This window comes from Nicotiana tabacum, chromosome 7 (genome assembly GCF_000715075.1).
Source record: "Nicotiana tabacum cultivar K326 chromosome 7, ASM71507v2, whole genome shotgun sequence".
NCBI classification, from domain to species: Eukaryota; Viridiplantae; Streptophyta; class Magnoliopsida; order Solanales; family Solanaceae; genus Nicotiana; species Nicotiana tabacum.
The window spans coordinates 55,035,766-55,107,854 of record NC_134086.1 but is presented as its reverse complement, the minus strand read 5'-3'; the positions used below and the strand labels follow the sequence as shown (position 1 = coordinate 55,107,854).

Below are 72,089 nucleotides of genomic sequence, written 5' to 3'. Positions count from 1 at the left end.
AGTGCTCACACCCAAATTTCAAAGCCAAGACAGGGTAAGTGCAGTATGAAAAGGCCAGCTTTCATGTGTTCAAGTTCAGAGGGAGCTCAAGGGTCCCAAGGAAAGGCTCACACAAAAGCGGCAGAACCTAGTATTCTAAGAGTATAGAGAAAGTGCAAAACACATATTTGAAAGGAGTTTGTTTAAAAACTGAACGGACAAGTCCATTTTGAAAGCAATCAGTAACAGAGATGATGGAAAGCGGTTGTAGTAGTAAATAAAACTCAAACACCTTAAGATGGGATCACACACAAAATCAGTAGTCACATAAGGGGTCAAGGGATTTGGGGATACACAGACATTTGATTGCAAACACATGACCCCAACAAGGGTCTTAGTACTGAATTGGACATGCTCAGCAACAGTTGATACTGGCATAATCACAAACCAGTCAGAAAGAACATAAACATATGGAAGGGATAGGGATTTGGGATTCATAAGATGGTAAGTACACAGTAGGTGATTGACACGGCATGCTTTGAAACACACATAAGGGAATGCATTAATCTAAAGGGAAGGGAAGACATAATAGCATGCTAGTAATGTAACTCAACTACAGGTCTCACAATAGAACCACAAGTAGAAGTAGACTAGAAATGAGAGAAATTGAAACAATAAGAGAAGCATATTGTTGTTGAGGCTTTAAAATTAAACTAGGACATACCAGTTAAGGATGCAAAGTGCAGAAAAGTAAAGCAAGTAGGATTCCACAGTCTAGCCTTGGCTTTCAGCCGGCTAGACAAGCAGTAGCACAAGTAGTAGGGAAAGAAGAGAGAGGTTGGGTGTGTATGTGTGTGTTCTAAACTAATTGTTTGTGTCTTTAAAGAAGAGAGGGTAGAGTATTTATAGTTTTTGAGAACAGGTAGGAAAATAAGGTAATAAGTACTGACTTAGCATAATTATAGAAATAATATAAATCGAAATCAATTAAAGACCCGGACTCCCTTCAATTATGGAGTCATAGTTCAAACGGGTACAAGTTGTATCAAATAAGGAAAGGAATTGCTTGTGAGACTGATTTTACCATAATAGGAATAGTAAAACCATATAGCATGTAATAAGGTCTAAGTACAGAATAGTTTCAACATAAGGAAAGTGCCCGTCAATTAACTGCGTATTTGTGCACAAAATCAAGGCAGAGTACAATTTGATTCTGAAATATTATTTCAAGGAATCACGGATGAGATTGAAAATCATAGGGAATCAGTACTAACCAAGGAAAGTATCACAAAAGTAATGAAGCAATTTCGAAAAATCAGTACAGAATTGCAAAGAAAATACACAAAATCAAAGGCGTAGGTTTAAGGAGATTACACAGAATCAACATAAATTATGTGAACGATCAATAAAACAAATAGTCGAACCCATTAAACGATAAACAACACGGGTTTGGACAGAATCAAAGAAACCTTAAGAACAAATTAGAACAGGAAGCACAAGAGCATATAGAACACACAAAAAGCCTAGAATGTTCATGATAGCCAAGCAAACACACCAAAACAAATTCAAACTTCGAATCGAACCCAGAAGTATTAGGGTTTCTTGATAAAAAATGAATCGAGCAAAAAGGAAAGACTCAGGTAATGTTAGAACATGCTAAAAATCAAAGTAATTGCTAAAATCAGAAAGAACCCGTTTTTGCAAAAAGAGTTTTGAAACCCTAGTCTAGAAAATGAAGAAACCGTTTGAAATAGGAGAAACATTTTGAGGAAAGTGAGTGAAAACCTTCAGAAACCCATAGATCCATCACAGATCTAAAAGATCAGAAGATTTATAGCTAGATTTTTTCATAAAATAGCAGAGACAAAGAAGAATCGGTTGAAAATTCATGGATACACTTAGATCTAATATAGATCTAAAGAAAAAGTGAAAAATCTCAAGAGTTAGGGTTTCAATAAACCCAAAGAAGGTAAGAAAACATTAGATCGTTACCGGTTTCAGCTAGAAAAGCCATGGATCTTACTCGAACAGCCATGGATGGCCGGAAAGTAGCAAGAAGACCATGGATAGTAGTTGAACAAGATCTGGACTAGACCACTTCGAGATCTTTTCACGAAATCACAAAAACGGGCAACCAGGAGAAGTAGGAGACAAGTATACGTCTCAAACAGCCTTGGGAGTCCATGGACTGAGTGAGGATCGAAGTGATTAGGGTTAGTTTGGGTGGAGGCGACTAGGGTTAGCTTTAGGTTTCAGAGAGAGTTGGAGAGGAGAGGGGATTCTAGGGCGGCGATTTGGTAAGAATGAGAGGGTTTGGGGGTTGTTTGGGATTAATTATGGTAAGGCTGAACAGTGGTCGTTTGATCTCTGTGATCAACGGCCAGGATTGAAAGGTTTGGGGTCGGGTTATAAAATTGGGTTTGGGCTTGGGTCTGGTAGGTTTTAATTGGGCTAGGAATTGGGATCTTGATTTGGCTATAATTAAAAGCCAAATTTGGCTATAAGTTAAATAGCCATTTTCTCCCTATTTAAATTATAAAAAATAGTAAATAGTTTTTTGAAAACTAATTTAAAGGGAAAAAATGATTTATAATAGATAATTAATAATTTAAAAATATAGAATCCAATTTTATGCGTATAAAACATAATTAAATCTAAAAAGGGCAAGTATTGCAATTATGTGCAAGTTAGCTTTAAAAATACTTAATGAAATTGTAAAATATATGTAAAAATTACTTTAGCCATATTTTGGCATAAGTATAGAAATACAATAGATGAATTATCAAAACAATAATTTTAAAAATAATTATTAGGGATTTTATGGATAAAAAGGGAGGAAATAAATCAATTTAAAACCTTAAAATTATGAAAAAAATAATAAAACCTTGGACATGCTTATATATGCATATATATGCTATTTTGAAGGTATTTTGAATATTAAAAATATATAGGAAAAAATTGGGTATCAACATTTGCCAGTTTTAGTCGATGGAAACTAACTTTCTTTTCTTCTTAGGGGTAATAAAGTGAAAGAAAAATAAAAAGAAAGAAATAAAGAAGAGTAAGAGTCAGTTTCATCATTTATACGAGCGAAAAATCACATAAAGCATATAATTCATGAATTACACCTAGCATGTTCCTAGAATTTGCCGGGACCTCTCATTGCTGGAGGTATGCCTAATTCGCGGATGTTTGACAGACATTTATGACTTGAAACATTCATATTCGAAGCAATTTTGTTTTTATTGATAATTTGGATTGATACAAATGGGAACAAGGATTACATCATAGTTGCATGGGCGCAGACAGTTGCCCTTTTGGAAAGTAAAAGATAGAAATAGGGATAAAGGTACAAAGTAGGGTGAGGAGGGGAAATCGACCAAGTATAATAACCATCCCCTGATTCTGGTTCTGTGCTTGACTCTATCTAGATGCATATCGTCCTCTTCTACTGGTGGCAACATATATTCAATGGATCCTGGGACCACCTGACGATCCATTGATGTGGTCACAAGATAGTTGTTTACCTTTAAAATGGTAACTATAATTAAATTTGATTTTGTGGTTCTAAAAATACATGATTTATTTTAATGCTAGTTGCTAAGCGATTAGATGCTAAATGTGAGTCAGAAAAAAGAGATAAGAGCTTGAGGACAATATCTTATGCAAACCAAATGGTCGTGAATCGGGGCCTCGAGCTGGCCTACACTGGGCTCGAGGTCGAGCTAAAGCGTGAGACTAGGGATGGTCGATGAAGAACTAACAGTTCTAAGGACCATAATGATGGCTCTTTATAATCAATAATGGATAATAAATAAAGAACAATTAATAAGACACAATAAATGTAAGCAATAAAATCAAGGGAGAGACAGTAGAATATGTTTAAGTTGAAGGGCATAGAATGTTCTTGTTCTTGTATTGAATATCATGTGTCTTTACAAAATGACAAGGGTCCCCTTAATCCCAACATAGTACATATGCATTAATTACAAATATATGCAGCCGGTACAACTATTTAATGTCACGGTACGGACTTGTACTACTCTTGTAGACCTGGTCAGATTTAGCCACGTGACTTTTGGGAAATTCCTGCTTGTCTAAGATAGCCACTGATTTGCACTACCCTGAGGTCAATCATTGGTAACCCTCGGGGTCAAACCTCGAGTTGTGCTTCGAGGCTTATGAAGATGGGATGTGAAATGCCATAACGATCACAAAATCGAACCCTCTAATTTTAGCCGTATATAATAGTGTGGCAGGATCTCATAATAAATCTGTAAAGCATGGACCAATTCTTCTTCTTCGTTAATCCAAATGTAGTACTCAGGGGTGCACCATGAATTTTGACCCATAGGCATTGTTACGAGGTCATTCCACTCTTCTTCCAGTTTCTTTATCTGGGATTGGGATCTGGCCATTGTAGTCATCCTCGTACAACGCCGTCCTTGTCCATAGCGGCACATCTTGGATCATCCCAAATTATCTGAGGACCCGCAGAGGTGAGTACATCTCAATGTCTTCTAATCTGATCAACTTAATGAAGTACCTTTGGGGAGTCCTCTAGAGGTGAGTCTAGTTAATCTACTATCCTATCAGATTGGTCAGCATTTCCCTCCATTCTTCTTGCCCATGTGCGGAAATGTAGTGCCTCATTCTTTCATTGTGGATGCAGATCATATTACTGTCACGACCCAAATCGATGGGCCATGACGAGTGCCCGAGTTCTACCTGTCGAACACCCCTAAGCATACGTCTAAGATATAAACATGAAATAAGTGTAGGTCATGCATAACATCTGGCAATAAACTACTGAATCATATATATATATATATATATATATATATATATATATATATATATATATATATATATATATATATATATATATATATATATATATATATATATATATATATATATATATATATATATATATATATATATATATATATATATAGGGATATGGTTGGGCGAGATGACAAGGCCACATACTATCCAACTATACATGACTGTCTATCGACCTCTAACAGAGTGTACAATTATATAAAGGATGTGACTAGGCCCCGTCATATCCATATATGTATACAAAAATATCGTACCAAAACTCAATAGCAGCTCTAGGTGAAATGGAGCATACTAACTCTCGCTGAGCAAGGATCATAAGATGGGGGACCGTCAGCCTGTCTACCTGCACCTGCAGGCATGAAACGAAGGCCCCCAAGGAATAGGGGCATCAGTACGAATAACGTACCGAGTATGTAAGGCATAAAAATTAGTATAAGACAAACATGAATGAAACATGGGGTAAAGTACTCAACTTGTAAGTCTGAACAACTTTGTGAATCATGAAACAATTATAATGTCATGCATATGCATGTAAATGTCATATCATGCATAGACATATGCGTACATAACATCATCAAGCCTCTGAGGGCATCCAATCATATCATCTCAACCTCTGTGGGAGAAATCATAAATGTATACCAGCTAATCAGGTAGTGGTGCGTATAAAATGCCATAACCTTTTCCCATACCCCATAAATATATACTACACGCGTATATAACGCCATTTGGTCATGGGTCAATATACATGTATAAATGGGTACAATACATAATAAAGTAAGTCAATAAAATCTCTTGAAATGTCTTGAGACCCATGAACAGAAAATATGATAGTAGGATATATGAGGAATCTAGAACATAGGCAACTCTAGTATTTCTAAGAATGGGATCATATATGAAAATCGCGTGCTTGCTCGTTTTGTTGTATCATATGGATCATGCCAAAAGGAAAGAAGGGATAGCCTTAACATACCTTAATTCGTCAATGCAACTCAACAACAACCTTATGATAACTAGCGTGCCAACCCTATAACAAATAAATACATGCACAACTTAGATGACGTTAGTATATTACGTATCTCAAACAATAACTCGATTCTAAAATAAAACAGGCAACATTTCCCCTGATTTTACTACTCCCTCAAGCCTACTATAGGCGATATAGAAACACAATACAATCAGCAACTCAAAACCAACCTAATTACAATTTGGGACCTTCAATACAACAAAAACCTCAAATATGCCATAACAAACCCAATAAAGAAGTTATTAATTAGCCTAAAACTGCAATGATGAGTGACCAACCTATTACCCTACCACATGTGGCATTTCTCCATGCCATTTTATCCTTCCACTCTCTATAAATCATTAGCACAATAGGCCAACATGAGTGGACTATAAAATAGTGCACTAAAAGTGGAAACAAATCAAACTCACGTCTTCCGATCACCGTCCCGTGAGTTCTAACTATTGGGAAATCAATTTATCAACCTTCGTTGATATTTAAACACTTAAAAATAAGTTAGACATTTTTTAACTATGAATTACCTTGCAAAATATCACCATCCGGATTTTCCCACTTTCGGGAATTGTGATGGCGCCTACTCATGAAAGCTACACAAGCCGACAGTTACAGTTTTACCACCATTATTATTAATTTAAATAGGAACAGATAATAACTAAAACAAAATAATTATGAAATGCGGAAGTGATATAGCAATCCAACAATTCTAATACATAGCTACCCCGAAGATCTGGTGTCACAATCCACGAACGACTAAGATTTACTACAAATATAAGTCTGAAAGAATTACAACTATTCTCGAAATAGAAGAGATAGAAGAAACTAAAATGGGGAAAGAGGACTTCAAGCTCTACAAACGCCAGCAGATCTACATTTGTCTCCCTAGACTGAAGGCAGTAACCTCGAATCTACTCACAAGGTTTGGCACCGAAATCTGCACAAAAAGTACAGAGTGCAGTATCAGTACAACCGACCCCATGTACTGGTAAGTGTCGAGCCTAACCCTCACGAAGTAGTGACGAGGCTAGGACACGACAACCATATAAACCTGTGCAGTTAAATCATATACGAGAAGCAATAATAACAAGAATTTTACTGATAAAGACGGAAAAAGGAAACATGCTGAGTGGAATATCAAGCTCTAACAGTAATAAAGTAAAGAAGCAAGGTAAATATCAAACTTGAACCAACATAAATGATAACATAGTAACAAGTGCACGGCATCACCCTTCGTGCTTTTACTCTCATCCTTACCATAGAAATCAACAGAAACGGCACGACATTACCCTTCGTGCTTTTACTCTCTCATAATCATGGCACAACATCACCCTTCGTTCATTAACACTCAGAGAAATATGGCACGGCATTACCCTTCATGTATTAACACTCATAGAAATATGGAATGACATCACCCTCCGTGTATTAACACTTATTGAATATGGCACACCATCACCATTTGTGCATTAACACTCTCTCACAATATCGTGCACGGTATCACCCTTCGTGCTTTACACTCCTCCTCACCCAAACAATAGAAACAATAACATCCCGGCAAGGGAATCAATAATAGAAACAATAACATCCCGGCAAGGGAATCAACAATAGAAACAATAACATCCCGGCAAGGGAATTAGCTAAAACCAATCTCGTTTAAATAGTTAACTTCACAAAATAAGTCTCAGCTTGAGTCAATACTCAACAATGGTCAATTACCAAGAAAATACATAAGTCTTGTTCAACAGGGATAATCATCAATTTAAAAATGAATAGTACATAATAAGAATCACAACGATCACAGTTTAAGACTAGCATGCTCGACACCAACATATAGATATTCGTCACCACACCTATACATCGTACTCTACACTAACACGTAGCAATTAAAACACAACACCTATTCCCTCAAGCTAAGGTTAGACCAAACACTTACCTCGATTCCACGACCAAACTCAAGCCTCAAATATTGCTTTCCCCTTAGATTTCACCTCCAATTCACTTGTATCTAGTCATAATTAACTGATTAACATTAATTGGAGCAAAAAAACCAATTCAAATGAAAAATCATAGATTTCCCAACATTCTTCCCAAAAAGTTAAAATCTGACCTCGGGCCCGCTCGGTCAAAGCTCAAGGTTCGGACCAAAACCCGACTACCCATTCACCCCTGAGCCCTGCAATTAGTTTTAGAATCCAACCCCAAATCGAGGTCTAAATTCCCAAATTTGTAAAATTCCTTCTACCCTTAAAAAACAAGATTTTTGGTTGAAAGTTGATGAAATACAATTGGTAATTGATAGAAAATGGTTTAGAATAACTTACCAACACTTTGGGGAAGAAATTGTCTTTTGAAAATCGCCCCTAGGCCATTTAGCTTTTCAAAATTTGAAACAATGACCTAAGTCCCGATTTGGGACTATTTATGAATTGGGCAACAATGTTCATCGCGTTTGCGTGGACACTGTCACGTTCGAGAAGAGTTGCCTTGCTAGGCTTACGCGATCACGAAAATCTCGTTGCGTTTGTGAAGGATTTTCCCCCTGGCCTTTGCGTTCGCGAGACCATACACACGTTTGCGTAGAAGGAAGTCTGACCCCTCCCCTAGGTTCCCAATGCTTCGCATTCGTGATGAGTCGGTCGCGTTCGCGAAGGGTAAAGCCCCCATTACTCCGCGTTTGCGACCAAGCCTTCGCATTCGCGAAGAAGAAAAACTCACCCGACCAGCCCTCCCTTCGCGTTCGTGAGAGTAGCTTCGCGAATGCAAAGAAGGACACACCAGAACAGCTGCTGCAGCAAAAATACCAGAATTTCTAAGTCTAAAACATCTCGTTGCCTATCCAAAACTCACCCGAGCCCTCGGGGCTCCAAACAAAACATGCTCACCAGTATAAAAACATCATACAGGCGAGGGTCTGAGGCTCCTTAAACAACGAATTTAGCATCAAAATCAATGAAAATCTCAAGAACTCTTAAACTTTCTATTTTTACGACCGGGGGTCCGAATCACATCATATAAACTCCGTTTCTTACCAAATTTCACAGACACCACATAAATACCATATTAAACATGTACCGGGCTCCGGAACCAAAAAAGGGATCGATACCATCGAAATCAAGCATCATTAAATTTCCAAAAACCATTATATTTTCAGCTAAAAAAATTTCTTGAAAAATGCTATGGACCTCGAAATTCAATTCAGAGCATACGCCCAAGTCCCATATTTTTCTACGGACCCTCTGGGACCGTCAAATCACGGGTCCGGATCCGTTTACCCAAAATTTTGACCGAAGTCAACTTAATTCAATTTTAAAGGCAAAACTTAGAATTTTTCTCAATGTTTTCACATAAAGTCTTTCCGAATATATGCTCAGACTGTGCATGCAAATAGAGGTGAGATAAATGGAGGTTTTTAAGGCCTATGGAACACAGATTTGACTTTTAAAAGAAGAGATAACCTTTTGGGTCATCACACAAAACTCAAACTACAAAGAAAAAAGAGATGTGGTATAATGATACTTACGTCGTAGGGATCGTTATGATGTTATCGCTTCTTGATTTCGTACCCGGGATGTTAGTATTCTTTAAAACCCATTGAGAGCTCAAGGATAGTTTTATGGTGTTCTATGGTCGGGCTCTAGGTAAAAGTGAAGAGAGAGACGAGCTAAGACCTATATATATTTTGAAAAGTCAAAGAGGTGCTAACTTGGCACCCTCGCATTGGCCCATCTTCCGACACTTATGTATTTTTATCCGGATATTGTTTGAATGAACGGTTAAGTGCTTTGAAAACTAAATTCTAAGACCTTCAATTTAGTATATAATATGTCCCAAAAAGACCTCATAGCACACGAAATTTATTTCTCAAAAAGCTTTGTTACTAGGCTAATCCTAAGTCGGTTTTTTCGCAACTTAAATCTGATTTTTCCCAAACTTTATATTTTCTATCCAAACATAATATATTGTCATATTATGACTTTAAACGCATTTAAATTATGATTAACAAGTCTCATATTCATTATACTTCACCTTGGGATGCACAGGGTGTAACAATTACTAACACCTACGAAGTAGTCGATAGTAGCCTCCCATTGAAAACAATGTTCAATAGCCCAAATTTGCAGTAGCAAGTTGCATCCTTTGAAAAATTTGTATCCTCGTGCACATGCTGATATGGCTCTCAACATTTTCGCTAACACCATAGGCACTAAAGCAGCTTGAAGATTGCCGCGGAAGGTTGCCAGGACCACTGGTAACAGGTTGATGTTGATATGGCTCCTTCGTTGTGGGAAGACCAATGGTCCTAACAGTGAAATTACAAAAGTGATAGGCTGGAGGCTCTCCCATGTCGTTTGGTCCCATTGGAATTCCCCTAAATACAACTTGTAGCTTTTTCGGTGCCCAAACCTGTCGAACATCTGGTCGAGGCTTACCCATCCATCCTCGATACTTCTAAGACTTCTGATGTTTGTAAGACCTAGAGCAGCCAAGACCCGATACCGGGCATAGTAACGAGCGGCACTGGCTTTATTTTGTTGAATGGAAGCTCCGTAAAACTTGTGACTTCCTCTAATGTTGGTTCCATCTCACAGTTGGAAAATTTTGAAGACCACTTTAGATGGATCCCAAAATTCTATCAACAGGCGAGTGATCACTTTGTCTGCTTGGATGTTTATCAATACAATTAATTCCCCAAGGTGCGTCCGAACTTCGTCTTCGTGTTCCTGACGAATATTCTTCCATCAGTATTTCAGCATATGTGGTGCTCCCATTACCATTCCAATTTCAGGGATGTTTTGGTTGATTCCATTTTTCTGAGATGGGAAGAAGAAAATATGTTTGGGTAAGTGTTTGCTTTGGATCCGTAAGTGTCTTGTCATGTTTGTTCGTCTTTCCATAGAAATTATGTCGTTAGGTGCATGACCCGTTAATATTAGGGTGGTCGTCCTAATTGTGTGTTGGTGAATGGGACCAACTCACATAGAGTTTATGCAGTATGACCTATTTACTAGAAAAGAGTGTTTCCTACTTTGAATTGGACTGAGAACTGCGAGAAGTTATGTCAGTTGACCTGACAAAGCCTTTCTCTAAAACTTTAGAGCCTTGAAAAGAAGGCTTGGATAAATGTAAAAGACAACCCTCGCGTTCCATTGTAGGTGATAGTGTACGGCCAAGACTCGATTGGAAGAGATGTGATGACAGTATATGTAAAGCAGGAACAAGCAAGGGTGTAGCAACAATATAGCAGAGTGAGCATAGAGAGCAAATAATTGTTAAGAGCAAATAAAACATGTACACATGGAATTTCAATGTTGATCATAATCAAGGCAAAGTACAAATAAATTTAGAAGCCAAATTAGTCTAAATCTTCTAAGGTTTGAACCTAAGTTTGATAATCTCCAGTAGAGTCGCCATGTTGTTGCACCCTATTTTGCACTAGTCAAGACATAATTCAACTTGTGGTTATTTTGTTGTTGATGAAAGAGAGTTGCCACCTAATATTTGAAGGTATACTAGGGTAACTATTTAATTACTAAGTCATGTTGTTTGTTAGTCTTCTAAACGGTGAGTTTATGGGTAAGGGTTCTCGTTCTTCTAAAGGAAAAGTGCTAGGCACCCCTAAAAATCTACATGAGGTAGCTCAATAGGATTTAGACTATGTTTGGGATCAATTGTTGGTAAAATGCTTTGATTAATAATAAGGAAGGTTGCTTACTGTACGCCTAACATTAATAAAGAATGCAACGTCTTAAGGGGATATAATTTTATGAAAAGGGTTCATAAGAGATGTTAAAAGAGTTTTGAAATTGATACATAAATGTTCTAGATTTTATAAGATTTACAAAAATATATTGATCCATAAAAATACTTTGATTTAGGGGGTGGTTACTTACATAATGCTAAAGGAAGTTTGTGAGAAAGCGTATCTAGAATTTACCTTAGATTAGAAGGATTTTAAAAGGAAGGGTCATTTGTTGGAAATTCCTTAAAGCGAAGATCTCCTGAAGTCCCGATTTCTTTAAAGAAAATGAAAGTTGAAATCTATTTTTTTTATTTTAGAAATAGAGCTTCTTTTCACTAAGTTCCATATTTTAAAATCTTTCAAAGAAGAGAAGAGTGAGAAAAACACAGCAATTATCGAGCAGATTACAACTTGCGAACTAAAGACCTGTTATTAACTGATTTTACCCTTTTAAAATCTTGTATTGTTTAAGGCTTGCCTAAGTTCATATAATATTAAAGCATAAAGAGAAAAGAAAGCATGTGTTTAATATACAAGTGTTATATACATGAGAGGTAAACAATAATAAAGACATAACCATTACAGCTAACATTAAACTAATAAAAGCAATAATAATGGTAAAGGAGTTAAAGGAAATAGGACTGGACTCTGGGAAAGGTCTCAAGAAGATATGCCCAGCAGTAAAGAAGAGCGAACACAACTAACTTTGGACCCCTAGATGTAGTGCAATAGAGCTGGAATTGGGCCCTAGTTTATCAAGAACTCAGCGGCCCAAACAGATATACATGTAAAAATATAAGAAATTCATTAGATATTATCCAATACATTTATCATATTCTAGCTATAGAACATTTCAAAGTACATGATAAATACATAAATAATTAATTAAGACAAGAACATTGTACAGGAAATTATATATTACTGTGGTGGCTTTACATAGCAAATAATTCATATTGTAAACCTTTCGTTGCCATTAAACACTAAACCCTTAAATAACTGAATGTGTCAATGAATTAAGGGCTAAGGAGGGAACCCCACTAAAGGTCGAAACTCCCTTTGGATCCCCCGACCCATCAAAGTTCCCAAGGGACTCAAGGCCTGTGCCGGGGAGGGTAACCCAACCTAAAGTCGAACTACACTCCAAATACCCTTAATCACTAATGACATGTTTTCCTTATGGGTTTAAGCCCCAATGAGGCCCTTCCAGTGCGAACTAAATACAAAAGTATTGCCTACCACAGCTTATATACTTTTCTCTTAGTAAAAAGTAATATCATAGATTACATACTACTATGATACTAAATAGGGAAATTTATCAAGGAAAACTAAAGGGAGAGGGGCTAAGTTTAGACTACACATAGTTTCATAATCACACCATTACAGGAATAAATTACTAAGGTATAACATGATCAAACAGGCGTTGATAGTATCACTTGGAAACATAAAGACATCAAGACAAATTCAAACTAACAGTCATGGTTAGTGTATACGGCGAATCTGGGGGCCTGATTTCCCCGTCATAGGTCGCCTCGCGGTCATTCTCCTCAAAGCTCGAAGCCAAGGTCGAGCCTCACCCTCAGGGTTCGTCAGATACCAGTCCGTATGGCATTGCGTTCCAATGGCTATAGCAGGCTACAGCAAGTGAGAGGGGAGTTCCCAAGGCACACGGCTTAATCTGACAAGGTTGACCTATCTGGGCCTATTTCAAGATGTCACGTCTAGCCATCCTATCTCCACGCCTTTACAGTTAACATGTTTTACACTATAACGGATTTCCCTCGTATATAAAGGGGATCCCCATCACTTTGTAGAGCTCTCGACTGATGTTGCTCCAACTATTCTCCACAAGATTAATAATATCTCTCTCTCTCTCTCTCTCTTTTCTCTCTAACTTGTTCGCTCGAGGCCACTTTAGCATTTATCACTTTTATACTTATTCTTAATTTATTGCTTGGTATTGGCCATAAAGAGCCTTGTTTGATCATATCTTAACCGTTGCCCCATTCTCGACTACCTCCGATAGCTCGAGATCAAACCAGATATCGACCTTGAGGTCCTTCATCGACCAATACAAGGCTCGGGCTGCAAGACCCTCGGTTTGATTACTGCCCTGCTTTAGCTCGTATTTCTTTGTTAAACTTCATATTCTTAGCATTAACTGCTCTAACAACTAGCATAAAAATTGATCACGTATTTTTAGAATCCCATTTAAAAATTTAATTGTTGTTACCATTTTCATGGTAAACAGTTTGGCGCCCACCGTGGGGCTAAAAATAATAGTGATTATTTTCTTGCTGGTTTCATTATGAAAACGCAAGTTATCTTTCACACTTTTTCTGGCCCAAGATCTTCGATTTCAGGATAGAGCTCCTAGCTCGATGAGTAAAATGGGAAACTGGAACCTCATAAACAACAGAAAGAAGGACACGACTGCCCTAGAGGCCGGTACACCACCGGATTCAACCTGGACGGAAGGGAAGGTTCTCCAACATAACGTCCACTTGATTATTGGGGGAACCAACGTTTCCAAAGGACCCATGTTAAAATGAACAAGAATGTCTGCTACGGAAGAAGGACCAACCCGAAACACCGTACCCGAAGATACCCTCGTATTCAACGAGGAAGACCTCGAGGCTAGGATGGAACCGCACAACGACGCGCTAGTGATCTCGTTTCTCTTAAACAACACCAGGATAAAGCGCGTGCTCGTGGATCTAGGCATCTCGGCCAACATAATCAGATCAGAAGTAGTAAAACAACTGGGGCTGCTTAATCAAGTCGTTCTTGTCCCTCGAATCCTCCACAGCTTCAACATGATTGACAAAGTAATGAAAGGAGAGATCACCCTCCCGATCAACACGTCTAGCGCAATCCAAAATACCAAGTTCTAGGTCATCGACGACAACATGAGATACAACACCTTACTCGGCAGGCCTTGGATACACAACATGAGGGCAGTTCCCTCAACCTTGCACCAGGTGATAAGGTTTCCCACGAGGGATGGCATCACGACCATACATGGAGAATAGCGGGAAGCGAAAGAAATGTTCGCGGTCCACCATGAGATGTCAACCCCCACATGTCCGGTCTCAGACAAGGAGGGAAGTGTACAGACCCTCAAAGACGACGAGGAAGACTTCTTTGCTCCCGAGGAATCGGATGCGACCAAATCAATAGTCAAAGAGCTGGAGCAGACCATTTTGATCGAGCACCTCCCAGATCGCAAGGTATACCTAGGAACGGGGTTGACCCCCGAACTCAGGATAGGGTTTATTCAATTTCTTAGTGACAATATCGACTGTTTTGCCTGGTCCCACCTAGATATGATAGGAATCCCGCCGGAAATAACCTCTTATAGGCTAAGCGTTGATCATAAATTCAAACCCGTAAAGCAAAAGAAAAGACCACAGTCCGAGGTAAAACATGCCTTCATCAAAGAGAAGGTAGAGAAACCTCTTAAAATCGGATCCATTAGGGAGGTAAAGTACCCCGAATGGCTGGCTAACATAGTAGTAGTGCCAAAAAGGGGAACAAGCTGAGAATGTGAGTAGATTATAAAGATTTGAATAAAGCGTGTCACAAAGATTCCTTCCCGTTGCCTAATATCGATCGTCTGATCGATGCTACGACCGGCCACGAGACCCTCACATCTTTCGATGCCTACTTGGGGTATAATCAAATCTAGATGAACCCCAAGGACAAGGAAAAGACCTTGTTCATCACGAAGTATGGTACATATTGCTATAATGTAATGCCCTTTGGGCTAAAAAATGTGGTAGCACATACCAGCGCCTAGTTAATAAAATATTTGAGCATCAAGTAGGCAAATTAATAGAAGTATATATTGATGATGGGAAGCCTTCCATAGATGGGAAGCCTCGAGCTGCTCGACAATAGATGGGAAGCCTCGCTGATTCGGATGGCTGCCCAGAAGTAGAAAATCGAAAGATACTACAACAGAAGGACAAATCTCCAATATTTCGGGATCGGGGACTTGGTCCTAAGGAAGGTTACACTTGACACCCGAAACCCTAATAAAGGGAAGTTGGGCCAGAATTGGGAAGGGCCATACTGTGTCCTTGGGATAGTTGGCAAAGGATCCTATAAGCTTGGCACCATAGAGGGTGAACAACTTTTGAGCAACTGGAATGTATCGATGCTTAAGCGGTAATACTTCAAGGGCGTCCGATCGCAAAATCCCACAAATATCCTCGAGCAAACATCGCACTCTTTTCCTTCAACCAAGTTTTTATCCCGAAATGGGTTTTTACTGGCAAGTTTTTTAATGAGGCAATGTCCATGCATTTCCCGAGAAATGACAAACGAGGTTCCAATAGGAAATGATGTACTGGGCAAAACGGTCGAGTGAACCGTGTCCGCCTGAGCCGGGCTTATGGCAACCCAGCAACATGTATTTATGCCAAGCAATTAAAGAATATCTTTTCAACATCTTGTACTCCAAAAAAGAAGAACTCAGCATGCTCACGGTAGGGGTCCCTCCACCAAATACGTCCTGAAATACTCGGAGACTTAGCGTCAATAATTTGGCACCCGCACGACCCCAGGGTCGGAACTCCGGGCTCATACGACCCCAACAAGGAAATTTCAAGCTCACAGATAACGGCCTTCGAGCCTAAGCAAACTCGATGACTCGGAGACTATCGTCAATCGCCATACACTAGAAAGCCCAAGGCCGTAAGACCCCGAGCAGGCAGACTTAGTCTAACCAGATCCATTTTACATAACAACAAAAAATAGTAAGACCTCAACAGGCATGACAAACTATATGACCTCAGCAGGCATGACATACTGTAAGACCTCAACAGGCATGACAAACTGTAAGACCTCAACAGGCATGAAAAACTGTAAGACCTCAACAGGGATGAAAATTTTGTAAGACCTAACTATAGGCATAAAACTCAATCCCGAAGTTTAGGCTATACGTCGCATTTGTAAGAATTCCGAAAGGGCATACCCTCGGTGTAGATGCCTAAATTACCACTCGGGATCAAAAATGGCTCCGTCCAAACACATATGACTACGGCCAAAATGGCTGCTCCAGCCAAATTAACGCGACTCAGGGACGCCCGACTGTCGCTAACAAAATTGCAGGCCATTACTTCGAATCTACTTCGAAAAGAACCGGTTAAAACAGGCTTCCATCAACAGGCAAACAAGCTTCAACCATGTTAGCTCCAAATCACAAGGCTTTGAGCTACTCAGCCTACGAGCTAAACCTTACGAGGTGCTCGAACATCGCCGCTAACGACTTGAAATCGAGGTTCTTCCCGAACCGACGACGGGTTAGGCAAAATTATTTCAAAAAGACCTTAACGAGAGAAAAACAAAGCCTACACTATGCCCACGAGCAAAAGCGTAAGAGTCATTGTCACCAGCCAAACGAGCCTCCAGGCCGCACACTAAAAGGTCGAAATGACCAAATAGCGTAAGAGCCACCGTCGCCAGCTTGAAAATTGAAAACTTGAAAATTAAAATGAGCTTGAGTCATAACCTGAGTCGGAGACCGGATCCAAAATATTTCACTACATATGCCCATGGGCAAAAGTGTAAGAGCCATTGTCGCCAGCCAAACGAGCCTCAGGGCCAGACACTTAAAAGGTCGCTCCGACCCAAGGCACATTAAAGCCATTTTTTATCTGCTCATACAGGCACAAAAGATTAAAGATCGAGTAGGCTCGAGTCAAAACCTGACCTGGAGGCTCAACACAAAACAGTTGGACAAAAGTGTAAGAGCTCTCACGACAGTTCACACTAAAGGCCGCATCAACCAGCCACGTGACAACTCCCAAGCCAGCCTAAACAAGCCACAGTGCTATATTGTGGGTCTAAGGTTCTTTCGCCAATTCTTGTTGAATTCAAGGCAGAAAAGGGAATAAGGGAAACAAAGCCGTAGGATTCTTTTTGCACACATGTCAAAATGAAAGTACTATATACAAACAGGGAGATCGGCAGGAAAAAAAATAAAGATCCTAATCTATTGCCGAACTGGCAGCCTCAACGACTCCCCAAGGGTTGCACGCAGGAGATTATAAGCCCCCCGACGGCCCCTTCTCAATGGCGTCCTCTCTCTACGGGGATCCATCCCCATTTTTAACACCACTCGAGCTGCCTTCCAATGCTTCCCCAACAGTCTGCTTTTGGGAATCCGGCCAGGCAGGATCCGCAGCTCGAGGTAAAATTGGTCCAGCTCCCACAAACGTCCTCTCAACGCAAGAATATATGATGACTACTCCTCCCCCATGCAAAGATATAAGCACCTCGGCCTCAACTTTGATCTGAACCAATGCAGCCACCAGTTCAGAATAGAGGCTCTTGTACTTATCACTATCCTCCTTCGCATCCTGGAGCTGACGCTCGATCAAGGTAACTTTCCCCTGAAGGTTGTCCTTCTCGGAAGCCATCTCACTCACGTGCCGACTAAGCTCAGAGATTTCAGCATATCTGGCTTGAAGCTCCCGTCTCAGTAGGGCGTTCTCCTTCTCAAACTGCACAAATTAAGGCCCGAGAAGTTAAAAGTAATGGAATCTCACAAGGTCTCAAATGATAGTAAAAATAGGGGATTAATAACCTGCTCGGTAAAATAGGCTTTCTCGCGTTCAGGGCGGCTTACCTCATCCTAATACTGGGCGAGAGCCTAGTTATAAAGCACTTTGGCCTGAAATCATAGAAAGAGATAAGTTAGGAGAAAGAAGGCCGAAACGGCCCAGAGTGGCAGACAAGGTTAGCAGAAGTTACCCGCACACAAAGTCTTCCCATCTTGCCAAAAATGAATTAAGCATCGACCTCGGAACTACACTCGAGAATGGTCGATGACCTCTCGAATGCATCTCCGCCTTTGATCAGTGCTCCTGCCTCAAAAGGCTCCTCGTGAGGGACGTCTTGCACTTCGTAAGATGGAAGGGTCTCCCCCTGAGGAGAATCGACAACGATTAATGGGTTAATAGGATCAGCCAAAATCTCCGTCCCTTATTCACCTTGGGTCCCAGATCGAGGCCACTCTAAACTGCCTGCCAAGGGCGTCCTAGCTTGAGAAGAACTCTGGCCACCTGCCAATTCTGGGGCAGTGCTCGTTACCTCATCCATTGCCACACCGCCACAAAGCTAGGCCACAACGGCATCAGAATCATGTCCGGGAGCATCCATCCCCACGGCCCGAGGATCAATCAAGTCCATACGCTCTTCGGGGGCTGCCGAGAAGCTGGTTTCTCCCTCACTTTTAGCACGGGAGTTTTCCTTCGTCTTGGAGGTCGAAACTGCTGGGTCAACCTTGGAATCCTCACCCTTGACCCTCTTAGGCTCCGGTGACCCAACGAATAGACTCCCCTGCCTTTTATTCTCCTCTCCAAGCACCAGAGCATCCTCTCCAACGGACGGTGCCTCATCGTCAACGGGATTTCCCCCAGACCTACATAAATGTAGAGGTTAAATGCAAAAGATGGAGGAAGCTACTAATAACAAATTGTGTCAAAATACGCCGATGCAACAAGGCTTGAGGCTCACCATGGTCTTTGGCTTCCCACCAAGCTTGGGACAAATCTTGCCACGCTCGTTCAGTATACGGGAAAATCAAGTATAAATGGCCAACCCAACCCTGGAGATCCGACATCGCACCAGGGTAGATCGCTACGGTTGAAAAGACAATAAAAGTAGAGTTAAAGACATAGGGAGATATCGTCAAGAAAGAGCAAAGACATCACGTTTACTTATGCCCGGCGTTCCACTTATCAGGGAACGACATCTTTTCCACTAGAATCAGGTCGGACATCCTCACTCGGATGAATCGGCTTACCCATCCCTTGTCCCCAAACTCCTCGGTGCAGGCAAAAAGGGATCTCGGGGCTCGACAACGAAGCATGATTAAGCCCTCGTGAAGAAGACGGGGACTATACATCTAGACTAGATGGTTCAAGGTGAAGGGCATTCCCTCTATCATATTCGAGTAATGCCTGATCATATAAACCATGCGCCAGAAAGAAGGATGAACTTGGCCTAGAGTTACTTGATAACTCCGATAGAAGTCGAGAATACGGAGTCGATCGGGGTCAAGGATGACCCCACTGGCCCCAAGGTGAACTGGTAGGTATACACACTAAGAAAATCGGCTTTATGAGCTGTAATATCTTCGTCCCGAGCGAGAATCTCCATAAGCACGGTATCCCCCCAGTGATAGTTGGCCCTCACTCTTTCGATGTCCGTTATAAAGCTGATATACCGAGTTATAGGCTCGCGGTGCCCTGACTTCAAGGAAGGTCTCTCGACCCTAAAATCGGAAGCCATCACAAAGGATCTTGGGATGCACTCCTCAACACGGGGGGAAGTGGCCACCTCGCCTTGAGAGAAAAATGAAGAATATGAGCGTGCAACCTCCTAGGAAGCAGAAGTGGAAATTTTCGCCATCCTAAAGAATCTGAAGGAAGAAAAAAAACAGGTTGCGTTCCTGAAAAAGAGTGAGAACAGGGGAAAAAATAGACCTTACTAGGGGTTTTTTGGCATCAGATGGAGCCTAGAAAGGAAGAGGGGAGTATTTATAAAAGCACCATGTGTACATTGAAGGAAGCCAACTGCCGCAGTCAATGCGGAAACCTGCAGGGACAACGTGCATGGTGCACCTTGACATCTCGTAGCCGTTTACAAGAACATCGAAGGAAGCAGGAGTTTAGGACCGTTTCTTATCATTTCTTGCCGTTTTCACTCTAAGAAACGTGGAGACTATCTGTGTATGGCGAATCCAAGGGCCCGATTTCCCCATCATAGGGTCGCATCGCGGTCATGCTCCTCGAAGCTTGAAGGCAAGGTCGATCCTCACCCTCGGGGGTCGTCGCGTATCGGTTCGGAGGGCATCGCGTTCCAACGGCTATAGTAGTCTACAGCAGGTGAGAGGGGAGTTCCTAAGGCACACGGCTTAATCTAACAAGGCTGACCTATCTAGGGCCTATTTCAAGATGTCACGTCTAGCCATCCTATCTCCACGCCTTTACAGTTAACACGTTTTGTACTATAACAGATTTCCTTCCTATATAAAGGGGATCCCCATCACTTTGTAGAGCTCTCGGCTGATGTTGCTCCAACTATTCACCACAAGATCAATAATATCTCTCTCTCTCTCTCTCTTTTCTCTCTAACTTGTTCGCTCGGGCCACTTTAGCATTTATCACTTTCATACTTATTCTTCATTTATTGCTTGGTATTGGCAATAAAGAACCTTCTTTGATCATATCTTAATTGTTGTCCCATTCCCGACTACCCCCGATAGCTCGAGATCAAACCAAATATCGACCTCAGGTCCTTCATCGACCAGTCTGAGGCTCGGGCTGCAAGCCCCCCGGTTTGATTACTGCCCCGCTTTAGCTCGTATTTCTTCGTTAAACTTCATATTCTTAGCATCAACTTCTCTAACAACTAGAATAAAAATAGATCACGTATTTTTAGAATCTCATTTACAAATTTAATTGTTGTTACCATTTTCACGGTAAACAGTCAGCAATTGTATTAGAGATATAATCAAGGTCGTAGGACTGAATTCTTATCATGATTACACACTCACATTTTTAACATAGTATCCTTGGGGCATAAATAGGATCATGCTTCTAATAGTATTAGCAAGTTAGGGTGTTCAAATAATATCAACAGAGGAGCTTCATAAAGTTATAGAGTCAAGTTCAACTTCAGGTTAATAGTAAAGTGGAGGACTAAGTATCATTCAAAGTAGAACATATAAACAAGATGAATGAGATAGTAATCTCATACGGGGAGAAGACACATTACAGAACCAAGTTGATTATGTAGTACGAAGAAAGGAAATTGAAACATTATATCAAACAAATTCAATTCAAACATGAGCACAGTTTAGCATATGGGCATGAAGTAACCATGCTTTAATTCTTAAAACTATCAACTATTTAGGCAGCATGGTTAAACCCTATTTTATAGAGGCTAAGCTAATGATAAATGTATGTAGTCTTTTACAGAAATTCATCTGAGGTTCAAAAAGATTAGGGACATGGATGTATTGCACACATGTGTTAAGATCTCAAACAGGCTAAGGAGTAAACATACTTGGTTATCCAAGAGTTATTAGTTGACCCTACCCAAACAAAGGTCATGACTCACACTTAAGAAGAGGAAAAAACAATTTGATCTCACAGAATAAATATGTAGTGAAGATTTATGAGAAGAAAACATCTTGATTCAAATAAGATAGCTTCTTATGCACACAACAATTGAACTTGATCATAAGAAAAATTATAGTGATAACTTAGATATCATTCCCAGAGTTAACAGGTATCAAATGTAGAGGAGAAATCATCTAGACGTTCAGATCCTTTTAACTTAGTTAAGTGACATAGACATATGGTATATCTATTAAGATTACCAAATAATGAACTTGACTATAAACATATAGAATGTATGGAAATGATATGCATAGATAGATAGTACCATTGGTTAAAGGAAAACATAAGCATAATTGGTTTATCAATGATAATGATCAGACATAATAAGGTCTATATTGATAACTCAGAAAACAGTTTAACAAACACAGGCACATAAGAAAAGTATTTGAACATTGGAAGTTCAAACTTAAGATTTAGGGATAAGGACACAAGTCTTCAATAAATTCAGGTTCCAATAACTACTAAGTAACACAAAAAGCTTTTTAAACTCATAAAATTTCAAATGTATGATAAAACAAAAATGGGTTCATTGTAAGTCACTAAGAACTATGAAGCTTACATTGAACACAGGCATATAAAGATTTAGGCATGGAGACTATAAGAAAACTCATAACAAAGATCAACAATTATCTTTTAGATGATCTACTATCGCGTAAGGGATCATAACAAAATAGGTTAATCATAAAAGATCATTATACTAATAAATATAACTATCAAGCATGTTATATTTGGTTGCTCTAGTTTGGTTGTGTTAGATTGTGTCTTCTTTTTGTCTTTTATGAGAGCATTTAAGACATCTATTTATAGCAGCCATTGAACCATTAGGGTTTCAGTAGATTAACAAATGTTAGTGGAGAGTGACAATGAACTAATGATGTCAAAACAAATAAAAATCAGAATACAGAGGGGAAATTCAATATTGAATTTACCTAAGTGAAAGATGTTGGATCACTAAAGGTAGAGAACCATCGGTTAAGCTTAAAACCCAAAGGTCACTGCGTTTGACCTTTGGGTAAAGAATCCCTCATGATAAACCCTCTGAAAATATCCATACATGCTCCGATTTGAGGGAGCGAGAGAAAGATTGGGATAATTTGAAGTTACATCTTCAAGCTAGGGTTTCAGACTTAAAGGGTTTTGAATTTTTTTTGATTGAAAAAGGAATTTTCAGCAAGGATTGTGGTGTAGCAGAGACATGGAGATGATTTTAGGCTTTAATTTGAAGGGTCATAACAGAGCTCAGTCGATTTGAGCTTTCATGTTTGAACCTAGGCTTTTAGAACTTGGGTGTTTTGAATTTGTGATTGAAAAGGGGAATTTTAAGCGAGAATCGCAAACAAAGGAAGACATGATGGATTATTTCTTGATGGGTTCATGACCTTGCACAAATTTTTGCAAGGCTCAGGTAATTGACGGATCAGCACGATCGAGTGAAAAGAGAGAAGAAGAGGAAATGGGGAGGTGAGGCGGCTAAGTAAGGAGCAAATAAATTAGGGTTTGGGGTGTGATACCAGTTGGTCTCTGAGTTAAAATCGTGGAGGGGGGGAGGATCTGAGCTGTTGGATTATTTGATCAATGGCCTTGATAAAACGGGGCGTCGCACATTAAAGAAATCAATTTTTAGAAAATATAGGGACCGTTGGATTTGTGTGATCCAACGGTTGAGATAATTCTGATACTGGGTTGAGATTTAAACAGAAAAATAAGGATAATCTGTGACTCTTGATTTAACGGTTCAGATCGCTTGTGTTTATTTTGTGAGTGGGATTAACAGCTAATGTGTCAAGTCATAATTAGTTGAGAGGTAATGGCAAAAATTGCCAAGTTGGAAGAGGATGGGGTGTTTGGATTGGGGTTTTTCCATTTGGACCTGATATTTGGGCCAAAATTAATTTAAAGAATAGCCACTTCATTTTTAGTGGAGGAATTGCAATTATAGTGTCATGACCCAAAATCAACCGTCGTGATGGCGCCTATCGAGGAACTAGGACAGCCTCTACTTAACAACTCATCACAGTAAAATAACTTTGAAAATATAGACGGAAATAGTTAACATTAATGAAACCTTTTTGAAAACAGAATAAATCCCAAATACGATATAATCCAACCCAAAATTGGGGTGTCACTGAGTATATGAGCGTCTAAATAAGACTACAGTCCACTACGGTGTTTAGAGAAATAAACTGAAAATACAACTAATGATAAAGAAGGAGAGTCAATGCATGCAAATGCCGTGCAGCTACCTTGATAGTCTCCCAACTCTGAAACCTCAATCAGCAACTGCCACAGTGACCAGAAATGCCTGAATCTGCACACGAGGTGTACGGAGTAACTTGAGTACATCCATCTCAGTAAGTAACGAGTCCAAACTTTGGACTGAAAGGTAGTGATGAACTTAACATGTATAGATATAATAGAAATAATTGTACAGAAACGTAGGCATGCTTTCAAATTAAATAAGTAGCTCAAAACAGTAAAGTGAAGCAGATCCGAACAGTGTAAAGAATATAACTTTGCTATCTCTACATGCCAATGCACATGCTGTATGTGATACACCATGCTGTCAGCCTCATGTGCTCACACTCTCGAATGCTCAACCACTCGGTCCCATTCCGCCCAGGGAAAATCCATCCCAGAATATATACATCACTGACTATTAAGTCACCCAGTATCGAGGAAGGCCAATCCAGCCCTATGGAGAAGATCCATCTCCAAGTATCAAGTACTTCGGACAAGACCCATGTCTAGGGAAGATCCATTCCTCAATAATATCATTTGCGCTCACTGGGTGTGTGTACAAAATCTGGAGGGGCTCCTACAGCCCAAGAACTATCACAAATCAGCATAACCACTGCGGCGTACAGCCCGATCCCATAACTTTCACTCATAATCAGGCTTTCGGCCGCACTCAGTCATCATTCTCTATAGTCACACTCACAGGCTCACAATGTCATGAAAACTAGCTTGAAAAAATGATATGATGTAAGAACAAATAACAACTGAGACTGAGATTTGATATGAAATGCATGTGCATGACTGAATACGAAATATCGATGAAATCAGTGAGATGACAGCAAGAAATGACCACTATGGGTCCCAATACTAATGGCATAAAGCCTAAACATGATGTCTAGCATGACTGACAGCACAATTACTTTATCACATAATGAGAACACAGATATCAACAAGATAAAGTCACTATACAATGCCATGGAATCAACCCGGTCACAATTCTCATGGTGCACACCCGCACGCCCATTACTTAGCATGTGCATCACCTCAATACCTTTCACATAACACATAATACGGGGTTTCGAACCCTCAAAACCAAGTTTAAAAGCGCTACTTACCTCAAACCGAGCAAATATCTACTCCGATATGTCTTTTCCTTTCAAATTGGTCTCCAAACTTCTCGAATCTAGCCACAAGTAGTACAATATAGTCAATATAGGCTAAAGGGATCAATTCCACAAGAAAAGTACCAAATTATAGCCAAAAATCCAAAATCGGCCCAAACCCAGCTCTCGGTCCCACGTCTCGAAATCTAACAAAAGTCAGAAAACCCGAAAGCCCATTGACGCTCGAGTCTAACCATACGAATTTACTAAAATTTGATAACAAAACCCCATTCAAAACCTCAAAATCCTAACTCAAGAGTTCTTCCTCTTTTTCCCCAATTCCTCACCCCAAATTACTTAGATGATAAAATTAATGATGTAATCATGGGATTTAACCAAAACCAATTAAAAATCACTTACCCCAATCAACTCCACGAAAATCCCATCAAGAATCGCCCAAATCCGTGGTCTCTAACTCTGTATGTGGCGAAATTAGAGGGCCCAATTTTTTGCTATCAAGTCACTTTAGAAGAACGTCTCGAGCCCCCGAGCACGTGGAGTTGCGGCCAAGTTCCCTCCCTCGGGCTTGTCGTGGTCCGACTTAAAAGAGACGAAGATCGATGCTGGAGCAAAACAGGGAATTCCCAAGGCACACGGCTAAGTCTGATAGAGCCGGCCTACTCAGAGCCCGTATTGAGGCATCGTGTCTAGTTGTCCCATCTCCATGCTTTTACAATTAATATACGTTGTACTATAACAGGATTCCCCCTCCTATATAAAAGGGATCCTCACCACTTTGTAATGGGCTGCTGGCACCTCAACTATTCTTCAGAAGATTAATAATATCTCTCTCTCTTTTCTCTCTAACTTACTCGCTCGAGGCTACTCTTTCCATTTATTGCTTTCATACTTGTTCTTCATTTATTGCTTGATATTTGCCATAAAGAGCCTTCTTTAATTATATTTTAACTGTTATCCCCTTCCCGGTTACCCCTGATAGCTCGTGCTCGAGCCAGGTATCGACCCGACGCCTTTCATTATTAAATTTCATTTGCCTAGCAACAACTGCTATAACAACTAGCATAAAAATAAATCACGTATTTTTAGAGTCCTATTTACAAATTTAATTGTTATTACCATTTTCACGGTAAACAGTTTGGCGCCCACCGTGGGGCTAAAAATAATAATGATTATTTTCTTGCTGGTTTCATTACGAAAACGCAAGTTATCTTTCATATTTTTTCTTGTCCAAGATCTTTTGATTTCAGGAAAAAATGTATGGCTCAGTAAACAGAGTCGAGAACGACAACCTCGAAAACCACAGGAAAAATGGTGTGGTTATTCCAGTTGTCGGCGCGCCACCGCAAAATCCTGATAACGCGCCCGGACCGATTTTAGCGGATGCTGATTCGCAGGACGCACAACAAGTCAACGAAACCTCGCACCCCGACAGGAGCATACATCATGATGGCCAACAGGAAGCCCAAAAAACCCTGCCCGGGAGGAACAGAAAGTTAGTTTTCATGTTATTTTTGAAATGTTATAGGCACAACAGTTGGCTATCGCTCAGTTACAAAGCCATCCAAAGACTCCCAGCACAGAAGCGTAGGAAACAGCTCCTCCAACCGAACAGGTACCCGAGAGATCAAGCAATAACGGGTCGATAGCCGACCTGACCATAGTAAAAATGCTTGAGGATCTCACTAAAAGGATCAAATCGGGCGAAAAAATGATAGCAGCCAATGACAAGAAGGTCGAGACCTACAACTCTAGGGTCGACCAGATCCCGGGTGCGCCCCCGGTCCTCAAGGGCGTGGATTCGAAGAAGTTCATACAAAGGCTATTCCCCGAGGAGGCGGCCCCGAAACCCATTCCAAAGAAGTTCAGAATGCTGGAACTCCCTAGGTACAACGGGACTACTGACCCTAATGAGCACGTTACGGCCTACACCTGTGCGGTAAAAGGCAACGATATAAAGAATGACAAGATCGAGTTCGTATTGTTGAAAATATTCGGGGAAACACTCTCAAAGGGGGCCATGATGTGGTATCACAACTTGGCTCCTAACTCCATAGATTCATTCGCCATGCTAGCAGACTCCTTCATGAAGGCACATGCCGGTGCCATCAAAGTAGCGACGAGGAAGTCTGGCATTTTCAAAATCAAGCAAAGGGAGAACGAGATACTACGGGAATTCGTGTCTCGCTTTCAGATTGAGCGGATGGAGCTACCACCAGTCTCCGACGACTGGGCAGTACAGGCCTTTGCTCAAGGTCTGAACGAACGAAGCTCGATGGCTTCGAAATAGCTGAAACAGAACCTGATCGAGTACCTAGCTGTGACCTGGTCAGACATCCACAACCGGTACCAGTCAAAGATTAAAGCCGAGGATGATCAGCTGGGAGCCCCTTCGGGTTAAGTATACCCAAGCAGGCTCCTGGCAAAGGAACCAAAACTAAACAAAGAAAGGTATCAGCCATACCACGAAGATAGAGGAACGCCCGAGGCACAACCTATATCGTAATGATCGGAGAGTAGATCGAGGAAAGGATCCTCGAGGGCTCATCAATAGAGCCAGGTTCGATAGGAATGTAGTGACAATGGGTGCGCCCCACTTGTCAGAATACAACTTCAGTATCGATATGTAGGATATCGTGTTCGCCATTAGTAAAATCAAAGACGCCAAGTGGCTCAATCCTATAAAATCAGATCCTTCGTAAAGGAATTACAAGTTGGTATGCGAATTTCACAAAATGCACGACCACAGGACCGAGGATTGTCATCAGCTACGAGAAGAGGTAGCTCGACTGCTTAACAAAGGACATCTCCGGGAGTTCCTTAGCAATCGAGCTAAAAATCAGTTCCGGTAAAGGGAGGCAACCAAGAAGAATGAAGCAAAGAACCATACCGCGTCTTCACCTCGGGCAATTGAAACAAATCAGCCCTCACGATTGTAGCAAATCAATCCCGAGGCATAGCCAACATATCTCACTCCAAGGTACGACCATATCCCTTTTTGTTTCAAATTTAGGGCTAACCCTTATGCAGGCACTCGATCGGAGCGGTTAGAACGCTAGCCCTGCCCGAAGACCTTAAGGTTCTAAAACACACCCGTTGCACTCTTTTCCTTCGACCAAGTTTTTGTCCCAAAAGAAGGGTTTTACTGGCAAGGTTTTTAACGAGGCAACGTCTGCGAGCTGCCTAAGGGAAACTTAGCAAGTGCTCAAAACTTGTTGTGTAGCCATCTTTGAACGATAAGGGGCATTCCCCCAGAAAGCCACCCACTTGGAAATGTCATAAAATGGCAAATGGGGTTCCTGCAAGAAGGTAATGTACCGGGCCAAACGGTCAAATGAACCGTGTCCGTATAGCCAAGCTCCCGTCGGCGAATACGTGTATTATTATACCGAACGATCAAAGATTTTTGTCAAAAAACACCTTCGCAAAATAAGGTAACAAATCCTCTGCCGGAAACGTCCCGAACACTCAGGGACTGGCGTCGGCAACTCAACACTTAGACAATATCCGGGTCGAAACTCTGAAATCGTAAAACCTTCAGGTAAGGCAACGTGGAAATTGCCAAGCACCACCAACATCGAAGGTACCTTGAGTACTCGGAGACTTACGTCAAAAGTTCGGAAGAGAAACGCACGGCCATAAGGCACGGAACCTCATGCTCGTAAGCCCTCAATGAGGCAACCCCGAACTCACGAGCAATGGCCTTTGAGCCTATGCAAACTCGACGACTTGGAGACTGGCACCAATCGCCACTTACTTTAAAACCTGAGGCTATAAGACACCGAGCGGGTTAACTCAACAGGCATGAAAAAACTGTAAGACCTCAACAGGCATGAAAAAACAATAAGACCTCAACAGGCATAAAAATTTTGTAAGACCTTACTACAGGCATAAAACTCAATCCCAAAGTTTAGGCTATGTGTCTCATTTGTAAAAATCCCGAAAGGGCATACCCTCGATACTGACGCCTAAACTATCACACTCGGGATCAAAAACGGCTCCGCCAAACACATATGACTACGGTTAAAACGGCTACACCAGCCAAATTAACGCGACTCGGGAACGCCCAACCGTCGCTAACAAAATCGCAGCCCATTACTTCGAATCTACTTTGAAAAGAACCGGTTAAAACAGTCTACCCTCAACAGGCAAACGAGCTTCGACCATGTCAGCACCAAATCACAAGGCTTCAAGCTACTCAGCCTACGAGCTAAACCTTCCGAGGTGCTCGAACATCGTCGCTAACGACTTGCAATTGAGATTCTTCCCGAACCGACGACGGATCACGAAAAATCATTTTAAAAAAATTCCTTAAAGAAAGGAAAACAAAGCCTACATATGCCCACTGGCAAAAGCATAAGAGCCATTGTCTCTAGCCAAACGAGCCTCACAGCCAGACTCTAAAAGGTCGCAACAACAAAAAGCGTAAGAGCCACTGTCGCCCACTTAAAAATTGAAAACTTGAGGATTAAAATGACCTCGAGTGGTAACCCGATTCGGAGACCGGATCCAAAATAGTTAACTATACATGCCTAAGGGCACATCGTAAGAGCCATCATCGCCATCTTCACCAACCTTAGGGCCACACACCTAAAAGGTCACTTCCACCTGAGGCGTTAGAGCAATTGTCGCCAACACAAAAAAAAATTGAGGGTCAATTGAGCTCGACTCGCAACCCGACTCGGAGACCGAACCCAAAATAGTTAAAATACAAATGCTCAAGGGCAAATCATAAGAGACATTGTCGTCTGCATGAGGGTCGAATAGGCTCGAGTTGAAACTCGACTCGGAGACTAAACCCAAAACAGTTGAACAAAGCATAAGAGCTCTAACGCCAGCTTGCACTAAAGGCCGAATCAACCAAGCGTATAAGAGCCTCCGGGCCTACCTGATGAGCTCCAGAACCGTGTTACGAATCTAAGGATTCTCTCCAACTCCGAAACCAGCCCGCCTAGTCAAAAGCGAAGGAGAAAGGGATACATAAGAGATAAAGCTTCAGGCTTTCTTTTATTTACATACGCAAAAAGTGTGTTCTCTATCTATAAACGTGTTCTGTGAATATCACATACAACATGGAAAAATCTACGCCCCGCTTCAGGAGGCTACCACTTACCAGCCTCATCTTCACTCACCGCGGCATTGTCAAGAAGTGACCGAGCATCATGCTCGTCCGCCCTCGCTCGAGCCAGCTCTTCTAGGAGGGAAAAACCCCTAGCGCCGATCTCTTCAAGTACCTCTCTTCGGGATCTGCAACGAACATATTCCTCGATCCTCTCTTCGCGATTGAGGGCCCTCTTCAACTCGGCTTGGGCATTAGTAGCATCCTCCAAAATGGATCGCCATCTCCTGATCAGCCTTAGTACGACTCAATGCTGCTTCAGCCCGAGCAACGACGATTTCAGCCCTGACCTTCGAGAGTTCAGACTCGAGCTTCGCGATCATATCCGCTTGAACTGAAGCGTTGTCATGAGCCAAGCAGAGTTGGGCCTTGAAGGAAGGAACTTTAGCCAAGGCACCCTTCTCCTCTGAAGCTTGAGCCTGCACCTGAGCTCTTAGTTCCCCACAATCGTTCCTAACTCGGTCGGCTTCACCCCTAAGGTACTCCAGAGCCTCCGTCTTTTTCTGCAACTGAGATAGGCAAAAAGATTAACCTTAAGGGTTAAAAAAGCGAAACGCATACTACAAGAGGTTACCTGCTCCATCAAATAGCTCTCATAATTCGAGCTCCGGAACGTCTCAAATCACCAGTGCATCAACTCAACCTCCTTCTCCTCGCAGAGCAGCCTAAGGGACCTACCCTCATCCAGAGCTTTCTGAAGTCTAGCCCCATGACGGAGTAGCTCAGACCTGAGCCTATCAAAGGCATGCAAAACAAAAATTTGATAAGGAAGGGAAAACACGAGATGCAAAAGGGCTATGCCGAAACTCACCGCGAAGTGAAGCCGGCGGACTTACTCGAAGGCCGAGCACACTCTTGTTGGTCCAGCCCCCTCTACCCTTGAAGAACCAACCTCGGTCGAAGCATGATCACCCGAGGAACCACCGTTCCGGAATCGGAGACTTCAGGAACAGCAGGCTTGGGCGATGTTTTCTCCTTGAAGACGTGGACCCGTTTAGCCTTGATAAAAGCTCCATCGCACTACGACTATCACCATCGTCCTTTGGCTCGGAAGCCAGCAACTCCTCCCTCTCTCCGGAGGAGCACAGCCTCACTGTTGGGGACCTTCCAATACCTACGACGGCAAGGTCAGTACATAAAAAGAGGAAAAAGTCATCTCAAATATACGAAGGCCAAGGTAAAAGTAGTTTATACACATACCTTGGTATTTCGCTCCCCATCTGCCCCAGGACACAGCTCGCCACCTATGCTCGTTGTAAGTCAAATGGGTCGCCAACCTCCGAATCCAACCGGGCGAATCAGGAACTTCGCCCGGCGCCCATGAAGTTGCTGTAGAAAAAGAGGAAACATTGTTACTAAACATAGTTACTAAACAGATTTTCGCTATAAGTGAACCTAAGAAATCACGAGACACTCCACTCACGCGCATAATTCCATCCCTTAGGAAATGGCATGAGCTCCACGGGGATAATGCCAGTCGTCCAGACCAGGACGAATTGACTGACCCACTCTCGATGCCAATCTTCTTCATCATAAACAACAAAGGGCGTGAACGAACGGCACCGCAAGCTTAGTAGGCCTCGATGATGAATGGGTCGGTACAGCCTGACAAGGTGAATAAGCATGAATTCAAACCCAGCCTTCTCCGCAAAGAATCTCATCATCAGCACTACTCGCCAAAATGACGGATGTATCTGCGCCAAAGTAACCCGATACTTCAGGCAGAAATCAAGCACGACCCAATCAAGGGGGCCTAGTGCAAAAGGGTATAAGTATACGTTCAGGAATCCATCAGCAGGGCCCGTAATACCCTCATTCGGGGAAACCTCCTGCAACTCTACCCCCTCGCCCCATCCGCAGTCTCTCCTCACCATCTCCAGATGTTCCTCTCTTATCGAATACATGGTCTTCAGAGTAAACTCCCGCGGATCTTAAGCACTGGGAGTGGAACTCTCCCCTCCCTGCCAGGAAGTCCCTGAAGTAGTAATCATAACTATGGTAGAATTGGCAAACTGAAGTAGGGACCTACACCAACACTTTTGCTCTTAAGGTAATGAAGGGCTCAATTTCAAGGCGGAAGGATAGCTATCTAAATAATGGGATCTTCCAAAGAAGCAAGAACCGCCCCATGCATATGTGGGAAACAGCAATGATTCACCTATCTAGGATAAAACTCAGGAGGCCAACGGCCTCGGTACGGATCCCGAGGTAGTACCCAACCCCAGAGATCTCCGTCGAAAAGAAGTTAGGCCCCAGAGGGCCAGCGATATTGTCTCCATTTTCGAGGTGGTACCCGACCTCGATGTTTTCCCTCGAGAAGAAAAATAAGCACTTCGAGCTCCATCCACAAGGGCTCGACCTCAGGAAGTTGCCTAAGTACGAATGGCCCCTTCCTCAAAAACCTGCCTACAAACACTTTAAAAGGTTATCTACGTCAAAGCTTAAAGTAAAAGCTCCAAGCACCCGAAGTTGACTTTCACTTCGGTGCTCTATCTCCGCGAGGCTCGAGGACCCCAATGATACAAGTTTACCGAACCACTTCAGGCTTGATTCTGGGAACAACGATGAGGTCATAAAGGAGCCATTCCCGTCGACCAAGAGTCGGAAAGAATATTGACGATCGTCAACAGAGGCTTACATTCAAAATCCCCGCAAACGCACTAGAGTATACAAAAACATGGAAAAAATCAAAAGTATAAGTAAAGAAGATGTCTTCATATTTCATAAATATTGGCTACAACGGCTCTCGGGGGTCTTTACATACAATTACAAAATCCTGCAGGGGGTCCTTATGCAGAAACAAAGAAACAAAGGGATGCACACACGTGGTAAAATCCTAGAGACTAGTCTACTCTCGAAGGTCCACCTCCTGCAACAAACGCCTCTGGGTACGCATCCTCAGAAGCCTCATCCCGGCCTTCTGCACTGATATCCCTAAAGGATAGGTCGAGAAGTAGGGAGGGATGAAAAAATGCCATAGCCCCCCAAAGGTGAAGGACCCTCACTGGCCAAGAGAACCTCGGAGAGACAGCAGACCTGGCGTGCATTGGCCTCGCTTGCACGGCTACTTTGAATCCACTTCTTGGAACATTTGAGCCATGCAAACTGCCACCCCAGGGCAAAGCGCCATGTTGATCCGGGGTATGAAGGTGAGCAGTCGTGTATAATCTGAGCCCCCTTGTGAGCAGCGGTGTATAGTCCGATTGACTTTCTAAAAAAAGGGGAATCGATTCCCCGTCTGTCATCATCTCGAGCCAATAGGGACAACGGCAGCAGATGTAACAACAACCACGACAGCGACAGGACGGCATAGTCATGCTCAGCAAAGAGGAGCTTAGGCAAAGGGCCACAACACGGCCTATCGGAACGATGCCAAATGACCTTAAGGTCGTAAACTCTAAGCATGGTGATCAACAATAGAGGAGGATGGTAAGAAGAAAAAGGGAAATGAGTAGATGAAGACACTTGGATAGAAAAACAACGCCAGAATCCCCCATTTATAGGAGATAATGACGCGATCATCGAGGCCTTTGGAAGACTGACCGGCGGACGCAATTACTGCATTTCTGAAGAATCAAATTGACGGCGGTACTTTCACCTTGGAGAACGGGAATCGACAGTGCATTGAATGATGTTGAAAACACAAGTCCATGGGATTTCCCGGTTATTGCAAAAACTCGTGCCATAGTTTGAATCATCAGTATGGCGTCGTCACGAGAAGCCCGAGGAGTCGGGTGTCAGAGTCGTTTCCCATCGCTTCATTCTGAGAAACGCGGAGACTAATTTCTTGCTATCAAGTTACTTTAGAAGAATGTCTTGAGCCCCCGAGGACGTGGAGTTGCGGCCGAGTTCCCTCCCTCAGGGCTCGTCGAGGCCCGACTCAAAAACGATGAAGATCGATGCTGGAGAAAAATGGGGAATTCCCAAGGCACACGGCTAAGTCTGACAAAGTCAGCCTATTCAGAGCCCGTATTGAGGTGTCGCGTCTAGACGTCCCATCTCCATGCTTTTATAATTAATATACGTTGTACTATAACAAGATTTCCCCTCCTATGTAAAGGGGATCCTCACCACTTTGTAAAGGGCTGCTAGCACCTCAACCATTCTTCAGAAGATTAATAATATCTCTCTCTCTCTTTTCTCTCTAACTTACTCGCTCGAGGCTACTCTTTCCATTTATTGCTTTCATACTTGTTCTTCATTTATTGCTTGATATTGGCCATAAAGAGCCTTCTTTAATTATATTTTAACTGTTATCCCCTTCCCGGTTACCCCCAATAGCTCAAGCTCGAGCCATGTATCGACCTCTAGGCCTTTCATTGATCAGTCCGAAGTCCGGATAGCAAGCCCCTCAGTTTGATTACTACCCCGTTTTAACTTGTATTTCGTCATTAAACTTCATACGCCTAGCATTAACTGCTCTAACAACTAGCATAAAAATAGATCACATATTTTTAGAGTCTCATTTCCAAATTTAATTATTGTTACCATTTTCACGGTGAACAAGCTCAAAATATGAAAAATGGGTTCAAACCTTCGTTTTTGAAATTAATATTTTCTGCCTTTTCCTTCTTCGCGAACGCATTCGTCCTCTCACATTCGCGTAGACTAACTTAGACTGCCCCTCAGCTTTACTCTTCGCGAACGGACCGCCGCAAATGCAACCCTCACCTCTCGAACGCGTAGACCAAGGACCTGGTGGGTCTCTAATTGCCTCACTCCTCTTCACGAACGCGATACCACTCACGTGTTTGCGATGCACATACAGCCAAACCTTCGCGTTTGTGTCCTCTCCTTTGCGATCGCGTAGAATAAAAATATCCCAGCTCATAAACACTCTTTGCGAACACGAGGCTCCTCTCGCGAACGTGTAAGAGAAAACCAGAAAAACACAGCGGCAGATATGAGCTATCATTTAACGGCAAAAAATGGTCCGTTAACTACCTGAAACTCATCCGAGGTCCTCAGGACCTCAACCAAACATATGAACAAGTCCCAAAATATCATACGAGTTAGTCGAATCCTCAAACAACCTCAAAGAATATAAAAAACACGAATTACACAGGGGTTCAAGCCTAATGAACTTTGAAATTTCCAATTTCTACAAACAACGTCAAAACCTATCAAATCACGTCCTATTGACCTCAAATTTTGCACAAAAGTCATAAATGACACTACGAACTTGCTCCAACTTCCAAAAATTCAATCCAACCCCAATATCAAAAAGTCCACTCTCGGTCAAACTTTCCAAAATTCTAACTTTTTGCATTTCAAGCCTAATACTACTAAGGACCTCCAAAACACAATCCGAACATGGTCCTAAGTCCAAAATCACCTAACGGAACTAACGGAACCCTCAAAACTCAAATCCGAGCTTGTTTACACATAAGTCAACATCCAGTTAACTTTTCTAACTTAAGCTTCCAATTAAGAGACTATGTGTCTCAATTCATTCTGAAATCACTCCGGACCCCAACCAACTAACTCGATATGTCATAATACAGCTGTGGAACACAAAAGAAGCGGAAAATGGGGGAACGAGGCTACAACTCTCGAAATGACCGGTCGGGTCGTTACATCGCCCCCCTCTTAAGCAAATGTTCATCCTCGAACGAGTCTAGAAACATACATGGAGCCATAAATAGGTGTGGATATCTGCTCCACATCTCCCGTTTGGTCTCCAAAGTAGCCTCCTCCACGGGCCGACCTCTCCACTGCACTTTCACTGAAGCTATATCCTTTGACCTCAACTTTCGGAGCTGCTGCTCCAAAATAGCCACCGGCTCCACATCATAAGTCAAATCACCATCCAGCAGAACCTTGCTGAAATCCAAAACATGAGACAGATCGCCGATATACTTCCGGAGCATAGAAACATGAAATACTGGATGCACACTCGACAAGCTAGGTAGAAAATCGAGCTTGTAAGCCACCTCCCCAATCCTCTGAAGTACCTCAAAAGGCCCAATGAACCGAGGGCTCAATTTGCCCTTCTTTCCGAACCTCATAACACCCTTCATGGGTGAAACGTTCAGCAGAACTTTCTTCCCAACCATGTAAAACACATCACGAACCTTCTCATCGGCATAACTCTTTTATCTTGACTACGTTGTGCGAAGCTGCTTCTGAATCAATTTAACCTTGTATAAGGCATCCTGAAACAAGTCAGTACCCAAGTGCCTAGCCTCGCTCGGCTCAAACCAACCCATTGGAGATCTACATCGCCTCCCATATAAAGCCTCATACAGAGTCATCTGAATACTCGACTGATAACTGTTGTTGTAAGCAAACTCCACAAGCGGCAGAAACTGGTCCAATGAACCTCTGAAATCAATAACACAAGCGCGTACCATGTCCTCCAATATCTTAATAGTGTGCTCGAACTACCAGATCGTCTGAGTGTGAAATGTTGTGCTCAACTCCACCTGAGTGCCCAACTCTCGCTGCACGACTCTCCAAAACTACGATGTAAACTGCGTGCCTCTATCTGAAATGATAGAAACTGGCACATCATGCATGCGAACAATCTCTCTGATGTAAATCTCAGCCAACCAGTTTGAAGAATAAGGAGTATTCACAAGAATAAAGTGCGAGGACTTGGTCAGCCGATCCATAATCACCCAAATAGCATCGAACTTCCTCGAAGTCCATGGGAACCCCACTACGAAATCCATGGTGATTCGCTCCTACTTCTACTCTGGAATCTCCATCTTCTTAAGCAATCCACCCGATCTCTGATGCTCATATTTTACCCGCTGGTAGTTGAGACACCGAGCTATAAACCCAACTATATCCTTCTTCATTCTCCTCCACCAATAGTTCTGCCTCAGGTCCTGGTACATCTTTGCGGCGCTCGGAAGGATGGAATACCAGGATCTGTTGGCCTCCTCAAGAATCAACTCCCGTAACCCAAATACATTGGGCACACATATCTGGCCCTGCATCCTCAATACCCCATCATCTCCAATAGTCACATCTCTGGAATCATCGTGCTGGACCTTGTCTTCGAGGAAAAGCAAATGAAGATCATCATATTGGCGCTCTCTAATGCGATCAAATAAGGAAGACCGAGAAACCACACAATCTAGAACACGACTGGGCTCCGAACTCACGAACTGATTGGCCAAAGCCTGAACATTAAATGCAAGAGGTCTCTCCCTAACAGGAATGAATGCAAGACTACCCGTACTCACTGTCTTCCTACTCAAGGCATCAGCCACCATATTGGCCTTTTTCGGATGATATAGAATAGTAATATTATAGTCCTTTCGAAGCTCCAACCATCTCCGCTGCCTCAAATTGAGATCCTTTTGTTTGAACAAGTGCTGGAAGCTACGATGATCAGTAAATACCTCACAAGACACCGTAAAAATAGTGCCTCAAAATCTTCAATGCATGAATCAGCCAACTCCGAATACTACAAAAAAATTACCATTAGCGAAGGGAAATTTGGTCCCTAAAGGTCTAATTCTAGTCCCTAATAGTAATATAACGACCAGTAAAATCTGATCGCCACCCGTCCCTAAAGGCTCCGCACTAAAGGTCAATAATGACGAGAGCCCAATACCGGTCCTTAAAACGTTTTAGTGACTACATATTTTCTGGTCCTTAAAAGCGTTTTAGAGACCACGCCTCTGCTCCCTAACATACATCAATTGGTGCTAAGAAGGTCTTTTAAGACGGTTGATCCGGTCCTTAAAATATTTTTAGGACAAGCGAATATTGGTCCCTAAATAAATACATGATCTTTTCTTGTCATTTTTAAAAAAAATGTTATTCCAATATAGATAATTTAAATGCAGAAAGAAAAAATTAAACTCGTAGTCAAGCCTTAGTTTCATATGTATAACTTGTAATTAATTACAAAAAATGTATTAACATTCCATAAGTAACAAGGTATAGCCGTGATACATACTTCACAGCACTGTTCTCACATTATTTGAGCAAAAAAAATTTTTTTGCCTAAATATCTTAACAAAATGATGACCAATTTGCTGACTTCTATGAAGCTTTAAAGCTTGCATCTTGATTTGCAAACTCGTCTTCAAACCTGTAGAAAGTATAAAATAGATTCTTATTAGAGATGCTACCATGGCGAAATAGGTTTAATAGATTTTCTGTCAAAATAATTCAAATCTAACAGAGATATAACCCACTTGAAAAAACGTTCAAACTCATTAAGTGCAAGCGTATACAAGAACCATACATATGTGTGAACGCATATGTACAAATCAATTCCGTAATCAAAACCAAATAGATTATTAACAGATTTTGTTTTGAGAAAACACCAAACTCTCAACTTTTAAGCCTACAGCTTAGCAAGTTTACCATCCCTTGTATTCTATTTGCAGAAGATACTTTGGTGAATGTAGTAATGGCCAACATTGCAAAGTTTGAGACTATACATCTGTAATGTACAACTGAAATGAATACCATTACTATAATTAATAACACATCTGAAAATGATGCTAAGACTATTCAACTCTTGTAATTTAAATTACATAGCACACCGAGTCATTTAACTGTTGCAGGTACAAGAATCATAAGAAATGAATCACCATCTGAGCGAATTTCTGAGAACAATATATCCAAAAGCAAACTCTATTTTTTCACATAAAGCACTCTATTTACGATCAATACTAAATTTAAAGGTGCTTTCAAGTGAAGGTATCATACCTTGACCAGCAAATCCAACAACTGTAGTACGATCCGGCCATGTAAAAGTGGAAGATAATTGGTAATCATTAACCAGTAAATATAGTACAATCTGATTACTACCTCATCTTTCTTCTGCTCCCCCTCTATCCAATAACTGTTGCAATATACAGATTGTTCTGAGAACTGTATAAATTAATTTTAGGCAAAACAATATTAAAAAAAAGAAATTTTGCGCGCTATCAAGAAAAGATAATTATATCAAAGAGGCCTACACAAACAATCAAGTCTAGTTACTTATTCATACTTAAGTCGTCGCAATAATTATTTGATAAAATTTTCAGATATACAACAACAACAACAACAACAACAACAACAACCCAGTATAATCCCATTAGTGGGTCTGGGAAGGGTAGTGTGTACGCAAACCTTACCCCTACCCTGGGGTAGAGAGATGTTTCCGATAGACCCTCGATATCCCTCCATCCAAGAACTCCCCACCTTACTTTTGGGGTGACTCGAACTCACAACCTCTTGGTTGGAAGTGGAGGATGCTTACCACTAGAGCAACTCACTCTTGTAAATAAATTTCTGTTTTCACTCAGGCAGATATCTCTTTCATGAGCTCATCTAATCCTCTGCATATTTGTACAATATGTGGTCATGTTCCAGGAGGATTTTACTTTACAAGCACATCCGAGTAATATTGTCACATTTCTGATGCACGAATGAACAAACATACATATGTTATATTTATATCAAAGCCATGAACCTTTCTTTTCAATAGGTAAATAATATTTCATCAGAAACCCAACATTGTCACAATACGAAATGAGTATATCATAGCAGTAGAAAAATAGAACTAAAGAATCTCGCTCTCAAAGCTAATATGCTTTCTCGCAAGAAAGTCTCACTCTCACCCATCATAAAGAACCTGAGGAGTTTTATCATACATAATGTTATGAACTAATAAAATCAGGTTACGGATAATACAGAGTTTTGAATCTGACCGTCTAATATAGTGAGATATCACAGATAAACTCCAAATTGTGGGATATGTAGATTGAAAATCAGCTTCTTCCATTACAATAGCTCAGACATCTTATGTGACGGTTCCATTTCCGCTCAACAGATTAAAACCAAAACCAGAACGCCTGCATCTTTAAAATTTTCAGATATAGAAGTTACTATATATTTTTATTTTCTATATATAATTGGGATTCACTACTGACTTCAGTTTTGTATATATATGAAAACATAACAGATTATGCAAAATTTGCTAAATGTCAGGTTCATTATTACTAGACACTTACAACTCCTTTCACTTTGTGTTTAACCTGTTATTAAACATTGAGAATAAGTTGAAGATCATGCCCAACTTGCTGAGGAAGATGGCGCAGATACTCAAGAAGCTCAAAGCTTTATTAATACAATTAAAATTGCTAGTCAAGTAGAGAAATGTACAAATTGATTCCTAGCTTCCAATATCACAAAGAAGACTATGAGCCAATAACTACAGATTACTGCAATCTTAAATTTGCAACTTCATTATTTCTATTACAAGAAAATTTAACCCTGAATAAGTCGACAAAGCTAAGGACCTTCAGTTAACCCACTTATTGATGTATAGATGCACTACACAAGCTCCAAATTTTTAATTTAGAAATACAAACATTTTTCTCATATAGAAAGTAATGTCCCCAAATCATGTTGTTTAGAATCTTTGAAGCGCAACTCATCTCAAATCACAGATAAAGAGTCATGCAAATGAATTGAAGCTTCGATTTTGCAAAAAACAAAAATACAAAACAATCCCAAAACCAAAATAACTAATCGAACAGAAGAAGAACTGAATCAAATTGAAACTGTTTCGACCAACCTATTTGTAAAATAAACGGAATAAATTGGAAACTCAGTGGAAATGCAAAAGGGAAAAATCGTCCTAATTCTCCCAGCAACTAAACATAGAGTACAACAAGCGAAAAAGATTGAAATATGAAAAAATGGTTATAGAAATTGGGGAACTTACCGAGAAAGTCGAGCATCTTCAGTCTTAACCAAGGACTAAGCTTCCAAACGAGAAGGGAAAACTCAAACTTAAAGAGTTGCGGCAGAATTTTAGAGTGTTTCAGAGTTTCTAGGGTTTAGAATCTATAGAAAAGGGATTTTTAGATTTTGAGAGATGTGAAGCGTTTTAGCTTTTAGCATTTAATTATTTATTTTATCTGTTTCTTTTTTTTCACCAATATATATCTATATTATTAGTACAATGTCGGTTTACAAAAATAACCTTATAATATTAAGTATAATAACTAACAATAAAAGGACATAACCAAAATTCTAAGTCATATAATAATTACTTTAATATTTAGGACTTCGAAATGATTTAGGGCTTTTAAAATAAAACAAAATTTTGCTTATTAACTTTTTGATATTTTTAAATAAAGAAACTTCAATATTACATCCAACGTCCTTAAACCTAATACCAATTCCTTTCTGGGAACAAGTTATACTTTCTAATATTTGACAATCTCTAATTATATTGTCTGAATCATAAACTAATACTAATGCCTCTAGGAATCCATTTCTATTACTAATTTAATAATTTGAAAACTTATTATATTATCTAAATCCATTAGGAAAAAGGACTCAAACATTTTTAGAAAAGAAGCCACTATTTTATATTCTCGGTCATAAACTTTTTGAGAAATATATTAATCCATAACGAAATTCTACAGCAAAGGTATTATTTCTTTCACTTGGCTTATGTTTAGATCTTTTCCACCTGGCTTAACTATTATTTTGTTTAATCGTTAATCCTAATTCGCATATTTTATAGCTCCTTTGGATCTTTTCCAAGATGCGCGTGTTTTTACTTTTGTAATAAAATAATTAATGATTTTAATATAAAGTTTAAGTATTGATTCCTCTGAACAGAAACATACCACAGAATCACTGGATCTTCTAACTCTTTGTTACTATTGGTTAGACCTCTAACTCTTTGTTACTATTTATAACTAGCATTGCCACCGCTAATTAAGAATGTTTTTCTTTTTTAATTAAGTGAATCAAGGTTTTTCCTTTTTAATTAAGAGAATCAGCCGTAGTAAATAATAAAATTATTTTATCTTTAGAGAAGATATATATCGTTTTGCAGCTTTTGCTTAGTTATTACATTTGTTTTCAGAATGACACTGAAATGAGATTTGGCAAAATGAAATTGTACCTATAAATAATCTAAGAAAGTCCGATGTTGAATGGGTAATAAAGGTATTGGTAATTGAAAAAGGACCAATAATATAATATAAAAGCAAATTAGGTGAGGGTTTGCAGCGGCAATTGATATTTGTGGACGAAAAGGTATTCTTTTGCATATTTGTATCATATACTTCTTAGTTATTTATATTATTTTCTTCTTAACATCGAATTATATTTGAATAAATTTATAGGGGATAAAGATCTAGACAGTACTTTTCAATGAACATGTCGAAAAGTGGAAAGATTTATTGGAACAAAACAAAAGCTATTATATCTTCAATGGCCACGTGAAGGATCCTAACTCTAACTATTTATCTGTGAACAAGGAGTTGGAAATATTTTTTACCCCTTATACTATAGTTAATGAATGCAACAACCATTTTTCAACATCAAAATTTTCAATAATGTTCTTTCTTTACCCCTTATACTATACTTTCAGGTAGGAGTGTACAAAGCAAACTGACAAACCGCATCAACCTGATAATCCGAGTCAAACCGAGAAAAAAATCTAATTATGGGTTGGTTTGATTTAGTTTGGTATTGGGAAAAAAAAACCCGATCATAATTGGTTTGATTTGGTTTTAACTAAAGAAAATCAAACCGAAACCAAACCAAGCCGAGACATTACATATATAAAAATTTTAGATATATTTTATATATAAATATACTTATTGTGATGTAATTTATAAATATTTCTTAAAAGATTTCATAATTTTATTTTTTGAGGTATTATTTCAAGGTTGGACTTAGAACTTTTGAATGTTCCAATAAGTTTTATAACCATTAACATTAGTAAATTAAATAGTTCTAACAAAAGCCCAAACCAAAATTAAATCAATACTAATGCTAACAAAAGACATTTAATTCAATACTACGGACGGGAATGTATTGAATATCTATTTTTTGTTTTGCAATAATTTAGATAAAAATGCATTACCTTTTTTTGTTTTTTCTTTAGCGTTTAGTCATGTATTTAATACTTCCTTATTAGTCTACTTATTTTAGCATGACTTAGTACTCTTAGATTATGCTTATTTTTATTATGACTTTTTAATTAGCAATATTTATATTATATAATTTTATTGTTTTTATTATTGAATATTTTAGGATAATGCCATGACATATCTCATATTTTGTATAATACTTTATATATTTGTATCTTACTAGGACTAAAGAAATATTTTGAGCATAATTTATAAGTTTTTTTTACGAAGATTTTACCGGAAAAAACCCCCGAAAAAACTCGAATAACCCGAAAATCCGAGAAAAATCGAGAGTGAAAAACCCGAGTTTTATTGGTTTTGGTTTGGTCTTTAGATTTAATAATCCGACACAATTGATTTGGTTTGGTAATTGTAAAATCCGAATCAACCCGACCTATGTACACCCCTACTTTCAGGTTTGTTCGCGCTCTGTACTGATTGATTCCAATATGCAATTTTTTTGAACCTTCTCATTGCAGTGTCTAATTGTAAATTTTCTACAATTTAAAATATAAAGTTCATATAAGGTAGAATAATTAAAAAAAAATTATGATATAGTCTATCATTATTAGATGGGGAATGAGTAAAGTCAAAAGAACCACAGATGAATTATATGTAATAGCTTTAAGTGAGGAAAGAAGCCAGAAAGGTGTTGTTACATCTTTTGAATTCATATCCGTTCAATAAAATCATAATCTCTAATATTTTGTATGTACTAAAAATGAGTGCATAATGCACATATATTGAAAATTTTAATGTTGAAAAATGGTTGTTGCATTCAATAAATTCAAACTACGAAAGTGAACTCTATAATGCATTCCCTATTGAACAATTGAATTAGAGCATAAAATATGAACTACGAATACGAACTCTATTTCCTATTGCACTGAAACTCTAAAATCTTTCATATTTCGGTACCAGTAGTTGAGCGAAAATAATTTTCTTCATTCACTGGGATTTAGACTTAAAGGTCAATTGTAAACTCTTTAATAACTATAAGTTTTAAACTGTGGCACTGCAGAAAGAAGTTAACAAAACCCGGTAACTTCTCAAAGTTATTGTATTTTTCTTTGTAATCGAAGTGAGACATGAAAACATGTGCTTTTTACTCTTTCTTTATCGTCTTTTTGTTTATGAAGATATACTTATTAATTTAAATATTGACCTTCCATTGTACACAAGTTGATTTGAAGAAAAATGCACCTGTCATGACACTGAGAAACTTAGATCCATCAAATGACTTATTCAATAGTACAAGGATGGTATGTAGAAGGTTTTGACAACAACGTCATACATGCAGAAATTATAATGGTTCAATGTATTTTCAAGCATGTGTTCATCCCCACAATTCAACTTTCGCTTCTAGAAAATAAAGATATCCTTTTAAATTTGTCCGAAAATAATTTTTAGTGTGCTTGTGTTTTGCAATGACAAAAATAAAGCATAAGGGCAAACAATTACAAATGTAGGATTGTATCTGCCGCAATATATTTTCTTGCACGGACAACTATATGTTGCACTTTCAAGAGAAATATCATTATCCGATCCACAACAAAAGTTCTGGTCATGACGGAACAATCAAAGTGTCAGAAGGAAACATACACCAAGAACATCGTCAATAAAGAAGTCTTAGGTAAGAATCATCACAATACATATCTCTATACTATAAGTATATAATTATATTGTCTAACTAACATAATTAAATTGATCGTTTATGCAGGTTTAGATGATGTTGTCCAATCATTTTGAATTCATATCTTATGCCGATGTAATAATATTTTCCGGCATTGAATGATTTTTGTATTCTTCTCTCATAAAACTTATTGCATGTTCCTTCATATACATAATTGTCTAAATCATTACGTGACATTATCAATGTGCAACACACGTTCATAGAAACTAGTTGTTATAAAAGCATGAATAAAATATTGGATTACAAAAATAACCTTTTATTATTAAGCATGATAACTCACAATAAAAGGACATAATCGAAATTCTAGACATTAACCTTAATTCTATTAATTTTAAGACATAATACTACGTTAGGAATCCTACATGAGAGGTTTCACGTGGGCAAATTATTGCGATTGTTAAGTTACTCAAGTTGCCTTTAAAAAAAAAGTTACTCAAGCTTCGAACATTAGAAAAGTGAGAATTGATCTCAACTGACATGACGGTAATGGTAGTTATTGTTCTTTTGCTGAACTCTAATGCGGCAAGCACTAGCCAATCAATTCATTAGACAAAATAGTATCCAATGGATTAAATCCTACACCTTTACGAATTCTATTAATATAATTATTTTCGGGCATAGATATTTGTCTTGTAATCCTATTACTTTTAGGATATACTTCTTTAAAAATATTTATTACAAATTTAATTGAAAAACATATTATATTGTCCAAATCCAATTTAGAAACAGGAGAGTCTATATCTATATCTATATATCTATCTATCTATCTATCTATATCTGTATCTATCTATCTATATCTATTCTATATTATTATAAAAGCACGAATAATTTATACTAAATGTTATGTGACAAAAATATCCTTAAAATATTAACGTACTTTTATGCCCCTCAATATCCCTTAACATTTAAAAGGTATATTTCGTTAATTAGAGTCCAAATAGAATTAACATATGTTGGTCGGCATTTGCTTCGACCATCTTACGTGGTATAATAATTACTGTAGGAAACAAAAATTGAATTTCATTATAATAAAATCATGATAATTAATAGTCTTACTCAATTAAAACAATAGTTATTGTTTCGAATCCAATACTCCTTATTATAGTCATCTTATCTTTATTAAGGTTTAGTTTTTTTTTAAAGGTTTAATTTGTGGTATGTGAACAAACTTTTGATTCCAGTGAGAGACTTTCATTGCAAAACACAGAGGCTAAGTTGAATTCAAGGAAATTTGAACCAAGCCAAAAAAAGAGAGAATTTTTAGTTGTAAGTATGCTTTGTTCATCGTAAGATAAGAATTATATAGGCGAAGTAATTGGAGTACACTCTCCTTTTTTAAAAATCAAACGTCACCTGCTGGTGGGGTTAACTGGGTATATATTTTAAGAAAGTTAAAATTATAGATATTTTTGCATTGTAAATCATCTCATTAAGAGTAAAACAATAAGTTTATAATTAAATATTTTTAAATATAAAATATGCCGTTCTTTTTTTTTGTAACGAACTAAAAAATGTGCAATATAAAATGGATCAAAACAAGTATATTATTCTAAAAATATGAATGTGAAAAAGAAATTTAGATACAATCCAATTTTCATATTTACGTACTCAATATTACATACTCAAAATCTATAAGAACACTCTAACACAAGTATCCAAATTAAAATATTTACAATATTTAACTCGAAATATACGTGCTTATTGACTTAAATAAATAGTTAGGGCTACACGTGCGAGGCACGTGAAATAGAGACTAGTATTTATTTATTTGTTTCTTTTGCACGAAAAATTTGGTACCGACGCCTTCTCCCGCTACATTTAAGAGAATTAGGGACCGGATGTTTATGTTATAGGGGACAGCTTTATTTTCTTCGTAATTAAATTGAGATTTAGAGACCAGATAAGAAACTCGCCTTTATAAGTACACTTTTAAGGACCAGGTTTTTAACTCGTCTCCAATTGTTGGTCGGTAAAAAGCCTTTTTCTTGGTAGTTCTTCTCATGGGGCTTCAACTAGCGCAAAACATGAGCAATGACTCTACTCTCCTGTATCAAAACACACCCAATACCGGTCCGGGAAGCATCATAATATACTATATAATAACCAGAAGCTGATGGTAGAACTAGAACTGGAGTTGTGGTCAAAACAGTCTTGAGCTTCTGAATGTTCGCCTCATACTCATTCGACAACTTGAAAGGAGCACCCTTTTGGGTCAATTTGGTCAAGGGCGATGCAATAGATGAGAAACCCTGCACGAACCGACAGTAAAAACTAGCCAAACCAAAAAAGCTCCAAATCTCTGTAGCTGAGGACGGACCAACTCTGAATTGCCTCTATCTTCTTTGGGTCTACCTAAATACCCCCACTGGACACCACATGCCCCAAGAACGCCACTGAATTGAGCCAAAACTCCCACTTGTAGATCTTAGCATAAAGCTTCTCCTCCCTCAACCGCTGCAACACAATTCGCAAATGCTGGGCACGCTCTTCCTGGCTACGAGAGTACACTATGATATCATCAATGAATGCAATAACAAACGAGTCGAGATAAGGCTGAAATACGATGTTCATCAAATGCATGAACACTGCTGGGGCATTGGTCAGCGCAAAAGATATCACAAGGAACTTATAATGACCATAGTGGGTCTTAAAAGTTGTCTTAAGAATATCTGAGTCTCGAATCTTCAACTGGTGATACTCTGACCTCAATTCAATCTTGGAGAACACCCTTGCTCCCTGAAGCTGTCAAATATATCATCAATACATAGCAAAGGATACTTGTTATTGATTGTGATTTTGCTTAACTGCCTATAATCAATGCACTTCTTCATAGATCCATCTTTTTTCTTCATAAACAGAAGCGGTGCACCTTAAGGTGACACACTAGGTCTAATAAACCTTTCTCAAGGAGTTCCTGAAGGTGCTCCTTCAACTCAGCCGGTGCCATACGGTATAGAGGAATAGAAATGGGTTGAGTGCTCGGCACCAAGTCAACGTCAAAGTCAATATCTCTGTGGGAAACACATTCGGAAAATCTCACACCACCGGAACAGAATCAATAGTAGGGATTTCAATCGACATCCCTCACAAAGGCCAAATAAGATAAACAACCCTTTGCAACCATGCGTTGGGCCTTCAAGTATGAAATCACTCTACTGGGGACATAATCTAAAGAATCTCGCCACTCAATCTGTGGCAACCCCGGCATCACTAGTGTCACAGTCTTAGTGTGACAGTCCAAAATAGCATGACATGAAGACAACCAATCCATACCAAATATCACGTATAAAGCGACCATACTAAGCAGCAAAAGATCAACTATAGTCTCTAATCCCAATAGTCACTACACACGAAGATACACACGGTCCACAATAATAGTATCACTCACCGGAGTAGATAAATGGACAGATGAAACTAAAGGCTCACGGGGCATATCTAGATAATGAGTAAAATACGATGATACATATGAATAGGTAGAACCAGGGTCAAATAATACAGAAGCATCTCGGTGACATACTGAGACAATACTTGTGATTATTGTGTCTGAAGAAATAACATCTGCTATGGCAGGGAGTGAGTAGAAATGGGCTTGACCTCCACCTAATTGGCCTCCTCTCTAGGGCAACCCCTAGTTGATTGAGCTAGGCCTCGAGTTAGCTGGGCGGGTGGTGAAGTAACTGGTGCTGAAGTCGAACGCTAACCCCTCTGCTGAGATAAACATCCCGAAAGGGGGGGAGGGGACAATGCCTCTTAATATGACCCAAATCTCCACACTCAAAGCAACCTATCACTGCAAATGGCGGTGGGGACTGAAGGGAGCCCTGAGCACCTAGATAACCGCTAGAAGGACCCGACATAGATGAACCTTGAGCTGATGGTGCATGAGACGAACTCTGAGTTGGAAGGGCACTGATAGATGATTGACCCTACTAAGAACTGTGAGAACCATGGCCATATGGTACACCACGGTGAACTGGATGAGACATATGAGCATCCCAATAGGTTCGACTCCTGCCGTGGTGAAACTGACCTCCAAAAGGATCAGCACCAAAACTACTTGATCCACGAGGTCTCTTGGCCTCCTTCTAAACCCGTTCCTGGCTACGGACTGACTCTATATCCCGAGCAATGTAAAAAACCTCATTAAAAGTAGCACCAAACACCCTCTCTCTAGTCATAAGCACCCACAGTTGAAATGTGAGGCCATCAATGAACCTCATAATCCTCTCCCTATAAGTGGGAAGTAGCTAACGCATGACGGGTTAACTCAGAAAACCTCATCTCGTACTACGTCACAGTCATATCATCCTTACCTCTCAAACTATCTGCGTAGCTCTTCTCTACGAGACTGCGACACATATTTCTCAAAGAAGAGAACAGAGAACTCATGCCACGTAAGTGGCGCTGCACCAATCGACCGACGCCTCTTCTAAGCCTCCCACCAGGTAAAGGCAGCTCCAGTAAATTGAAAAGTAGTGAACGAGACCCTACTGGTCTCCAGAATACCTGTTGTACAGAGGATCCTCTGACATTTTTCAAAGAAACCCTGGGAATCCTTCGACTCTGCCCTGCTGAAGGATGGAGGCTGAAGTCTGCCAATCTTGTCTAGTCTCCGCTGCTCATCATCAGTCATAGCAAGAACCACATTGGCCTGAGCAGCTGCCACTGTTTGGACTGGTAGTGCCCCTAGTGTTTGGAGTTCCTGCATTACTTGCTCGGGTGTACGGGCAGCGGGAGTCTAATTGCATCTCCGGCCTAAGAAGTGGCTGTTGCGGTCGAAACAGAGACTGCCTGAGCAAGACTAGTGCACATGGTCAAAATCCAAGCCAAGGCCTCCTAAAGGCCTAGAATCACAATGGGCACAACTGGTGCCTGAGCTGGTCCTGTTGGTGCATCCACAACTAGGACCTAATCCTGAATTGGGGCAATTGGTGGATCTGTTAGTGCTTCCCCGGCTACCACGACCTCTACCATGACATTATCCTCTCGCGACCCTGGCTGGTGGTACTGGCGGTTGTCCGTCCTACCTAGTAGTACGTGTCCTCACCAGTTATGAGAGAATACAATAACAGAAGCTTAGTTACCAGAATCAACAGATTCGTACGACAAGAATTCAAGAATATGAAGTTTCCTAAGGGATTTGCAGCCTCTCAAAGATAAGTACAGATGTCTCCATACCGATCCGCAAGACTATACTAAAACCGCTCATGACTCGTGAGACTTATGTAACCTAGGCTCTGATACCAACTCGTCACGACCTAAAATCAACCATCGTGATGGCGCCTATCGAGGAACTAGGCCAGCCTCTACTTAACAACTCATCACATCAGAAAAACGTTGAAAATAAAAAGGAAGCAATTAACATTAAAGAAACCTTTTTGAAAATAGAATAAAACCCAAATACAATACAATCCAACCCAAAATCGGGGTGTCACTGAGTATATGAGCGTCTAAATCGGAATACAGTCCACTACAGTGTTTAGAGAAATAATCTGAAAATACAACTAATGATAAAGAAGGAGTGTCAAGGCCTGTGAACACCGTGCAGCTACCTTGACAGTCTCCGAACTCTGCAGCCTTAATCAGCAACCGCCACCGTGACCAGAAACGTCTAAATCTGCACATGAGGTGCACGGAGTAAGGTGAGTACATCCAACTCAATAAGTAACAAGTCCAAACTTTGGACTGAAAGATAGTGATGAACTCAATCGGTACAGATAAAATAGAAATAACTATGCAGAAATGTAGGAATGCTTTCAAATTAAATAGGCAGCTCTAAACAGTAAAATTAAGTAGATCCGAATAGTATAAAGAATATAACTCTGCTATCTCTACATGCAAATACACATGTTGTATGTGATGCACCATGTTGTCAGCTTCATGTGCGCACACTCTCAAATGCTCAACCACTCGGTACTATATATGGCCAATATGACTCAGAGAAGATCCATCATGGAACATATACATCACCGACTATAAGTCACCCAGTATCGAGGAAGTCCAATCCAGCCTTGTGGAGAAGATCCATCTCCAGGTATCAAGTACTTCGGACAAGATCCATGTCCAGGGAAGATCCACCCTTCAATAATATCAACCACACCTAGGGTGTATACAGACGACAGAGGGGCTCCTATAGCACAAGAACTATCACAAATCAACAAAACTGTCGCGGCGTACAGCCCGATCCCAAGTCACTCATAATCAGGCTCTCGGCCTCACTCAGTCATCAATCTCTCCAGTCTCACTCACAGGCTCACAATATCATGAAAACCTGCCCAAAACAATGATATGATGTATCAACAAATAACAACTGAGACTGATATATGATATGAAATGCTTGATTAAGTACGAAATATCAATGAAATCAGTGAGATGACAACAAGAAACGACCAATATGGGTCCCAACAGTACATTCATAAAGCCTAAACATGATATCTAGCATGATTGACAGCTCAATTACTTTATCACATAATGAAAACACGGATATCAACAAGATAGAGTCACTATATATTTCCATGGAATCAACCATGTCACAATTCTCACGGTGCACGCCCGTCACTTGGCATGTGAGTCACCTCAATACCATTCATATAACTCATAATACGGGGTTTCGAACCCTTAGAACCAAGTTTAAAGCATTACTTACCTCAAACCGAGCAAATCTCTACTCCAAAATGTGTTTGCCTCTCATATCGTTATACAAACATCCCGAATCTAGCCTCAAGTAGTAAAAATACATTCAATATAGGCTAAAGGGATCAATTCCACAAAAAGTACCACATTATAGCCAAAAAATCCGAAATCGGCCCCTGGGCCCACGTCCCGAAATCTTACAAAAAGTCACAAAACGCAAAAGCTCATTTACTCACGTGTCTAACCATACCAAATTTACTCAAATCCGAAAATAAAACCCCATTCAAAACCTCAAAATCCTAACTTAAGAGTTCTTCCTTTTTTCCCAAATTTCTCACCCCAAATCACAAATTACATGATAAAATTAAAGATGTAATCATGGGATTTAACCAAAACCAAGTAAGAATTACTTCTCCCAATCAACATCACTAAAATCCCTTCAAGAATTGCCAAAATTTGTGGTCTCTAACTCAAAAATATGAAAAATGGGTTCAAACCCTCGTTTTTGAAATTAATATGGTCTGCCCAGATTTCCTTCTTCACAGACGTGACCGTCCTCTCACGTTTGCATAGACCAACTTAGATTGCCCCTCAGCTTTACTCTTCGCAAACGTGACCAATGCTTCGCGTAGCTTTACAAACTCTGGCCTTAGCGAACACGACCCTTACCTCGCGAATGCGTAGACCAATGACCTGGGGGGTCCCCAGCTACCTCACTCCTCTTCGCGACCATGACACCACTCACGCGTTCGTGATGCTCACATAGCCATACCTTTGAGTTTGCGTCCTCTCCTTCGTAAACGCGTAGAACAAAAATCTCCCCATCTCACAAACACTCTTCGCGAACACGAGGCTTCTCTCGTGAATGCGTAGGAGGAAACCAAAAAAACACAGCAGCAGATATCAGCTATCACTCAAAGGCCAAAAATGATCTGTTAACCACCCGAAACTCACCCGAAGCTCTCAGGACCTCAACCAAACATACCAACAAGTCCCAAAATATCTTACAAACTTAGTCGAATCCTCAAACCACCTCAAGCAACATCAAAAACTTGAATTACACACGGATTCAAGCCTAATGAACTTTGAAATTTCAAAATTCTACAAACGAGGTCAAAACCTATCAAATCACGTTCGATTGACCACAAATTTTGCACACAAGTCATAAATGACACTAAGAACTTGCTCCAACTTCCGAAAATTCAATCCGACCTTAAAAAGTTCACTCCTGGTCAAACTTTCTAAAATTCCAACCTTCGCCATTTCAAGCCTAATTCTACTACGGACCTCCAAAACACAATACGGATGCGCTCCTAAGTTCAAATTACCTAATGGAGCTGCCAAAACCTTCAAAATTCAAATCCGAGGTCGTTTATACTTAAGTCAACATCCGGTAAATTTTTTCAACTTAAGCTTCCAATTAAGAGACTAAGTATCTCAATTCATTCTGAAATCACTCCGGCCCTGGACCAACTAACTCGGCAAGTCATAATACAGCTATGGAACACAAAAGAAACTAAAAATGGTGGAACGAGGCTACAACTCTCGAAACGACCGGTCGGGTCGTTATATGTAGCCTTTCAGTCTTAACCCTTTTAAAATCAATTTAAATAAACTTGGAAATTTCAATAAAATATGGGTAAAATTATAATTACTATATGTTACTAATTATTTTAATTATCTATAAATGACACATATTTAAAATGGTAACACAAATTTCAAAATATTATTAGAGTAGCCTAATTCTTTGGAAATTAAGGAATAATTTTATCAAGTTATAAATCCTATGTAATGTACATACAAAAGTTATTTTATAATCAGGAATATATTTATAATTGCACAATATTAGTACTATGTAATTAATTTTGAAACTAATACTTAATTAATTTATAAAAAGTAGATATTCATTACTAAAAAAATACCCTTAAAGCATTTAATGAAAATTATTAAGTGTGAATAAATTAATTTTAAAAGGGAGGGTAAAAATTGACCATCAACAACTGGTGCGGTCTGAACTGCGACCTCCTCCTAATGATCAATATGAGGCTCCACAATTGGTGTAGCTACTCGTGCTCAAGGCTGAGCTCTGCCTCGGCCCCAGCCTCCACCCTGGTAGTGGCTGCAACAGGGGGATCTGGCCCCTTCCCGATTGTAGACACTGTGCGATTTTTTACCATCTACAAGAGAAGAAAAGTAGAATGGTTCAAACTTTAATAATGGAAATAAGCCGCATGCTAGAGAAAGGAAGAAGTGAATTTTTTTCGAAAGCCTTGTAGCCTCTAGAAGATAAGTACACGCGCCTCCTTACCGATCCTCCAGACTCTACCAAGCTTGCTCATGACTCATGAGACATCGAAAATCTAGTGCTCTAATACCAACTTTACATGACCCAAAATCCCACCCTCAGGGCCGTGATAATGCCTAAAATTTCACTTGCTAGGCAAGCCAATGTTAACTCAATTTTTAACCAGTTTTAACAATTCAAATCAGAATGTTAACAATAACAATCGAATAATCTAAAATAGGGTGATATAATACTGAACAACGTAATCTAAATACAATCCCAAAAATTATAGTCACAAATACATGAGCGTCTAGAGTGCTACAGATAATAGTCTAAATAAATAAAACTGTTTAAATCTAAATAAACAACAATGACTAAATAGAAGGGGACTTTAGGAATGCGGACGTCGTGCATCTATGCCTCAAGTCTCCACACGAAGCTGGATCCGGGTAGTCTCACTATGCGCTACTAGGATTAACTCCGATATTTGTAAGTGACGAACCTAACCTAATATGCAGAATGTATGAGTAAAACCAACCCTATGTACTTAGTAAGTGACGAGCCTAACCTCGACGAAGTAATGACGAGGCTAAGGCAGACCACTTATAATAACCTGTACGCAATAATAATAACAGGAAAAACAAGAAATGAAAGTAAAGCAGTTAACTCATGAAAACAAACACGAGATTCAACTACCAGAGATCCCAGAATAGAATAACAAGTCTCGGAGTCTCATATCACAATGGCGAGGCTCATACAACAATCACAAACAAGTACCATATATGTAATCCATTATGGCGTGCAGCCTGATCCCACCATATCATCATCTGTCCATATCATAATTTGTTCTTATTCCACCATTTCGGTTTGTTTCTTTTTAATTTTTGTTGCAGCATGCAACCCACTCCCCAAACAATTTCAATCATCAACATAAAAAATTCAACAACCAAATTTACAAGAATTTCTACAACAAGAGGGTAAATGTACAAGGAAATAAGAACCATAGAATAATCAAAGATTCCCGAACAACTCAAAGTCTCAACCTTATCAATTCATTGATATCTAACAACTAAACAACTCAAGCAAGTGAAACCACATTATAGAATGCAACAAATAGTACAAATCAATAGAGACAAGTAAATCATGTGACAAATAAGGTATGCAATTAAAGCAAGTTGAAACAAGTAGCTAATAAGCATGGAGTCATGGAGGAATAGAGAAATTATGGAAAAGGAATAATTAAATGACAAGTAACAATTATGGCATAGAAGTCGAATAAAGGCATGTAACAATTAAGGCATGAAGCAAGATATATCATGAAATAAACAAAGACATGGAAATGAATATCTAAATTCCACATGCTAGATCCCTTGACGGCATATATACACTCATCTCCTCAAATATACGCCATTTCCCCACATAATTCACATAACACATAGTTCAAGAATTCCTAATTCCCTCAAATCAAAGTTAGACCTAACACTTACCTTACTACGCGAATCAAAGCAATTAACCAACCATGGCCAGGACATTTGAACAAGCCTCTAAACCAACCAAATCTAGCAAATTATAGATCAAATGATTCAAAATAAGCTTTAGAAACTACCATTAATGAAAGAGGTTAAAATTTGATCATTTTTTAAAAAGTCAACAAAAGTCAACCCGGCCCCACTTGGTCAAAACTCGAGGTTCAGACCAAAACTCAATTATCCATTCAACTTTGACCTAGTAATGTGATTTGTTTCGCAATCCGACTCCAATTCGAGGTTTAAATCTCAATTTTATAAAATCTCCAACTTCTATGCAAATCCCTAATTTCTATCATGTAAATCTTAGATTTGATGTTAAAATCTCATGAAAAGTAATGGGGAATTGAAAAACAATGTATTAAAGTTATTACCAATGCATTTGGGAAGAAGAATCTCTTGGAAAATCTCCTCTAGAGTGTTTAGGGTTGAGAAATGGTGTAAAATGAGCTAAGTCCTATTTTTCTCCTCTTTTACCTAGCTACAAATGTCACAATTGTGATGTCTTGTTTGCAATTGCGAGTGATAGGTTACAAGTTCTATACTTTACTTTTTATTTTGATGATCTAACAAACTTACTATCCAGAACATGATAAGGAACCTATTACACATTTACAAGACCTCAAGATCACAAGGTTCCAGGTTGGGATTCAACATGGAATATAATTCAACAATTCAGAAGTGAAGGAACAACTGAGGGAATAGGTCCCTACATGTTCCCTAGGAGACTGTACGAAGTCAACTTTCTAGTTGGAAAGTTGTTGCCTGCACACGCTACAGTGCAGAACAACGCTGCAATCAACTTTATAGGGAAGACGTTTTTACCTACCTTGCTTACATCATTGTAAGTGATGTCACACATATATATGTGCATTCAAGGGAGGTAAAACAAAATATTTGAATACTTAGAGATTTACTCAAGCTCACTCACGTGACCATTTAGCAAGCAAGTTTCAAGTGTTTCAAGAACAAAGAACAAAGCAACTACAGACTAGTTCCCACATCAATATATTGTATGTCCTTAATTGAGTTGTGGCTTTGTAATAGTTCTTTAAATTGTAATTCCTATCTAGCTTATTTAGAAGCATTTTATAGGAAAACCATTGTAAACCTTAAACTAGTGTGTTTGAGTCTTGGCTAGAGTTAGTCATATTGTAAAGTCTTTGTAATAGAGTTTATTCCAAAGGGGCTTGTAATAGAGTATTACAAGTTAGTGAAGGATTAAGAGTTTAATTCCTAGGTTGCATAGATTGTAATCTGAAAGTTGCTCAGTAATGAAGTTGAAATCCTACAAGGGTAGGTCATGGTTTTTAATCCTGTTGAGCTAGGAATTTTTCATGTAAAATTCCTCTTGTTTTTTAATTACTGCTGTGTGTGTGTACTGTTGGACCTGATAGAGAACCTGATTCTCTATAGAGTTTGATGGACCCTTATATTCTATAAATTGGTATCAGAGTGAGTTCTTTCTATCTGGTTAACACCTAGAAAGGATCCTCATAGCTGCTCCTCCAAACTTCGAAGAAGGTCAGTCTACGTATAGACCTCCTAGGTTCAATGGTCAATACTATAGGTGGTGGAAAACTAGGATGCATGACTTCATCATGGCTGAAAATACTGAGTTATGGGATGTAGTATCTGACAGACCCTTTGTCCCTACAAAGAACCATGGAGACCCAACTGTAGGCATTCCCAAGACGAGGAAGTAATTCAATGACGCTGATAGACAGGCCATATAAAAGAATTTTTGTGTAAAGAAAATTTTTTTGTGTGGCATTGGCCCTGATGAATATAATAGGATTTCAGCTTGTCAATCAGCAAAAGAGATTTGGGAGGCTCTTCAGATAGCTCACGAGGGAACAACTCAGGTGAAGCAATTCAAGATTGATATCCTCACAACAGAATATGAGCTCTTTAGAATGAAAGATGATGAATCCATCCAAGATATGCATACTCGATTCACCTCCATCATCAATAAGCTTCACTCTCTTGGTGAAAGTATTCCAAGAAACAAGCTTGTCAGAAAAATCCTTAGTGTACTGCCCAGTTCTTGGGAAAGCAAAGTTAACGCCATTATAGAGGCTAAGGACTTGCAGACACTGACCATGGATGAACTTGTTAGAAACTTGAAAGCATATGAAATGAAGAAAAAGAAGGATAATGAAAGAAGAGAGCCCAAGAGGGAGAAGAACCTGGTCCTTAAAACGGATAGCAATGACTCAAGTGGAGATGGGGACATGGCTTACTTGACAAAAAGGTTCCAGAAGATAGATCGCAGGAATAGAGGCATTCCAAAAAAGGGAAGCTCTAGAAAGCTAAGAAATTATGACCTCTGTCATAAATGTGGCAAGCCAGGACACTTCATCAAGGATTGCCCCCTCTTAAAGCAAGATCAGTATAATAACAACTTTGACAAAGCAGCTAAGAGGAATCGGGTTCCTAACAAATGCTTCAAGAGGAAAAATGATACTGAAAATGTTGTAGAGCAAGCTCTTGCTGCATGGGAAGACTCTTCTAGCGAATCTGAAGAACAAAACGAACATGGTGGGAGTTCAATGATGGTAGTGAAATATGAAGCAACTGAGTATGACACATGAACAGCGGCTACTCAAAGGATAGGACTGGAAATACAATCAATTTTCTTTCACTAAAAAGGGGGTACTGTCACGACCCAAACCGAGAGGCCGCGATGGGCACCCGGTACCTTACTCAATCGAGTACCAGCATAAAGTATATTTTCATGTCATACTATAATACATAACTGAATCGGAAGGCTACCGTGAGATAAGTAGAACACAACATGTGATACGAACTTATACATAAGACATACGGGCCTATAAGACCAAAATAACAACTCGTATACTGAACATAGACCGACAAGGTCATACAATATTTTACGTACATAACATTTGTCTACTAGCCTCTAAGAATACATAATTTTCATAAAGGTTGGGACAGTGTCCCGCCATACCAAACAATACACGTCTAAATAATACTAACCAAACAAGTAACTCTGAAGCAAATAAAGCACCAACATCTTTTGCTGACCTGATAGACTACTTAGAGAGCTCTCAACCTATCTATCGATACCTATGTGCATGAAACGTAGCGTCCCCCAGCAAAAGGGACATCAGTACGAATAATGTACTGAGTATGTAAGGCATATATATAAGTACTTAACATACATGGAAGAGATATAGCGTAAATGACTCAATCCGTAAGTTTGGATAACTCTATAAATCATGAAATAATTATATTGTCATGCATATGCGTATGAATGTCATGTCGTGCACAGGTACATGTTTCATAACATCATAAAGCCTCTAAGGGAATCCCATCATATCATCTCGGCCACTATGGGCAAAATCATCAACGTATACCAGCTGATCAGGTGGTGGTATGTATATAACGCCATAAACTTTTCCCATATCTTATATACATATATACGCGTATATAATGCCATCTGGTCATGGGTCAACGTACATTTATATGTGAATGCAATGCATGAGAAGTACGTCAATAAAATATTTCGAAATGTCATAAGACCATTGTGTCTTTGAATAATCTCATGAAGTAAACTTTTTTCAGCATACGTATTTTCTGAGACCCATGAACAGACTATAGAATAATATGACACATGGGGAATAAGGAATATAAGTATATTTTGCATTTCTATGAATAGAATCATTTATGGAAGTTGTATATTTTCTCATTTTGTTTGCATCATATGGATCGTGCCAAAAGGAAAGAACGGATAGCCTTAACATACCTGAGCCGATTCTCTTGACAATTCTTCTATCGCACATCTTTTGTGACAAATCACGTAACGGCGGATCGAAGTAGGGGAAAATCCGTATGATATTCTTGAGAAAGATTGCACTGTACTCTCTTAGAATCACAATCCTGTTGCTATTACGCAGTATAATTTCGTATGAAATTTTTGATGAGCAAAATCACGTCAAAGTGTCTCACTTTGTAGGAGAGTCTTATGAAGGAAGATATATGAAACAAAAGTCACTTTGTAAAATCATGTTTGAGACTCCAACGTAAGTGTCTTACTTACAAAAGCTTTCTTATCAAATCTTATTTTCCCATCCTACAAATTATGTGGATGTGGCAGCCACCATATCCCTTATTTTTCCACCTTATCTAATAACTTAATGAGTCATGAATGATAAGGTGGTTTGCTGCCACATGGGGGAAATTTAGCCTTATCACAATTCTTACCACTTATTTCCTTAATTAATTTGTTAATCCCTATTAACTAATAATTATTTAATTATCCACATTATTAGGAATTATCTCAAATTACTTAAAATACCACTCACTTTTAACACACTTTATACACCTTATAATTGCGGTCATGTGGTACTTTGTATGGCACTAGGCCATAAATACCGGTATTATAGCTTGGACCGTATTTTATCCCAACATGACAATCTTCGACAAAATTTATTTTCTTCGATTTACTTAACCTCTCACCGTCACAAATTTACTCATCACTTGTTTGAAATAGCTTAATACTTATAATCCCAACAAAATCTCATCCCCAAGTCTACGTCAAACTGAAGAAGAAACTTTAACATACGAAAATGTAGGATGTAATAGGTATGCTCTAGGAGTTGGAAAATTTGTGTCAAAGGAAATAAGGTGGAATTCTTTTCTAGGATATGCACAATTTCAAATCCTGTGACTGGTGAGGTGATGCTATAGCCAAAAGAGACAAGAGTACTTATGTTGCTGTGATTGAGCTTTTGTAGAGTGGAGATATAAGTTGGTTGAAAGCTGTTAAAGACAATGCTGAACTATGGTACAAAAGACTGGAGCATTGCAAGTTGTCTATCTCTAAACAAATTGGATCTGGAGAAACTGGTTTGTGGTCTAATCAAGTTGAGTAACAAGTAACATGAAGTGTACAATGCATGTGCAAAAGGAAAGCATGTCAGATATTCATTCAAGCCCAAAAGGGGGAGACAATTCTTCAAAACCAAGGATGAGATCTTTTAAGAAACCGTGGCTTTTGTCAAGAAGATCCAGGTACAGATAGAAACAAACATGTCTTGCATCGATCAAATCATGGAAAAGGTTTGGATAATGCCATAAGTAGATGAATGTTTTATTCAAAGAAGAATTACTCAACCACTTAGCTCAAAGAACACCACATCAGATGGAGTTGTTGAAAATAAGAAAAGGACTCTTGAAAATAGGGCACAGTCAATATTAATTGATAAATGGTTTGCAAACGTCTTGACAAAAGTTGCTGACTCAATTGAGGATATCTGGGTACAATTGTTATGTTCTCAACAATAGGAAGGGTCAGATTTGAAAATCTGATGGTCGAAGAGATAGAGGAATCCTCTTGATGTACTAGCCTCAAAATAGAACATAAATACTGATCAAGGTAGAAAATGCCCATTAATTCTAGCAAGGAACCATGTCCCGCCTCTACAACAACAGAAGCTGAAAAACGAGCTGTTGGAAAGAGGGTTTTTGCATAGAGCCATCATTGAATCACTCCTATATCTCACTGCAAGTAGACTAGACATCGTGGTTAGAGTTGGGTTCTGTGCAAGTTCTCAGTCCAATCAAAACGATTTTCATCTGATGGCCAGTGTAAGAATTTTGAGATCATCTGAAGACATAGATGATGTTTATGCAAGTTTTATCAGGTCTAGGACTAAGATAGTGGTAACTTCAGAGCCACGTCTTAAGCGACTTATTACACGGTTGCAGCAAAAGAAGACTCTAGAGTTTGCTCTCAAGAAGAGTAAAAGGTGTCGGAGAAGGAGAAGGTTGGTCAAAGAAGGAAAAGTTGTACAAGCAAAGGATGTTCCTGTAGTGGATGTGGATGAGAAAACTAAAGAGGAACCTAGTTCCCTGACCCACAACTCTTCATGGAAGAAGCACTCTCTCTCTCAATCCAAAAGACACACCTCTAAGGGTGCTGAGAGTTCTTCGAAGAGTGTTGTTGCTAGTTCCAGTGAAAAGTTGGTAAAACATTCTGGGACAAGACAGTGAAGGAGTGTGGTGACTAGTCTGATGAGCAAGAAGTGGAAAAATCTGGTGAACATATACAGAGCAAGTTAGTGGAGAAGTAAAAGTCCATTGGCAAGTTAGTGAAAAGAAAGAGGGATGATGATGATGAGGAACCTGGTTCCATCAAGAAAGGAAAAATCAGTGGGTCTCTAAGGTCTAAGAAAAGAAAGTTGGGGAATCAGAAAGTGCTATAGGGTCACACATTTGCCTCTGACATTCTAGAGAGTGCTGGGATGAGACAATTAGTGGACATTTGTGATTCTCAATAGTGGACCAATTTGTTTACAAGTGAGGCTACTATAGTGTATGAGGACGAGGTAAGGAGTTTCTACACCAGCCTCTTCACAGTAGATGGTGATCAAATCTATGTGTTGGTTAATGGGGTGGACATAGTGATGGACTCTGCCTTATTGCGGTCAATTTTGGGTGTTCCTACCGAAGGACTGTCTTGTTCAGGGTGCTTGCACACCAAACTTCAAAAATGCCATTGTCAAAGACAAGGCAGTACAACATGGGGAACAAGTTCATAAGAAGGCACTCCTTCTAGTTTATTAGTTGCTCTTTGAGATGGTTAACAAAGTGTTGCTTCCCCATGCTAAAAGAAGATCTGTTGTATCCAAAGCTGACCTATTCCTTATGGAAGCCTTGGATAATTTTTCCTTCATCAATTGTCATGCCATAATGATTGAGCATATACAAAAGGTAGAAAACATTAGAGATGGGAATCCTGGACTGCCTTATGGTTTACTTCTCACAAAGGTCTTTGAGTTTTTTACCTATGGGACATGCCAAAATGGGAACCAAAAAGCAATCATTTTAAAAAACTACCCAGGAGGACTGTGAGTGTATTGGCAAATTCAGAGGAGTTGGAAGCACTTCCACAATCTCTCAACAGATAAATGCTCAGAATAATGCTACAAAGGAGATCCGTAAGTTGAAGGCTAGGAACACGATTCTTGAGAGTCAGCTCAATTAGTTGCAAGAGGAACCTTATTCTAGTAGTTCTCATAGCGTAGAGGTTGCACGCCTAACAAAGGAGAATGCTAAACTCAGGAAACAGGTGGACGACCTGAAAGAAAGACTGCTCAATGAGCAGAGGTTGCACGCCTAACAAAGGAGAATGCTGAACTGAGGAAACAGGTGGACGACCTGAAAGAAAGACTGCTCAATGAGCAAATGTCCACAAATGCTCGCATGGATCTTCTACTCCAAAGTCTTGCTTCCTCTTCCAAGCCCCCTTCCTCTAGTGTCCCATAAAGAATGTTCCTTAGTGTACAGTTTGTAGTGTCTATCTTATTAAGTTGTTTTTGGTGATGTTTTGTTGTTTCTAGCAATTATTTTTTTGTTTGTTTTAGACTGTGGCTGAAAACAAAGATTCTGCTCCCACCTGTAAAAGTCCAATTCTGGTTAATGAAAGTGATTTCCTTTTTGCTATCTATGATGCTGCTCTTTTTTTTTCCTGTCTTCTATCATGTTGTGAGCACATAAGTGGCATGAGTTAGCTAGGCTAGACTTCTATATCTACTAACCTGTTCTGTACTTTTTATGATGCCAAAAGAGGGAATATTGAATTGAATAATAAAGAGTATGAATGCATGAATGAATGAGAGCATTAATCTATAATAATCTGAAAATAAAATACAGATTCAGGGGGAACTCAAAAAAGTTCAGGTGCTGACTAAAGGGAATGCAGAGCTTCAGGGGGAACTTAAGGTCTTTCTGGTTCACAATCTTGTTCTTAATGGCTCTTTCTAGGATTTACAATTATAAGTTTGTCATCATAAAAAAGGGAGAAATTGATAGGTTACAAGTACTTTACATTATGTTTTGATGATCTAACAAACTTACTATCCAGAACCAGATAAGGAACCTATTATACATTTATAAGACCTCAAGATCACAAGGTTCCAGGTTGGGATTCAGTGTGGAATATGATTCAATTCTTCAGATATGGAAAGAATAGCTGAGGGAACAGGTCCCTACCAGTTCCCGAGGAGACTGTACGACCCGGGCACTCAACCCATTTGTATTCCCCCATATCGTATGGCTCCTCCTGAGTTGAAAGAGTTGAATGATCAGTTACAAGTTGCTTGATAAGAGTTTTATTCGGCCCAGTGTATCGCCTTGGGGTGATCCTGTCTTGTTTGTGAAGAAAAATGATGGTTCTATGTGTATGTGTATTGATTATCGCCAATTGAACAAAGTTATAGTTAAGAACCGTTATCCTTTGCCTCGTATTGATGATCTGTTTGACCAGCTTCAGGGCGCATGGGTGTTTTCTAAGATTGATTTGCGCTCAGGTTACCATCAGTTGAAGTTTCGGGAACCAGATATCCCAAAGTCTGCTTTCAGGACTCGGTATGGCCATTACGAGTTCCTTGTTATGCCATTTGGGCTGACCAACGCCCCAGCAGCCTTTATACATTTGATACACAGTGTGTTCCGGCCATATCTTGACTCGTTCGTCATTTTCTTTATTGATGATATTCTGGTGTATCGGGAAGATCATGAGCAGCACCTGGGAACTGTGCTTCAGACTCTGAGAGAGAAGAAGTTATATGCTAAGTTCTCGAAATGTGAGTTTTGATTGGATTCAGTGGCATTCTTAGGCCACGTGATATCGAGTGAAGGTATTCAGGTGGATCCGAAGAAGATAGAGGCCGTGCAGAGTTGGCCCAGACCATCCTCAGCTACCGAGATCCGCAGTTTCCTTGGTTTGGCTGGCTACTACCGTTGTTTTGTGGAGGGGTTTTCATCGATTGCAGCCCCTATGACCAGGTTGACCCAGAAAGGTGCTCCATTTCAGTGGACGGAGGAGTATGAGGTGAGCTTTCAGAAGCTCAAGACAGCCTTGACCACAACCCCAATTTTAATACTGCCTACAGGTTTGGGGTCTTATACAGTCTATTGTAATGCCTCGAGGGTTGGCCTCGGAGCGGTGTTGATGCAGGATGGTAGGGTGATTGCCTACGCGTCCAGACAGTTGAAGATACATGAGAAGAACTACCCTGTTCACGACCTTGAGTTAGCTGCCATTGTTCACGCCCTGAAGATTTGGCGCCATTACTTATATGGTGTGCCTTGTGAGATTTATACTGACCATCGGAGCTTGCAACACTTGTTCAAGCAAAAGGATCTAAATTTGCGCCATAGGAGGTGGTTAGAGTTGCTGAAGGACTATGACATCACTATCTTGTATCACCCGGGCAAGGCCAATGTGGTGGCTGATGCTTTGAGTCGCCAGGCGGAGAGCTTGGGGAGTTTGGCATATCTACTAGCATCAGAGAGGCCTATGGCAATGGATGTTCAGGCCTTAGCCAGCCAGTTTGTGAGATTGGACCTTTCGAAGCCCAGTCGAGTCCTAGCTTGTGTGGTTTCTCGGTCTTCCTTGTTTGACCGTATCAGGGAGCGGCAGTATGATGACCCTCATTTGCTTGTCCTCAAGGACAAGGTTCAGCACGGTGATGCCAGAGATGTGACTATTGGTGATGATGGGGTATTGAGGATGCAGGGTTGGGTCTGTGTACCCAATGTTGATGGTATTCGGGAGTTGATATTGGGGGAGGCTCATAGTTCGCGGTATTCTATTCATCCAGGTGCCGCGAAGATGTATCAGGATTTGTGGCAGCACTATTGGTGGAGGCGGATGAAGAAGGATATAGTTAGATTTGTAGCTCGGTGCCTCAATTGTCAGTAGGTGAAATGTAAGCACCAGTGACCAGGTGGGTTACTTCAACAAATAGAGATTCCGGAGTGGAAGTGGGAACGGATCACCATGGACTTTGTAGTTGGGCTCCCATGGACTTTGAGAAAGTTCGATGCTATTTGGGTGATTGTGGATCGGTTGACCAAGTCCGCTCACTTTATTCCTGTGTGTACAACTTATTCCTTAGAGCGGTTGGCGGAGATCTATATCTGGGAGATTGTTTGTCTGCATGGTATCCCGGTTTCCATCATTTCAGATAGAGGTACTCAGTTCACATCACGGTTCTGGAGGGCCGTTCAGCATGAGCTAGGTACTCGGGTAGAGTTGAGTACAACATTTCACCCTCAGACGGACGGACAGTCCGAGCACACTATTCAGATTCTTGAGGATATGCTCCGCGCGTGTGTGATTGAGTTTGGAGGGTCTTGGGATCAGTTCTTGCCATTGGCGGAGTTTGCTTACAACAACAGCTATCAGTCCAGTATTCAGATGGCACCGTATGAGGCTTTATATGTGAGATGGTGTAGATCTCCGGTGGGTTGGTTTGAGCCGGGCGAGGCTAGATTATTGTGTACGGACTTAGTTCAGGGTGCATTGGAAAAGGTTAAGGTGATTTAAGACAGACTCTGTACAGCCCAGTCCAGACAGAAGAGTTACGCGGACCGGAAAGTTTGTGATGTTTCCTATATGGTTTGTGGGCGGGTTCTGCTTCGGGTTTCACCTATGAAGGGCGTCATGAGGTTTGGGAAGAAAGGGAAGTTGAGTCCAAGGTTTATTGGCCCTTTTGAGATATTGAGGTGAGTTGGGGAGTTTGCTTATGAGTTTGCCTTACCTCCCAGCTTGGCAGGAGTGCATCCAGTATTTCATGTTTCGATGCTCCAAAGGTATCATGGTGACCCGTCGCACATGCTGGATTTCAGTTCAGTCCGGCTGGACAAGGATCTATCCTATGTTGAGGAGCCAGTGGCAATATTGGACAGGCAAGTTAGAAAGTTGAGGTCAAAGAACATTTCTTCGGTAAAGGTTCAGTGGCGGGGATAGCCAGTCGAGGAGGCGACCTGGGAGACCGAGCAGGATATACGCAGCCATTACCCTCATCTTTTCACTACTTCAGGTATGTCTCTATGCTCGTTCGAGTACGAATGAATGTTTAAGTGTAGGAGGATGTGACGACCCGGCCGGTCGTCTTAAGAAATAATGCCTCGATCCCCTATTAACTGCTTTCCCCAAGTTTATTTCTACTAATGTGATTTGCCGGGATGCTCGGTTTTGAGTTTTGAGGAGTTTTGGGACACGTAGTCCCTAAATGAGAGCTTAAGTGTTAGAAAGTTGACCGAAGTCGGAATAGTGGGGAGACAGCCTCTGAATGGAAATCTGACGGTTCCGTTAGCTCCGTTAGGTAAATTTGGGGCTGGGAGCGTGTTCGGAATGTGTTTTGGAGGCCCGTAGCTAATTTAGGCTTGAAATGCCGAAGCTTGAATTTTTGAAGTTTCGGGTCCGATAGTGAGATTTTGATCCGAGGGTCGGAATGGAATTCCGGAAGTTTTAGTAGCTCTGTCATGTCATTTGGGATGTGTGTGCAAAATTTCAGGTCATTCGGACGAGATTGGATACAGTTTTTGATCGAAAACATAATTTAAGAGTTCTTGGAGTTCTTAGGCTTGAATCCTATGTTAAATTGGTGATTTGATGTTGTTATAAGCGTTCCGAAGTGTTGATCAAGTTTGAATGATGTCATGGGATGTATTGGTATAATTGGTTTGAAGTTCCGGGAGTTCTGGGTAGGTTCCGGGATGTTTTAGTGCAAAAATCATAGCTGTAGCAGGTCTACAGGGGTTGCAGGCCCTAGAACTCACTCACGCGGTCCGCACAAAAATTAGTGCGTCCGTGTTGAGTGCTGTGCGGACCGCACAAAAGCGGGCGCGGCCGGGTAGGCGTCGCGCGGACCGCACAAAGTGGGGCGCGGCCGCGGTGAAGGGCCCTCCCGCTTGTCCTACTTCGGAAGCTCATATCTTTTGATCTACGAGGAATTTTGAGGTGATTCAAAAATGAAAGTTGTATCCCTTCATGTCTAGTTTCCGAAAAGGTAAAGATATTACAATTTGGACATCTGTAGCAAAAGTTATGGCCAAAATACTAAAGCCTGTCACTGCAGAGGGAGGCCTGTGCGGCCACACGTTGCCTTTGCGCAGACCGCACTGGCTTGCGCGGACCGCGTGAGTTTTCGTACGGCCCGTAGTAGCTGGAAACCTGAGGGATACCTATAAATACGAGGTTTTGGGTTTTATTTAATATTTTGACCTAGAGAGCTCGGACTTTGGCGATTTTTCGAAGGTTTTTCAAGAAATTCATCGGAGTAAGTGATTTTAACTCAGATTTGGCTAGAATACATGAATCTAACACTGAATTCATCATTTAATTCGTGATTTGAGAGGGAATTTGGGAAGAAAATTGTGAAACCTTTCAAAAATGTAAAATGATGATTTAAAGGACCAAATAGTGTCAGAATTGTATAATTTTCGTATGGTTAGACTCGTGAGAGTGCGAGGTTTCTGGGAATATAAATTTTTACCGATTCCGAGACGTGGGCCCGAGGGGCGTTTTGGTCATTTTCCATAATTTCGCGTATTAGCTTTGAATTAAAACATAGGATCATTTGTTTGAGATGATATTTACGATATGCAATTGAATTGATTAGATTTGGGCCATTTGGAGTCGGATACTCGTGGCAAAAGCGTGGTTTCTAGTTGATTTTGAGCCGGTTCGAGGTAAGTGGCTTGTCTAACCTTGTGTGGGGGACCTTTCCCCTTAGGATGTGCTATATTTGATAATTGAAATGCCCTGTACGTGAGGTGACGAGCACATACTTGAGCTAATTGTTGAAAATCCGTTTTTTCCCTTAAGTATTTCAATTGAGTTCTTTTCTTGTTTTATTCTACTTGTGAATTTAGCATGTTGCTAGTCTAGAAAGGCATGTTTAGTTGACTTAATTGCCTATTTGCTTAAATTGCCTGAATTGCATTACGTGAAGCATGTTAGGCTAGAAGTAAATGTTACTTGGTACGAAATTAGCGTTTAATTTAATATTCTTGTGTTGCTGCTCTGTGTTTTAAATTGGGACTACGGGTTAGATTCCCAGGAGATTCCCCCTGCACATTTACTTTGGGACTACGAGTTAGATTCCCGGGAGATTCCCCCTGCACATTTACTTTGGGAATACGGGTTAAATTCCCAGGAGATCCCCCGCACATATATTGAGGATACCGAGAGATCCTCGGGATACCAAGAGATCCCTGGCTTATATTGAGAATACCGAAAGATCCTCGGGATACCAAGAGATCCCTAGTACATGCCGAGGATACTAAGAGATCCCCGGTTACTTTCCTTATGGTTTGCTTTCATCATTGTTTCCGTTATTGTACTCTTATTATCCTGCATAGATTCTTACTGTAGGTTCTCAATTGCACTGCTTATCTTATCCTGCCATCTTTATATTTTATATAACCTCAGTAGGGCCCTGACCTTCCTCGTCACTACCCAACCGAGGTTAGGCTTGGTACTTACTAAGTACTGCTGTGGTGTACTCACGCCTCTTCTGCGCATGTTTTTCATGTGCAGATCCAGGTACCTCTACTCAGGCGCACTATCAGTGAGGCAGGAGGACTATGGAGACTTCGAGGTAGATCTGCTGCGTCCGCAGACCGACGAGTCTCCCTCTTTATTCTATATTTAGTACTTAGTTCTCTTTCCTTCCGTTTGTTAGATATTCTGGAGTTTGGAGCCTCACTATACATTTCTGTAGCCTGTGTTTTCCCGTTTGTTTCCAGGTTTTGGGATTGTTTTAGTCTTGAGATATTGAGTCGTATATGCCGAGCGACATTCAGTACAATTTCCTTTTTAGATAATTAAATATGGTATTCTATTTTTTCGCAATTATTATGTTTCCGCAAGTGTTAGGCTTACCTGGTCACGGAGACTAGGTGCCGTCATGACATGTTTACGGTTGGTGAACTAGGGTCGTGACAGGATTCGCCCTTCCTATATAAAGGGGACCCTTGTCATTTTGTAGGATACATGTAAGATAAAATACAATAGAACATTCTCTATTTTTCTTGCCTAAAAGTGCTAAACAATTACCCTGCAGATTTATTACTTATTTATTTATTGTTAATTTATTGTTCTTCATTTATTGCCCACTATCAACCTTTAAAAGCTTCCCTTGAGGTCCTATATCACGGAGCTCAAGGCCCTCAATCCTATGACCGCACTGTTTTGCTTATCATTCTTTGCTCAATTACACTTAGCATCTATTGCCTAACAACTAGTATTGAAATAGACAATATATTTTTAGAACCACAAAATCAAATATAATTGTTAATACTATTTTCAAGTTAAACAAAGGTGTAAATTTTTTAAAAAAGGTGCCACTTGCTCATCTCATGCAATTCTAGTATGGCATTTGAGCCTCAAGAGTTGACTTCATTCATAAAAGATTATTGTTTGTTTATGTAAATCGTAGTGGACTCCAGACTCTTCCTCCTCTACCTCCCATTTACAATGCTTACTTCAAGTTTCAACACTCAATATCCGGTGCAACAAGGTTTCACTCTTTTCTCACAAAGGAATGACACAAGTTAAACTTCAAGTACCATAGACTTTCCCCTCATGTAAATCTCCACTAATGTAAGCATACTCGGTTCGAAATCAAATATGACTTCTTTTTTGGTTGTAATCAAGGCTTATGGGTAGGATACTATATGGGATACAAATGATTACACCCCTACTTAAGCACTTCACATCTCATCTCTTGGCTCATATTTGTCGAACCCTTAGAGGTATTTGTTCTTCTTGGAGGCTGGAGAGACTTACCATCACTCTTTATTTAAAATTTCATTCTTTTTCTCCCTTGATTTTTGTACTAGAGGCACTTGCTTCACTTGAATTTATCGATCTCCCTTTTTGTCCTTCTTTTAGCTTCTTTTTTTTGTTCACATTACTTTTGTTTCATTCATTCAGTTTCATGGAGATAATTTCTTTTCTCTCTTTTTAATGCCTTGGTACCTCTTTTAGTTTTTTGAACTCCCCACACCCAAAAAAACCTAGGCTTTAAGCCACTTACTACATATGAGTGCTTAGGAGGGTTGGAGTGCCAAGAAGAGATCATGTTCAAAATGGGTAAAAGCTTGTGGCATGGTTATCAACAAAGAAAGGTTAAATGATCAAAGGGGGTTGACTAGGGATAAAGATATTTGGTGGTAACTGAAAACTCAAACGGTCCAAGAAAAGCCTACAATCATCTTTCAAGCCAAGCAAACTCGAAATTTCGCCTTGAAGCACATTCAGGTAAAGTTCTAGACTATTCACTCTAGCACTTAAACTAGCAACAACGTTTCACTGCACTCTTCACGCAAATAGATCGTTAAAGAAGATATAGTCTAAAACTCATAAAAAACATAATCCAGTTAAAGATATCTATGGTCCACTCAACTACCTAATGATTATCAAACACAACTCAAGAGCCTCAAAGCCACTTTTACTAGAGTTAATTCTTTCAAAAATGATTCACAACAACCTTGTCTCAAAATATAAACAAGAAGTTAAGTATGTTGGTACCACATGAAGCATAAATAACTTGTTTTCATAGACTAACTTAATTAGGGCTTTAATTCATTACTACTTACTACTACCATTACCTAAACATGAAATAGACTCATTTCCTTAACAAAGTTATCACGCTACCCATCCTCGGGAAGAGCCTCCCAGTTCACATAAGAAACTACCTTTGGAAAGAACCATAACATTAAGAAAACCAAAGGTTATTATCTATAAAAGACGGAAAATAATAATATTTACGCCCCAAGACAAGTAAAATTATAGATTACTATTGAATGTATTAAACTACTAAAAAAACAAAAATAAGTCATCCAATTATTACATCCTAGTGTCACCAAATGTATCAATCCATCAAATTCTCCACCCCCAAATAAAAGTAAGAATTATCCCCAATGCTTAAAAAAGCAAGCTCAAAGAGGAGAGATGGGTGAAGAACTCCTTAAGGATCCTTAGTCATCATGGTATCACTAGTGGTGTCAGTCTGAGCCGGCTCAGCTATCTGGATGGTATCATCATCGTCGCGGGAGCTGCCTGAGATGTGAGCATGTCACGCACTGTAGTAGCAGTACTAGATGCAAGGCAGGGCTCCTCAGGGTAAGCAACAGGGAATCTTGAGAAGTCTTTCTAGGTGATGCTCAATCAACATGTCAAATGGCAGGTTGCCAGCCTTAACTATCCTTGTTACCTCAGTTCGGAGTGAGTCTACTGACTTCTTTTTGGCCTGTGTCTTAATCATTTCTTTACCTACTTGGTTAACTGCTCAATCACTGCACCATGCTATAGAAGTGTGTCCATAATCACCTTCTACTTGTTCAAGACCTTGATGAGCTTCATGTTAATGTCAGAGGGGTCCGACTTTGTAGAGGTTTTCCCCGCAACAGTACTAGATGTCGCGGCCCCCTTTTTCCCTCCCATTGGAGAGGAGTCCGAGTTTCGACATTCATGGGGGTGTAATAACTCATTTCCTTTTGGGAATTAGGTATTTGAAGAGTCGCCACCTAACAATTTTTTAAGGTGTGTTAGGGCACCTATAAGGTTTAACTACAACTATGTTTAATAACCAGAGATAGGGTAAGGACTTGAAATTATCCCAAGGGGAAGGTGTTAGGCACCCCTCAGAATCCTATAGTGTGGTTCCTGTCCAGATAGTTTTTGTGAAATTGTGCAATTGGCAAGTAGACAAGTAGGACTCAAATAAGAGGGGATTTAAGTTAAACACACAAGCGTTTGAAAACAATCATTGAAAAGTTTTGAAGAGATTTATAATCTAAACATGATTATGAATGTAAAATGGGTCCTAGGTTTGTTTGCAATATGGATCACATCAATGCAATACCCGATATGACAATCATAAGAAGAGGGGATACACGTGGTATTAGCACACCGGTCATCATATCCATATCTACCCTTCCTACCCTGTGAAGGTATTAAAGCGAGGATTGGTCTCGACCTCTA

At 39.9% G+C, this 72,089-nt stretch overlaps 1 long non-coding RNA gene across 3 annotated transcripts; it reads right to left on the bottom strand.

The window, feature by feature from the left end:
- Positions 1 to 38,068: 38,068 nt before the first annotated feature.
- LOC107789079 (uncharacterized) lies at positions 38,069 to 41,102 on the bottom strand. Of its 3 annotated transcripts, none has more exons than XR_001648768.2 (4): positions 40,935 to 41,101; positions 39,916 to 40,065; positions 38,927 to 39,062; positions 38,069 to 38,300 (listed from the first exon to the last, which is right to left on the bottom strand). It is a non-coding gene; the product is annotated as an uncharacterized LOC107789079 (long non-coding RNA). The 3 variants fall into 3 exon arrangements; XR_001648769.2 differs by having other exon boundaries at positions 39,916 to 40,059; XR_001648770.2 differs by lacking the exon at positions 38,069 to 38,300 and adding an exon at positions 38,325 to 38,670 and having other exon boundaries at positions 40,935 to 41,102.
- Between the last annotated feature and the right edge of the window lie 30,987 nt (positions 41,103 to 72,089).